This window comes from Rutidosis leptorrhynchoides, chromosome 1 (assembly GCF_046630445.1).
Source record: "Rutidosis leptorrhynchoides isolate AG116_Rl617_1_P2 chromosome 1, CSIRO_AGI_Rlap_v1, whole genome shotgun sequence".
Lineage (NCBI taxonomy): Eukaryota > Viridiplantae > Streptophyta > Magnoliopsida > Asterales > Asteraceae > Rutidosis > Rutidosis leptorrhynchoides.
This window is the reverse complement of record NC_092333.1, coordinates 23,179,221-23,245,000: the sequence shown is the minus strand read 5'-3', so window position 1 is coordinate 23,245,000 and position 65,780 is coordinate 23,179,221. Positions and strand designations below refer to the sequence as shown.

At 33.9% G+C, this 65,780-nt stretch overlaps 1 protein-coding gene across 1 annotated transcript; it reads left to right on the top strand.

The window, feature by feature from the left end:
- The first annotated feature begins 5,993 nt into the window (after positions 1–5,993).
- LOC139886409 (uncharacterized) lies at positions 5,994–42,917 on the top strand. The gene is made up of 25 exons (XM_071870225.1): positions 5,994–6,217; positions 7,655–7,748; positions 20,059–20,257; positions 37,212–37,429; positions 37,569–37,674; positions 37,782–37,883; positions 37,990–38,049; positions 38,155–38,233; positions 38,459–38,606; positions 38,706–38,829; positions 38,955–39,135; positions 39,305–39,482; positions 39,592–39,694; positions 39,811–39,906; positions 40,238–40,290; positions 40,364–40,487; positions 40,591–40,653; positions 40,755–40,814; positions 40,932–41,093; positions 41,680–41,753; positions 41,836–41,929; positions 42,010–42,146; positions 42,237–42,317; positions 42,427–42,532; positions 42,625–42,917. The coding sequence occupies exons 2-25, from the start codon at positions 7,723–7,725 to the stop codon at positions 42,694–42,696; spliced, it is 2,646 nt and encodes an 881-aa protein (XP_071726326.1). The 5' UTR covers positions 5,994–6,217; positions 7,655–7,722; the 3' UTR covers positions 42,697–42,917.
- Positions 42,918–65,780: the final 22,863 nt, after the last annotated feature.

The following is a 65,780-nucleotide window of genomic DNA, read 5'->3' as shown; positions in this document are numbered from 1 at the left end:
AAACACACAAACCCCTAACCATTTCGCTACCATTGATCATCTGAAATAATTTACAACCTAAACTATATAACCCATTAATATGTAGATTCGGCCCACCATTATTCAGCCCAACACAAAGTGGATCTCGGCCCATCAGAAAAGGTAAATTGGCCCTCGGCCCAATAGTGACCCGATTCAAGTTTTGTATTAAAAATAAAGAAGTTGTTTCACATATTTCGTTGAATTTGGAATCCAAGGTACGTCTCCATCCTAAACCCCACGTCTCCACTCACTTTTTGATTAGTATAAACTAGAAAAAATCCGACTGCGCGTTGCTGCGGTTGTATTCGACGCGCGGTCCAATTTGGATATACGATGTCCGTTTCGCGTATAGTTAGTCGTGTTGTATATGTATATATATGTATGTAATATAACCCGAAATATTTATTTTTTTTAACGATGTCCGTTTCGCGTATAGTTAGTCGCGTTGTGTTCGTAAAATTATTTCGAGTTGAACGGTGGTCTCGGAAAAATTTAACTCGCACCGAGCGTGAATATAGGGCCCGTTATTTAGTGTTTTTTTAACGATGTCCGTTTTGCATATAGTTAGTCCCGTTGGGTTCGTGAGATTTTTTCGAGTTGAACGGTGGCCTCGGAAAAATTTAACTCGCACCGAGCGAGAAGATAGGACCCGTTATAAATTCGGGTGGAGTAAGGTTTTTTTATTTTAATTAAATTATAAATTTACGTTTTTTACCCCTGAAAAAGTGTAAAGTTGAGGGGCTGTTGTGTAATTTGTGCGAAAGTTGGAGGACCATTTGTAGTGTGAACGCAAACTCAAAACGACAACTCGTTAAAACTGAAACGACCAAATTTGGGGGGAGGTTTAGTATATAAGTATAATATAATTACTCCTCACGTTCCTGTATCATCAAATTCATCATCATCATCATCGACCTCACCCTCACAGTGTATCATTATAATCCCTATCATATGTGCGTATGTGTGACACCGCTATTTTTTTTTTTTTACGTGGCGGAAGCATAATATTAATTAAATACGATATCAACATTTGTACAAACCGATGTCACGTGTCATTAAAACAAATTACATATTAACAGGAAAAGACGTAAATACATTCTGTTTTCAAAAGTACACGGTTCATATTCTAAAAGACCACATCAGAGTTAACCCTGTCAAACATAACATCATCATGCCCGTCTTCTCCCAAAGCACTATCTACAAGAGCTAACAACCTGCAGGGAGGAGATGGAGGGGAATTAGCACGAAGCTAAGTGAGTACGACTAACTACAGGCCATAGCATACACAAGTGTTATACTAATCATGTCACAATAGTCTAACACACAAACATCACCCAAGTGCCATCTACAGAGACTCTGGCGGCTCGGCCAAACCATTAACCACCAGCTGATCGGACTGGGGCTTACCAGAAGTTCCTCCACCACCATATGTATATACATAATCCACACGCGACGGACGCGTCATTCACATATATATACACCACGGCTGTCTAGGCCACCACATGAGGAACCCAACCCGCAGGTTGATCTCTCCTACCGAGGCCACCACACAATAGGGACGCACTGGGCTCCAGCAGACAAGCATCAACTAACATGCAGTCATCACAATAACTAACTAACCACAACAATAAGTATATCTAACAAGCATGGCAATCATAATATAACATGCTTCTATATACTATATTCTCCAGTTAGTCCCACTCACCGATTACCAGCAAACGAGAAGGTGTTCAGCTATCTAATCACTGAACCTTCTCTTTCTCCTTTTCTCCTGAGAAATACATATACACGAGTTAGTTTATGTCCATAAACACCAAATAACACAATACAGAAAATTTTGTCAGAAAACTGTCCGCTAAAAATTTTCTCCCTAACACTTATGCACTTTCAAAATTTACATCAAAATCATCAAAATACAAACGGGCAGCATAACGGCTAAAACTCAACACTTCGGTAAAATATTCTGCCCTGGACACTCAGTCGGTCGACTGACTCTTACAGTCGGTCGACTGTCGACACAACCGGTCGACTGACATTCCCAGTCGGCCGATTCATTTGGTATATCCACAATCGGCTAAAGTAAATACTCAGTCGGTCGGTTGTCTGTCAATCGGTCGGTTCACTACGTCGGTCGGTCGACTGTCGACTGACAGTCGGCCGACTGTGTTCTTCTTCTTCAGAAACTGAACATAGGCTACGGACTTCAAGCTAAATTCACCAAAACTCGATCTAGAGCTCGTTTTCGACATCAAAACTTACCACAACTCAATTACTACATGTTATAGACTACAAACCTACAACAATTTGACCATAACAACACTTAAATCACTTGTTTTGACACAAATTCAAGCTTTTGAACAAATACACTTAAAAACACCATTTTAACACCAAATTGATCATGAAAGCTCATGATTCATACCTTAAAAGAATCAGTAGAGTGTAAAGAACGTGATTCCAAGACCAATTCGAGCTCAAGATCAACAATGGGGAATTAGGGTTTTGGTAGTTGGAGAAGATGAAGAACGGGGTGGTTTGGGAAAATTCTGGAAAATGCAAGAAAGGGATAGACACAAGTCTATTATTTGGGATTAAATCCCATACTGTGTGACACACGGGTATTTATCAGTTATCTGATAACTTTCGTACATCATTTGGTAACCCAAACGAAGTCCAAATTAAATAAACAAACCTGTTCTGTGACCCTTGTCACAAACTGGTCCTAACCACATTATTATTTAATAATAAATATTAAATAAAAATAAAAGCACATAGTAACACAATACTAACTTAAGGGCACATTAGTAATCTTACATCTAGGCCCGAATGAGGATGTTACAGTATGATTTATAATCCCGTAACCAAACATTAATAACAGTGATGGTTCGAAGGAGAAGAAAAGAACAGAAATTAGAAGGAGAAGTAGCAGGTAGGGTTGTGAGGTTGTTTTCGATAAAATAAATAAATCAAAAATATTTAAATAGGGTACCAGGTGATGGTTTGGTTTTTAATGGGTTTGTGTTGGTTTGGTTTTGGTTTACTCGAACAGAAGGCAGGAGCACGTACACTAATTGTAGGTTTATGATATTGTTCGATCAAAAGAAAACAATTCTAGTCGATGGTTGTGATATTATCAAACCATTACAACAGTAATATAAATAAGTTGTGATGGTGGGTTATGGTGGGTTTCGACAAAAAGATTAAGAAACAGGAAACTTTCGCAGCAGTAGCTGCTTCGAGTGATTTGATGGTGTTTGTGTTGGGTTATTGGTCCCAAACGGCAGCCATGGTTGTTCGATGATAGTGATTTATGGTGGTTTAGGTGTCGATGGAACCATGGTGACGGTTGTTTTGTAGGGTTCGGACAGACAAGGGAAACAACAAAGAACCAAGGGTAGTGGGTTTGGTTTCAAGGTGGTTGCTTATGGGTTGTCGATGATTAATCAAACAAAAAATATAATTATGGTTGCAGCGGTGATGGTTAGTTAGTGAACGGAATAGTAGCATGGCGATGGTCATGATGATCGGGGGTGTTGATGTTTGGCAGTTCATGAGCATAAGGGGTGTTGGGTTTGATTTATAACCCAAGTAATAGAAAAATGCAGAGATGAATGTCAAGTGGCTTCATTATGTAACATGCTTTATATATATATATATATATATATATATATATATATATATATATATATATATATATATATATATATATATATATATATATATATATATATATATATATATATATAATCTTAGCTAGTGGAAAACACAAAGGACAATCGATAATCAATTAAATTCAAAAGTGTAAACACAGTATTTAATAGTACATCAGCCACTCTTTTGTTATCTTGGAAATGGAACAAAAGTGAAACAGAAACATTGACTAAAGTGATGGTGTTTAAAATAGATCATGGTTATATATATATATATATATATATATATATATATATATATATATATATATATATATATAAATCTGTAAAAGTCATCTAATAATTACTAATATTAATATAATAATATTTATAATAATAAAATAAATATAATCGTGTGTGAATGAAAGGAAAATAGAAATCTTATACAGTTAGCAGCCATTAGTTTGGTTGTTTCTACCGACAGTGGGTATATTTCGTACCCCGTTGTTACACAGTGGCGGATAAAAGTTCTCAGAAAAATCCCATATTTTTAAATTAACTATATTTATTTATTTTGATCATTATGATATAAAATTCGAGCATTAACTATTAAATAAAAATTACATTAATTATTCACTCCCAACCCCCAAGTGAAATATAAAAAGTTTTAACATTTACTGAATAGCTTCTAAATACATTTTTACTAAGGCTATAATTTATAAAACCCATTTTCGGATCACCGTTTATTTTAAAATCACATAAGTTCCTTTTTAACTCGTTTACTATCTATCGAATGACAATTAAGCGTTACCATCGTTTATTAAATAGCTTCGAAATCACAAAATATATATTCTATATACTTATATATATATATATATATATATATATATATATATATATATATATATATATATATATATATATATACTCTTTAAATAATAATTGTTATATATTATTATTATTTTTCAACATTGATTATAACAATTACAATATATAACATTTCGTTTTATAATATACATATATATATATATATATATATATATATATATATATATATATATATATATATATATATATATATATATATATATATATATATATTATATATTAAATTAATAATATTAAATATACTGATATTATTTCCAACAATTAAATCATATATTATTTCAAATAATATTTCAAATAAAATTATATATATCTATTTACAAATTAGTTGTTCGTGAATCGTCGGGAATGGTCGAAGGTCAATTGAATTTATGAAATAGTTCAAAATTTTTTAGACTCAACATTACAGACTTTGCTTATCGTGTTGGAAACATATAAAGATTAAGTTTAAATTTGGTCGGAAATTTTCGGGTCGTCACATGTGACGACCCGAAAATTTTCGACCAAATTTAAACTTAATCTTTGTATGATTTCGACACGATAAGCAAAGTCTGTAATGTTGAGTTTCAAAAATTTTGAACTGCTTTCATGAATTCATTTATCCTTTGACTATTCTCGACGATTCAGGAACAACTGTTTTTAAATAGATATGTATATATATATATATGTGTATGTATATAATAATTTGAAACACGTTAAAAAAATATTACACGTACAATTCTCATATTACAAACTTATTAGTTTTCAAAATATATGTAATACATTTAACGATGTAAAATAATTTATTATAAAACCTTAATTGCTAAAAATAAAAAAAAAGGAAATCTTTACATTGAAAATAACCAATATATACTTTGATAAAAACTGAAAACTTGGTCATACGTTATATACTTATATGTCATAACACCTATTTTTGTTTAAAATAGAAATCTATCATATTATTAGTCTTATACTGAACACCACAAACCACCTCAATTTAAGAACCCATATTAATTGAGATATGTTATATTAAACAGAAATATTTTTTAAATTATACTACATGACACTTATTATGGGACGGAGAGAGTATAATATTTACTTATAGTCAAGAGAAAAGAGAAATGAAAATTTGAATTATATAATTATAATGATTCTGAATATTATGAGTTATTACTTAAATGAAGAGAAGTTTTTATTTAGTTTCTCAAATCAATTTAATTGAGATTGAAATAATAATAAAATAAACTAGAGATAGACTTTGTAGTTTACTTGGTCAAATACAGTGAATGTCAGTTACAAATATCAGCCAACTTATATTGAATATTTGAAATTTACATTTATAATATTACAAATATCAGCCAACTTATCTTGACTAGTTGAAATTTACATTTATAATACTACAAATATCAGCCAACTTATATTAAATATTTGAATTGAAACTTACATTTATAATAAGATAAGATTGAGTGAACACGACTACTTACATTCTATATCTTTAGGAAAGAAATCAAACGACTTCAAATCCAACTATAAAGGTAAGCATTCCTCATCGTTCCATATATACAACACAAATTAACCTTACATTATTTATTCAAACAATAAAAATCATGAAGCCACCAAAGGATCACAAATAAGAAACACCATAGAAGGGTCGGTGCCATGTCTTTCAGGTGCGGTTTTGGTGCTAACTCCGTAACATTTTGAAGGTAATCACAAACACCATCGAATATTAATATGTTATACGAATTTTGTAATCGGATCGTGTTTATATATTTGATCGGAAATAACAAAAACTTACCGTTCAATTCATCGTTTTGACGACTATATATATATATATATATATATATATATATATATATATATATATATATATATATATATATATATATATCGGAAGTTTTGGGGTTTTGAAACATCAAACCCATATTGAATGAGGATCTAAGAAATTTTAATGATACTAGTTTTTTTTTTTGACAATATTAGTGTTTTTCCATAAACTTAAATCGAATGCGTTTTTATAAAAGAATCGGAAACTGAAAACAACGGCTTATGTTTTTGATATGTAAATACGGTAGATGGAGTCCCGCAGCTTTGGCTCAGTGGACATGTGGTGGTGCCTAGCACCCCCGTCGGGCTAGAGGTTTCGGGTTCGAGCCTCGTCACCTACAAAGGATATTATTTGAAAGAAATTCCTTGAGGGTAGCCCAAAGGGAAGGTTTTACCGACCCGCTCCGGGACTAAGGTCCGGCCCGCCTGCCCCGTATGGGATGGTTTAAGGGTCGGATCCCTGAGTGTGGTTCGGGTTTCCTGCCCGAGCGCGCGAGTGTGTGCAAATGATGACTATGCTTCGGTCCGGACTGATGCAAGCTTGCCGTTCAAAAATAAAAAATAAAAAAAATACGGTAGATGGAGTAAAAATAATATATATATATATATATATATATATATATATATATATATATATATATATATATATATATATTATCATCATACATGACTTACAGTTGTAAAATGTATTGATTTTATATATAACTAAGTTTGAAATTAAATAATTAAAATACAAGACATATGTACATATACTAATCGTACATATTACAAAGAAGATTTTTAGATATTTTAAATTTACACTTTTAGACCCTATAGTATGATCACTTTTACAATTTCAAGCATAAGAATATAATATGTACTGTTTCTACCCCTGATGCATTTATGTATGGGGGATGATTCTCACACACACTTTTTTGATCCTCACACACCTATTTTAACCTTTTACTAGTTTAATAATACTCAATTGGTGTGTGAGGATTAAAAAAGTATGTGTGAGAATCATCCCCCTTTATGTATATGTATATGTATATAAAAATTAAAAGAAAATATTTTATCTATATATTTACATAGAATGCATAATACGAGTTTACCTTCAAATTATAATTTAATCAAAACAGATCAAGTGTAAGTAAAGATTTAATGATTTCATAAAAGATAAATGTATTTATGCAATTTGAAATAAATTTTGAGATATTAAGAGAATAAATATTAGGAGATCGAAATTCATATCCTAATTTAATATAGAAACTATTTTATGTGAACCATCATTTGTTTCTAGAATTTATCTTGTTATTAATCTATCCAAAATAATTTAGGGCATACTCATTTCGGATCGCCCCTTGCTCTAGGTTGAGTACTTCCCGCCATTTGTTTACACTATTATATGTGTATTGTTGCTGTGCTACTAAGGTGAGTTTTCATAATTGCTTTTGCAATATATATTTTTGGGCTGAGAATACATGCGATACTTTTATAACTGCTTTACGTTTAGACACAAGTACTCAACTGTTATTATGTTGTCTTGCTTTGTCATGCAAATCCTCACCATAATATCATTGATTGCTTGGTATAACGCAAACTTAATTATTATGAGTAGGCCTATTAAGAGTAACGTCTCTAACCATTTGACCTCTTGTCTTTGGTTACATAATAATGATTCAACGACACTGACAGTACAAGGTGTCACGGGGTAACTTTTGTTTAGTCGCGATATTACAAACTACAGCAACATTTTTAGATTGATATTTCAATATCAATCAACTTTAAACTAAATCTTGTGGTCTATTACTATTACCAGTGTTGCAAAAGTCGGCCGACGCTGTAACGACCCGACAAAATCGTCATTGACGGCGCCGTTAACTTAGGTCCCGTTGCGTGGTCATAGTCCCTAAATGAGACGCGTTCGACCAAAATTATGTCGCATTCATTTGAAACGTGCAAGACTTACAAAGTTCAGTTTACCCAACGGTTCGACAACAAGTTTAAGTTTACAAAAGTTATAAAGTATAAATGAAATAACTTGTGACATAATTAGTTTAAAATCACGGTTGCTAAAAATAGCGTAAGTATGTATGTATGCTTGACTCCAAGCAAGTAATCAGAGTGTATGCATGTATGCTTGACCCCAAGCAAGTAATCAAAGTGTGCGAAAGCATGTATCAAGTAGCCAAGTATGAACCTGAGAAACATATAGAAAACTGTCAACGAAAAACTTTGGTGAAATCATAGGTGTAGTTGTAAACGTTGTTTTTGAACCACAAGATTTAGTGTTTCCATAAAGTTGATTATTCAAATCGTTTGCATTCCAAAAGTACGTTCGCGAGCACCCAATTATCAAGACTTTACTGTTTGATACCCTGTTACGTAGTGTTAGAACATACACTAAAATCGAAAATATATTTCATCCGCCGACGGTAGCGAACCGTCCGAATGAGGGCACGTCTAGCCCGCATGGATCCACACAACATAAGTTCACGCTTACACCCGCAAGTGTAAATAATGATAATTGAATTGAGGATTTTCGTTCTAACTCGCTGTGGAATGTTTGTTTTCGTACTTGTGTTCAAAGCATAAAAGTATGATACGTATATGTTTCTCATCCCATAATTTAAAAGTATAAAAGTTGTTAAAAAGATGGGACTATGATCTCACCTCGGGTGCACGAGTATAAATGTACTTCACAAAGTAAACGTGTGCATGAAAGTTGCTTAGTCTTGACCTAAATAAGTAAGTTGTATCAATTAACCGGTTACGACACAAGGTCGGGCGAAATGTGTTCAATTAGTCACATGGCTCGTTACGACTCGATTATGTAGCATGTGAATCACGTTGTCAAGTTTCATGCAAGATATAAGTGTAACGAAAGGTTATAACGATTAAACAAAGTATTGGTTAAGTTCGAATAAAAGTCAACTTTTGGTCAAGTCAAAGTCAACGAAAAAGTCAACACGTTGGGGTCGGGTCTCGAACTATTTTTCTGAGGTTTTTAATCATATATAAGCATGTTGGCCAAGTTTTATGTTAATCGGAGGTGCGTAGCATAGTTAGAATTAAACGAAAAAGTGAAATTTTGGACAGCCGATGTTGGAGCGCCGCTCAGGGCCCCTGGAGCGCCGCTCAGGGTGTCTGTTCAGCAAATCTGGGCAGTTTTGATTATTGCACGAATCCAACTTCAAACAACCATAACTAATGAAACGTAAACATTTAAAACACATATCTTATATCGTTGGAAAGGTAATTTAACGAGGAATACAACCAAACACATATCATCAATCAAATTCATCATTAATAAAAAGAAAACCTCGTCGAATGATCATTATTTAACGTTTCATTTCTAAAAATGCAAATGGTGATTCGGGAATCCAATTTACACATATGATATGCCGTTTCGAAGGTAATTAAACATACATTGCAACTAAACACTTACTAACAACATTTCATGGCATTGAAAGTATCAAAAGTTCATTTTAAGTCTATCAAACCCTAACCAAAATTCACAAAATCAACAATCATGTTAATGAAGTCTTTCCAAGTCAACCTACACATCAAATTGAAGCTAATGATGCTAGTAACACAATTATTACATGAACTTTAACATTTAAATAACATTTAATCAACCAAAATCAAGAATTTAACAAACCCATTTCAAGTTCATGCTAGTTTATGCAAAATAACAAGACCGAGCAAATAATCACATATTCATGTTAGACTCGAGCCATAGACACTAACTAACACCATTTCAAGTCTATAAAACGAATTTGAGAAATCTAGAGTTTTTAGAAATCTTACTCCAAGTAGTGAAATTGGTACCAAAATGTAGAGGATGAAGAGAGGATCACAAAAGTACAATTTGTTTTGATGTTTGCTTGCTTGAATTGAAATAGATGATGAATTTAGGATTTGGAGTTTGAGAGCACAAATAATGGAAGTAGTAGGAAGAAGTGGGAGGTTGAAGAAAATGAATGGATGAGATGGTGGGTTGACTAGTTGACCTAGTAAACTAGTTTGCCCACTTGACAACCTTAGTTCCTCGAGTTTAAAGCGGGTGCGTGAATTAACCAAACGAATTATTTTAAAAAGCTAAAGTAAACGATAGATGTTATAATCCAATAACGGGAATATCAAGAACATTAGTTAACGAAAAGTACGAATATAGATGACGAAAGATATTATTATAAAAAAAAAAGACGGGCGTTAAAATGAATTAACGGAAAAATGCGGAATGTTACATTACCTACACCTTAAAAGAAATTTCGTCCCGAAATTTAGTTGGAAGTAGTAGTCGTTGTTTCTTCCTCGAGACCTTGTGATGCCAATTCTACGAGTAAGTGTACGAAGTGGAGTTTGTAATCGATAGTAAGCTCGTCGAAGGGAATAACAAGTCCTTGTTTGGAAAAACGCTTCTTTAGGTTCGATACATGGAATGTAGTATGAACGGAGACTTAAATGAGTCGGAAAATCTAAACGGCTAGCAACGGGTCCAAAACGCCCCAAGATTTTAAAAGGATCAAAATATCGTGGATTTAGCTTTCTACGTTTCCCGAAACAGATTGCACCTTTTTAAGGTGCGACTTTTAACATTTCGCGGTCACCCACTTGGAATTCGGGAGGTCTATGTCTAACATCGGCATGGTGGCGACTATGGGCCGTCTTGAGCCTTTCTTGGATTTGAACGATCTCTCGGTTGTTTCATGAATGAGTTCGGGTCCGGTGGTTTGATTATCATTTACTTCGGTTCAACAATTAAGAAAACGACAATTGCGGCTATATGAGTTTTCGAAAGGTGTGGCGTTAATACTCGAATGAAAACTATTGTAGTACTAGAATTCGACTAAAGGCAAATACTTTTCTCAAGTAAATTTGAAGTTGATAACACAAACTCGTATTATGGTTTCCAAGGTTTGAATCGTATATTTGTTTGGTTCGTCGGTTTGTGGTTGATGTGCTGTACTCATGTCTAAACATGGTCCCGAGGCTTTTTGTAAGGCACTCCGAAATCTAGAAGTGAAACGAGGATCTCGATCCGAAACGAGGTACAGTTCTTTAAGATATATTTGAACAAGTTTGTTAGGACTTGAAAACGTTTGTTAGAACAAGTTTCTTATCGGTTTCTGAAAAACGTTCGTTAGGATTATTCACCCTCGAGGCGAATACTAGCATAATGTGAAGAGTCTCTCGCTCCATTGAGAGTTTAGATAAAATATTTCCTTGTACGGGAGTACGAGTGTAATACGAGAGAAGTTTCCGCCTCGATGTGAGCATATCAAACATTTTGTAGTTTGTCGATAAAACTGTGTGAAAACGAGATAGTGTACACGTGTAACATATGTTTGAAGTTGAAAGAATTTGTCATTCATTCGGAAGCATAAATATGGTTCGGCAATAATCAAAGGTGTGTCCTTGGTATGGTTGTCATCAATATTCTCGGAGTTTTCGGATGTCCAACAACAACAAACAAATGAGGTCATGTACATGGCACATGGTGGTGATTAGGTTGATCGAGTCCAACCACCATCACGTGTCATTAGAACTTTGGTATGACTTACCATAATATAACCACATTGATCGAGTGTCGTTATATTACGCTAACTCATACCTCCATTCCCACATCACTCCATAGAATCAAGTTCGTGTAATCGTGAAGATTTAAAATGAACAAAGTGTAACGACATCTCTAACATGACTCGTATTGAATTGAAAGAATTTGTGCAATTCTGAAGAAGTGTTCCCCGAGGGAAGTGTATAAATGATTGTCCACGTCAATGCAGTTCAAGTCAAACAATAATGTCTTGAGGTACGAAGAGACTAACGAATTATGATAACGAGTAATACGCAACCGTAGTAATAAGTAGTGATGACGATACCCACCTAGAGTAATGGTGGTAGTAACAAGAAGTGGTAGATAGTGAAGAACACCGGTGTAACATCGGTAGTGGTTAGTGATTGTCATGGTGATGGAAAATTCACAGCGCTCGTGGATAGTAAGCTGAGACGGTGGCGAATAACAACCAAGGAGTCAGAGTTCCCGAACTAGAGTGACTAACGAAGTTGTCGTCATCCTTGCGCGTATGAATCTCGAATTTACGTGTGTTACCAGAAAGTGGCAGAATACGGATTCGTATGATGAAAATTTGGTACCATTAAGGAGTTCACCTAAGAATGATTCAAGTATATATGCACAAGTAGTCAAGTAAGTGCTATCTATAGCAAATGCATGTCGAGATGCAATGATTAACTATCCGGTTGTAGTCTAGACTCACTAATGCGTCCTAATGACTCTGTCAGACACACTAATGCACATCCTAGATCCCTACAACCACCGCTCTGATACCATCTGTAACAACCCGAAAAAATCGTCATTGACGGCGCCGTTAACTTAGGTCCCGTTGCGTGGTCATAGTCCCTAAATGAGACGCGTTTGACCAAAATTATTTCGCATTCATTTGAAACGTGCAAGACTTACAAAGTTTAGTTTACCCAACGGTTCGACAACAAGTTTAAGTTTACAAAAGTTATAAAGTATAAATGAAATAACTTGCGACATAATTAGTTTAAAATCACGGTTGCTAAAAATAGCGTAAGTATGTATGTATGCTTGACTCCAAGCAAGTAATCAGAGTGTATGCATGTATGCTTTACCCCAAGCAAGTAATCAAAGTGTGCGGAAGCATGTATCAAGTAGCCAAGTATGAACCTGAGAAACATATAGAAAACTGTCAACGAAAAACGTTGGTGAAATCATAGGTGTAGTTGTAAACGTTGTTTTTGAACCACAAGATTTAGTGTTTCCATAAAGTTGATTATCCAAATCGTTTGCATTCCAAAAGTACGTTCGCGAGCACCCAATTATCAAGACTTTACTGTTTGGTACCTTGTTACGTAGTGTTAGAACATACACTAAAATCGAAAATATATTTCATCCGCCAACGGTAGCGAACCGTCCGAATGAGGGCACGTCTAGCCCGCATGGATCCACACAACATAAGTTCACGCTTACACCCGCAAATGTAACTAATGATAATTGAATTGAGAATTTTCGTTCTAACTCGCTGTGGAATGTTTGTTTTCGTACTTGTGTTCAAAGCATAAAAGTATGATACATATATATTTCTCATCCCATAATATAAAAGTATAAAAGTTGTTAAAAAGATGGGACTATGATCTCACCTCGAGTGCACGAGTATAAATGTACTTCACAAAGTAAACGTTTGCATGAAAGTTGCTTAGTATTGACCTAAACAAGTAAGTTATATCAATTAACCGGTTACGACACAAGGTCCGGCGAAATGTGTTCAATTAGTCATATGGCTCGTTACGACTCGATTATGTAGCATGTGAATCACGTTGTCAAGTTTCATGCAAGATATAAGTGTAACGAAAGGTTATAACGATTAAACAAAGTATTGGTTAAGTTCGAATAAAAGTCAAATTTTGGTCCAATTCAATGTCAACGAAAAAGTCAACACGTCCGGGTCGGGTCTCGAACTATTTTTCTGAGGTTTTTAATCATATATAAGCATGCTGGCCAAGTTTCATGTTAATCGGAGGTGCGTAGCATAGTTAGAATTAAACGAAAAAGTGAAATTTTGGACAGCCGATATCGGAGCCGCTCAGGGCCCCTGGAGCGCCGCTCAGGGTGTCTGTTCAGCAAATATGGGCAGTTTTGATTAATGCACGAATCCAACTTCAAACAACAATAACTAATGAACCGTAAACATTTAAAACACGTATCTTATATCGTTGGAAAGATAATTTAACGAGGAATACAACCAAACTGAAATGTCCCGTTCTTATTGATTAAAAACATTCCATATTAATTGATTTCGTTGCGAGGTTTTGACCTCTATATGAGACGTTTTTCAAAGACTGCATTCATTTTAAAACAAACCATAACCTTTATTTCATCAATAAAGGTTTAAAAAGCTTTACGTAGATTATCAAATAATGATAATCTAAAATATTCTGTTTACACACGACCATTACATAATGGTTTACAATACAAATATGTTACAACAAAATAAGTTTCTTGAATGCAGTTTTTACACAATATCATACAAGCATGGACTCCAAATCTCGTCCTTATTTAAGTATGCGACAGCGGAAGCTCTTAATAATCACCTGAGAATAAACATGCTTAAAACGTCAACAAAAATGTTGGTGAGCTATAGGTTTAACCTATATATTATCAAATCATAATAATAGACCACAAGATTTCATATTTCAATATACATCCCATACATAGAGATAAAAATTATTCATATGGTGAACACCTGGTAATCGACGTTAACAAGATGCATATATAAGAATATCCCCATCATTCCGGGACACCCTTCGGATATGATATAAATTTCGAAGTACTAAAGCATCCGGTACTTTGGATGGGGTTTATTAGGCCCAATAGATCTATCTTTAGGATTCGCGTCAATTAGGGTGTCTGTTCCCTAATTCTTAGATTACCAGACTTAATAAAAAGGGGCATATTCGATTTCGATAATTCAACCATAGAATGTAGTTTCACGTACTTGTGTCTATTTTGTAAATCATTTATAAAACCTGCATGTATTCTCATTCTAAAAATATTAGATTTTAAAAGTGGGACTATAACTCACTTTCACAGATTTTTACTTCATCGGGAAGTAAGACTTGGCCACTGGTCGATTCACGAACCTATAACAAATATGTACATATATATCAAAGTATGTTCAAAATATATTTACAACACTTTTAATACATTTTGATGTTTTAAGTTTATTAAGTCAGCTGTCCTCGTTAGTAACCTACAACTAGTTGTCCACAGTTAGATGTACAGAAATAAATCGATATATATTATCTTGAATCAATCCACGACCCAGTGTATACATATCTCAGTATTGATCACAACTCAAACTATATATATTTTGGAATCAACCTCAACCCTGTATAACTAACTCCAACATTCACATATAGAGTGTCTATGGTTGTTCCGAAATATATATAGATGTGTCGACATGATAGGTCGAAACATTGTGTACGTGTCTATGGTATCTCAAGATTACATAATATACAATACAAGTTGATTAAGTTATGGTTGGAATAGATTTGTTACCAATTTTCACGTAGCTAAAATGAGAAAAATTATCCAATCTTGTTTTACCCATAACTTCTTCATTTTAAATCCGTTTTGAGTGAATCAAATTGCTATGGTTTCATATTGAACTCTATTTTATGAATCTAAACAGAAAAAGTATAGGTTTATAGTTGAAAATATAAGTTACAAGTCATTTTTTAAAGGTAGTCATTTCAGTCGAAAGAACGACGTCTAGATGACCATTTTAGAAAACATACTTACACTTTGAGTTTAACCATGATTTTTGGATATAGTTTCATGTTCATAAGAAAAATCATTTTCCCAGAAGAACAACTTTTAAATCAAAGTTTATCATAGTTTTTAATTAACTAACCCAAAACAGCCCGTGGTGTTACTACGACGGCGTAAATTCGGTTTTACAGTGTTTTTCGTGTTTTCAGGTTTTAAATCATTAAGTTAGCATATCATATAGATATAGAACATGTGTTTAGTTGATTTTAAAAGTCAAGTTAGAAGGATTAACTTTTGTTTGCGAACAAGTTTAGAATTAACTAAACTATGTTCTAGTGATTACAAGTTTAAACCTTCGAATAAGATAGCTTTATATGTATGAATCGAATGATGTTATGAACATCATTACTACCTTAAGTTCCTTGGATAAACCTACTGGAAAAGAGAAAAATGGATCTAGCTTCAACGGATCCTTGGATGGCTCGAAGTTCTTAAAGCAGAATCATGACACGAAAACAAGTTCAAGTAAGATCATCACTTGAAATAAGATTGTTATAGTTATAGAAATTGAACCAAAGTTTGAATATGATTATTACCTTGTATTAGAATGATAACCTACTGTAAGAAACAAAGATTTCTTGAGGTTGGATGATCACCTTACAAGATTGGAAGTGAGCTAGCAATCTTGAAAGTATTCTTGATTTTATGTAACTAGAACTTGTAGAATTTATGAAGAACACTTAGAACTTGAAGATAGAACTTGAGAGAGATCAATTAGATGAAGAAAATTGAAGAATGAAAGTGTTTGTAGGTGTTTTTGGTCGTTGGTGTATGGATTAGATATAAAGGATATGTAATTTTGTTTTCATGTAAATAAGTCATGAATGATTACTCATATTTTTGTAATTTTATGAGATATTTCATGCTAGTTGCCAAATGATGGTTCCCACATGTGTTAGGTAACTCACATGGGCTGCTAAGAGCTGATCATTGGAGTGTATATACCAATAGTCTATACATCTAAAAGCTGTGTATTGTACGAGTACGAATACGGGTGCATACGAGTAGAATTGTTGATGAAACTGAACGAGGATGTAATTGTAAGCATTTTTGTTAAGTAGAAGTATTTTGATAAGTGTATGGAAGTCTTTCAAAATTGTATAAATACATATTAAAACACTACATGTATATACATTTTAACTGAGTCGTTAAGTCATCGTTAGTCGTTACATGTAAGTGTTGTTTTGAAACCTTTAGGTTAACGATCTTGTTAAATGTTGTTAACCCAATGTTTATAATATCAAATGAGATTTTAAATTATTATATTATCATGATATTATCATGTATGAATATCTCTTAATATGATATATATACATTAAATGTCTTTACAACGATAATCGTTACATATATGTCTCGTTTAAAAATCATTAAGTTAGTAGTCTTGTTTTTACATATGTAGTTCATTGTTAATATACTTAATGATATGTTTACTTATCATAATATCATGTTAACTATATATATATATATATATATATATATATATATATATATATATATATATATATATATATATATATATATATATATATATCCATATATATGTCATCATATAGTTTTTACAAGTTTTAACGTTCGTGAATCACCGGTCAACTTGGGTGGTCAATTGTCTATATGAAACCTATTTCAAATAATCAAGTCTTAACAAGTTTGATTGCTTAACATGTTGGAAACATTTAATCATGTAAATATCAATCTCAATTAATATATATAAACATGGAAAAGTTCGGGTCACTACACAAACACATATCATCAATCAAATTCATCATTAACAAAAAGAAAACCTCGTCGAATGATCATTATTTAACGTTTCATTTCTAAAAATGCAAATGGTGATTCGGGAATCCAATTTACACATATGATATGCCGTTTCAAAGGTAATTAAACATACATTGCAACTAAACACTTACTAACAACATTTCATGGCATTGAAAGCATCAAAAGTTCATTTTAAGTCTATCAAACCCTAACCAAAATTCACAAAATCAACAATCATGTTAATGAAGTCTTTCCAAGTCAACCTACACATCAAATTGAAGCTAATGATGCTAGTAACACAATTATTACATGAACTTTAACATTTAAATAACATTTAATCAACCAAAATCAAGGATTTAATAAACCCATTTCAAGTTCATGCTAGTTTATGCAAAATAACAAGACCGAGCAAAGAAATCACATATTCATGTTAGACTCGAGCTATACACACTAACTAACACCATTTCAAGTCTATAAAACGAATTTGAGAAATCTAGAGTTTTTAGAAATCTTACCCCAAGTAGTGAAATTGGTACCAAAATGTAGAGGATGAAGAGAGGATCACAAAAGTACAATTTGTTTTGATGTTTGCTTGCTTGAATTGAAATAGATGATGAATTTAGGATTTGGAGTTTGAGAGCACAAATAATGGAAGTAGTAGGAAGAAGTGGGAGGTTGAAGAAAATGAATGGATGAGATGGTGGGTTGACTAGTTGACCTAGTAAACTAGTTTTCCCACTTGACAACCTTAGTCCCTCGAGTTTAAAGCGGGTGCGTGAATTAATCAAACGAATTTTTTTAAAAACGCTAAAGTAAACGATAGATGTTATAATCCAATAACGAGAATACCAAGAACATTAGTTAACGAAAAGTACGAATATAGATGACGAAAGATATTATTATAAAAAAAACGGGCGTTAAAATGAATTAACGAAAAAATGCGGGATGTTACAGACGCGTCGTTTTTTAGGCACGACCGACGCATCGTTGCTAAAAAGTCGGTCAAAGGTAAAAAGTCGGTCAAAGTCGGAAAAAGTCGGTCTAATTCGGAAAAAGTCGGTCAAAGTCAGTCAAAGTCGGTCAATTTTTTTTTTTTTGTAATGTTATTAATAATTGTTAATTGTTCATGTTTATTGTAAATATAGTTTATATTTAAATATTTGATCTATATAATATTATATATAAATATATATTTAATAAAACTATTTAAAAAGTCAACGTCCGTTGCGTCGCCGTTGCGTCCGAGCGTCGTTTTTTAGGCATGGCCAATGCGTCCCCGACTCGCGTCTTTTACAACCTTGACTATTACTGAAATCATTGTTTATGATAAACCTATGAACTCACCAACCTTTTGGTTGACACTTTTTAGCATGTTTATTCTCAGGTACTTATATATTATGCTTCCGCTGTAGAACTTTTATGTACTTAGAAGTCAAGCCATGCACTGGGACCAGAGTTAATATCTGCGTCAATGTCGATTTTGACGGGGTGTTACAGTTAGAAAAGACAAAGTGTATGTTGTTTGCTTATCAAGTTTATTATGGGCATTTTTTGTAAGAAAAATGTAGATCATGTTAGAAGGATCGTTTAACAACAAACGGGCAAGATTAAAAGACGGAAGAGCGTCATGAATCAAAGATAAATCAATATCATATAATAAACGTCGGAATTACAATTTATTTAAACATATAAACATTGGTTGGCCATGGGAGATTGAGCATGATCTCCCCCACCACTGGATCACCGAAAAACAGCTCACGAGGTTAGGGTTTACACACACCACTCATTAACCCTAATGGAACACATGAACTGTATTTATAGACATGCACTAGTCATTCGCTCTAATGAGCGACATTCGTACGAATGAGCCTATGGTTGTTCGCACGAATGGGTAGTTTTACGCATCTATAACTTTCTAGGTGTACAACATTAACTTTCTTGCTCCAAAATAATAAATAAGAACGGTTTTGTAAAAAATCAAAGACATGGCTAGTCCGTAGTCTCTAGTGTATAACTAAAAGTTCGATTCCTAAAATTGAAATTTAGCTAAAAAAAATAATTGTCCAACATTTGCAGGGATATGGATCTTAAAACTTAGTCCTTTGCTTTATAATTTATTTAATTTAATTGTTTGTTCAAATGTTTTAATAAATTATGAGTTTGATTCATTTGAATTAGTTTATTAATTCGTTTAACTTATGAATTTCACAAATTTTTTTATTTAATAATTTATTTATAGTTTTATACGGGGTAGTTTATTATTGACTTTTGATTCGTATGAACTGGTTTCGTTGTGGGCACTATGTTAGTGTCGTAATTCCTGACATTAAAATATAATTTTTGAATTCTAAACAATGATTAGTTCAGGATTATTTTTATTAGATTATAAAAATGCATGAGAATATTTTCGTACGAATACACCTATATATAAGATTACTTTAGTTACTAAAACTCATCTCCGGAATTCCAACATGAAGTTTTAAGATAAAATTAATTCCATTTCACTTTAAATTCTATTTTTTCATACAATTAAGTATACAACCAAAAATAGGTCATGTTCTAAAAGTTGGGAAAAATATACTCCGTATTAATTACTTCATTAACCAGGGTTAAGTTTCAGTTAAGCAACATGGCGAGAGTTGGCATCGTTGGGGCTGGTATTAGTGGGTTGGTTTCGGCTTATCTCTTGACGAAAGCAGGGGTGAAGGTCGTGCTATACGAGAAGGACTACGATCTCGACAATAATGCCAAAATCGTAACTGTTGATGGCGTAGATTTGGACCTGGAGATGTTGGCCTTCAACCAGGTAAAACGAATCATGATTTCAATAAAAACAATAATATTTGATCGTTTACTTATTTGATTTGTTGCTCAAATCAGTACAGTGGTAGTCACTTTGTTACCTATGAGGCACGTGCCACCATTGACTCTATACATGTATATATAAACATGGTAGGTTTCATGAACGTGGATCTCACACACCACTTTTTAATACATGTACACCTAATAACTTATTTTACCTTTAATTATTATAATTAGAATAATAATAATAATAATAATAATAATAATAATAATAATAATAATAATAATAATAATAATAATAATAATAATAATAATAATAATATAAGTTCAACTTTATAGGGGCATAACTGTTATTTTTATAGGATAAAAGTGTACATGAATAAAAAAATTGTGTGTGAGAATCACCTCTTTTCATAAATTGAAATTTTCACTATTTAATTTAGACGTTAAAAATAATTTTATAAAAAATAGTGGGCCAATCTTCTTGAGCAAAGAGAACTTTCGTACATGTTTTCATTTTTTTTATATTTCTGAGTTTAAACCGTTATATCATAGTTTTAAAGTGATTGTATGTTAAACATTATATCGTGTCGACTGTAGATAAAATTTAAACGTTGACATGTAGTGTGACTTGTATTCTGCTTTATGTAATATATACTGTAACTTTTAAATTACAATTTGGTAACTAACTAATAATTTTGGCTTGCGGATGAACCCTCTTAACATGTGTCGGTTGTATCTAACTTCTAAGAGTGTCATTTCACATATTATTGTCACCATTCACAAAACATTTAGTCATTGCAAAACTCATGTGCGCATTGTCATTCGCAAAAAAGTTGGGATTTTGTAAAAGTCGTTTGCAAATGACTATGCGTACACAAATCGTAAAAATTTGTTCTCAAAATTATTTTGCAATTTGCGAGGATGTTTTTGAGAGTTTTGTTGTTTGTTTACTTTTTTATAAGATGTTTACAAAATAATTTTTTGGTTGATATCCTTCTACATAATAGTTTAAGAGCCTTGGAGGGTGGAAGATGTGCTAGATAGGTTGGTTTTTGAAATATATATATTAGACAAAATTACACTTTTGGTCCGTAATATTCGGTGCAAATTACACGAATTTATCGCATAAAAAAGTTTATATAAAGATTTAGTCAAAAATTATAAGTCAACTAATTCGGAGTCATATCCCATTTAGTCAAAAAATTTGAGCCAATTGATTCGGCATAAAATGTGTCCCTAAAATATTACTCACATCCCATTCTATTGTCAATTATCATGATCGTCATTATGTATTTTATCGGTGATTGAAAAAAGTCAACTGATTCGGCATAAAATGTGTCTCTAAAATATTACTCACATCCCATTCTATTGTCAATTATCATGATCGTCATTATGTATTTTATCGGTGATTGAAAAAGAATTATTGTCCACATCCCATTCTATTGTCAATTATCATGATCGTCATTATGTATTTTATCGGTGATTGAAAAAAATTAAACAATAATTCTTGAATATTAAGAGGATATCTATGATGAAATAGTAGAAGAAAAAAAATCATTTTATTAAATTTAAAGAAGAAATGAGACATATTCTATGCAATTTAACCTCAAATAAATTCTAGTCGTTTGAGCTCAATTCGTTAAAAAAATTATGTTTCTACCTCTAGTAAGTCATACTCAACTTTTATTTTTAGTGTTTTTAATTACTATATGTCAATTATGGTATTCATATTTATTTTTTGAGATGTTTTAAAGTAATTGTTCAATATAAATTTCAACCAATTAAAAAGTATTAAACATTAAATAGAAAATACTGTTTTTCTTTTTATAAAACATTATAAGTATATACTAGTGCAGAGACCCGTGAAATCACGAGATTTTAAAGGAAATTTTTTTGAATGATATGCTATACAATCAACACGTAAATAAAATAACATAATTCTTCAAGTTATACGAAATAGAAAACAACAATGTTTAACTGAATAACAAAATGTTTAACCGAATACTTGAATAATATGATCAATAACTTGTCCATATTAAAGACCTCCACACTTCGGCTAGACAAAAAAAAAAGCTACATAATACACATAAGAATGGTTGGTTTGAATGGGCATTTTAAGTCATTATGAATTTGCAGTAAAACAACCACAGTATACATAGAAATCAAGAACTAACACAAATTATCACAATTAAATTTTAAGCGAAAAATATAAAAACTTGCAAATAATAGCTAATAACTTGTGCAATGATTTATAATCTATGAACATAATTGCAAGTGCATTGCACGACAGCTATATAAATTAGCATTCGAAACGTTAGTATAGTAGAAGTGATGCTGTAATGTAGGTCAAAGTTTTATTACCTAGTGAAACTTAGGCTACTCTTTTATGCTTTGAAAGTATATCAATAACAATTTTTATATTTATATAGTTGTTTAGCATAGGAGGGACTTACAATAGTTGCAAAGTATATATGATAACTATAACGGCTAGAGAAATCATGAATGTGAAAATTACCCACCTCAAATATCATAATATACCAAAATGATGAGCCCGTGCGTTAGAAGAGGCTATCAAAAAAGTTCAAAGATAGATCAGTTGTAAGTAACTCAAATAATACACAAAACTACAAATTAAAAGTGGCAAATGAGAATCTTCTACTAACCATGACACACTTCTGTGTTGTCACTGCATCCTCTCTTTTGAGTACTCTTTGAATTTATTCTTATAACTTGAAGGCAATTATCTTCAGATCGTATCATTGACTAACTAAAGTGGGATTTTAGTAACCTTCAATCTCGATCCAGTTATCGGCTATCGACAAAATCACGTGATTTTGAACCATGTAGTTCCAATCTGTATCGAATTAGTCAACGTTCGTATTACAAGTAGTGAAGCAAGTTAGTAACTTTCCATCAATTACTCTTAAAACAATAGTCTTCAAAGCAAGAAGTTGAAATAGAAGTTAAAAAGCACATATTGTGCTGAACTGTCACACCCCCAAAATGGACCAGGAGTAATTGTGACCAATCATATCATAACACAGTTGTATAAGCGAGAACGACTCTAAATGAGACGTTTTATTTATTAAATAAACAGCGGAAGCATTATTCAAAGTTTTACATCATAAGAGTACAGTAAATGGAAAATGTCTTAAACAAAATGATAAATATGAATGATGGACTCCATGCAAGCAGCAAAGCATACATCAATCATCTAGTAGCAAGTAGCAGCTAGCTCAATCATCACCTGAGACAAAACACGCTTAAAGTGTCAACCAAAAAGGTTGAGTGAAATTCATAGGTTTATAAATAATATCCAAAGTTTTAGACCACAAGATTTAGTTTAAAGTTGATTGATATAGAAATATCAATCTAAAAGTGTTGCTGCATTTTGTAATATCGCTACTAAACAAGTTTACCCTATGACACCTTGTACTGTCAGTGTCGTGGAATCATTATTATGTAACCAAAGACCAACGGTCGAATGGTTAGAGACGTTACTCTCAATAGGCCTACTCACAATAATTAAGTTTGCATTTAAACGTAGCAATTAACGATATTACGGTAGGGATTTAGCATGAATCAAAGCATGACAGCATAGTTAACAATTTAGTACTTGTGTCTAAGCGTAAAACAGTTATAAAGCAAGCATGTGTCTCACCCCAAAAGTTATAAAACAGTTATGAAACAGTAAAAAGTGGGGCTATGAAGTTTACCTTAATAGCACACGAAAGAATTGAACGGAAGGACGTGACCGAGATCTCAACCTAGAGATAGAACGTATGATCAGACATTGCCTAACAGACAATAGTATATAGTACTATATTGATAGTAATGGTTCACTAAAGAATTTTCATTTTCGGAAGGTTACTATTTATGGAAAGTTTTCACTTATAGTAATTTTCCAATTTTAGAAAGTTCGGGTTAATCTTTAGCAAGACGTTGTATAACTTTACTCAAACTTCGTTGCTATCAAATAAGTCAGGAATGACCAGATGTAACCGGGGGTCCAGGATTCTTGACCAGAATCTAAGTCATGGCATTCGAGATCCACAAGCTTACCCATAATTGGCAACCTAGACATCATTCACTTACGACCGTGAGTAACGATGAAGTTCACATGAATTATACATTATCTTTGATTAACCTTCACTTTAGGTGTATACACACAACGAATTATTAATGTACTTAATAATTATATATGTGATAATATAACCTAAGTTTTATTTAATATTTAGTTATTATACCTTAGTATGTCTTATATATATTAAATATAACTACCTTTAAATAAATACCTAAATTACTTCAAAAATAATAGTGTTTTATTAATCGAACATTATTCAAAAATGTCTAAATAATAAATTAAATATCTAAAAATTACATACATAATTTTTATAGTCTTAGTTAATCATATAGATTAGTAGAAAAATTTAAGAAAACGTTTTTATTATATTTTTGTATTTATTTTTGTTTTTACCCTTAATGTATTCACAAAACAATTTTAATTCTACATAATTACTAAATAAACCCAAATAATTATTTTTATAATTTTTATAAGTTTCTATCAGTCTAATAACCTGTAGAAAAATATTTAAAAAAAATATTTTTTTTATTATTTTATATTTATTCTTAATTTACCTTCGAATTACATAATAATAGAATTTAATTATATAATAAATACCAATTCGACCCAAGTAATTATTTTTATAATTTTTTCAGATCTATATAAGTTTTAAAAACTCAGAAAAAAATTATATATATTTTATTTTTGGTTAAAAGTATTTATTACGAATTTTACATTGTTTTTACTTTTAAACACTACATAATTCGTATTTAATTATAAATAATATTCCATAAATTATCAAAATTATTTTTATGCATCATAACACTTATAATACTAATTATAACATATAAACATAATTAATTTTGAATTTTACAAAGAATATACAATAAATATAAATATAAATGACAATATTAAAAAAAATTAATAAAAATAGAAAGTACCTCAAATTTTCTTCAAGGTTTTGAGAGAATAACTTAAGTTTTCGTGTTTGGCAAGAAAAAATGAATGAGGAGCCATGTATTTATAGGTAAAAAATGGTTGGTGAAAAGAAAAAAAAATAATAAAATAAAGGTGCCAATTTTGACAAAATAATAAAAACATGTTAAAAATGTTTTTAATAAGTTTTTGTTTTTGAAAATATTTAGTCAAAATTCATGGGCTCATTATTTAATTTATAAAAAAAATCTTATTTCTTTTTATTTTTATTTTTTTTATAAGCTAAAAAAATATATAATGATTAAAATAATTTATCATTTAATTAATAATTATGTTACATATAGTTTTAAATATAATACGCATTAATATTAACTAAAGTTATTTTATATAATTAGTGTAAACTTTAGTTAACAGAACGTGTCGACTAAAAATAAATATTTGATCAACGTCGAATTTAATTATATATTACGTATGGATAACAACCCTATAGTCAAATTAGTCAATTCAGGCATGGAAATATGAGGGTTGTTATAGTACCTACCCGTTAAAAGAAATTTCGTCCCGAAATTTAGTTGGTGCCATTAATCGGTTTTGTTCGTACATAGACGAGGATATTTACGTTTTATTTGGTTTTCACGTTCCCAGGTATGCTCGGGGCCTTGCGTGAATTCCAACGGATAGAATATTGTTCTGTTTCAAGAATTAAAATCATACAAACCATAATTTCTACAAGTTCTTCTACGAAGTGCATTTTATTATTAATGCGGAGATCATTCAAAATGATGATGTTATACAAGTCATTTCAGTAAATTGGATATATAAAATGTGTTATGAATAATATCGAGCTCATTTAAACCTTGAGCGTTTATGCCACCACGCTAGGGTAGACAAAATAGAAAGGAGTTCATGAAAATCATAGTCGTGAAATTTGATAGAGATTGTCATTCTTTACAACAAGAATGATGAATATGAGTTGAAAATATTGTTTTATCAACATTGGGTAATATGGATAAAACGATTCGATTATAGGAAGAGTATAAATGAAGTTATCTTAAAAGTTTGAAATAAGGAAATATCAGTTTGCCTTAACTTTTGACATAATTAAAGGTGATTTCCGGAATTCAAGGGATTTAAAGGAAATCTTTATAATCTGTATAAGATTTGATTCTCCGGTAATTAAGGAAATTAAAATTGCCTTGATTGTTGTGTCTAGAATTTTGCTATAAATTAACTTCTTTTGTTTCATTATCTTCACCACTTATATACTTTCTTTCTCGATTCATACTTCCAAAGATTGTGAAAATGCTCCATCCAGTTCTTATCCTGGATATTTTTCTGACTATCGTTTCTGTCATTCTTCTTTTTCATTTACCCCCAGAGGAATCTGTTTACTTCTACAATTACCTTGGGGTTATAGTGTTTTTAATTCTCCCGTGTCTTTATGTTGCTATACGCATTGATATACACGGTTTGTAATTTCCGTGTTGTTATCGGGCTTTATATTTTCCCTTATATGTCGGAGCTTTATGCTCTTGTTTTTCCTTCCCGACTTCAAGTCAAGCGAATAATGGTCTAGAATTCGTAGGTATGGAATTTCAAATGATCATAATATACAAAGCAGAAGGAAAGGTAATAGCACGATTTGATTTGTCAAATTACTAGAATTACTAAGGATAGAACTATCAAGAATATATGTTCTTGATATGTTCAGAGGTTAAGTAGAATGTAAAAGTCATGTAACATGGCAAATGATGATTATAAAGTCTATGAATCATCATCTTCCATTAAAAATTTAGCATGACTTACTGTAATATAATCACGTTGGCCTGACATCATTATATTATACTAACTCATGCTTCAATTCCCAACACTACCTCAAATCATTCAAAATTTAAACTTGTATGTTATAGAAATATAGAAACTAAAACAGTTTCCTTTATTATGTAACACATAAAGTGCGAAGTGATAAATAATTTCGGACAAGAGTAGTTATGAATGTATCTTTAGAAATATGGAGGATATTTATAACGAAAGATACGATGATATCTTAGAATTTTCTAAGATCAAATGATAACGTGAAAAATTCTTCTGTAAGGATTTAGAATGCGTAAGGAGATCTTTTGTGATTTTCATCAGAAATCGAATCATCTAGATTCTTTGATTACAGGTTTAATCCTTGTGATTTGTCCACGGTCTCCTTCATGGTTTGCTCAATCCGTTTTTCAGCACCAAATTTTCTATCGAGCATTCCCAATACCCCATTCTTTATCATCAAACTCCAGGCCATTTAGGCCATCTACAATTTTGCTGTTTCCTCTGCATTTAATGCAGCCATATTTGAATCGTCGGTTATCAATCTGAGATGGTTTCAAGAAATTTCGTTTTTAGATGATTGAACGCTGATTGTGATCGTCAAGATTCAAAGGATGTTTTCAAAAATTTTGAATTTGAAGTGTTTAAGCGTAAGATGCATCCATCAATGGATCTAACAGTTGACGAAGAAATGTTTGTGATTTTCAAAAGTAAGGAATGGTAAGTTCGGTGGTTTGATGTGATAATTCATCATAGAATACGAATGAATATAATTCATGAATGTAGTGATCTTTAAGAATATAACACTTGCTAAAGTTTTACTTAAATTCCGATATGTCAAAATCAGAATATGTATTTGAATTTGTATGAAAATGGTTGTTCTTTAGTGAACGGATACATATGTGGATGTAAGTAGTATAGTTAATGACTGTTGAATCAGAATTGAAGAATGTACGGTGTAACATATTAATGTGAGATATAAATATTTCTCGGGTATTACCTACCCTTTAAAATATTTTCACCGTCAACAGTTTGTACAACAGAATATTTAATTACAATCTTTATGAAAATATACGTACATATATATTTTCTTTCAGATGTAATCATGGATTTAATGAGTTAATATAATATTAAACTCATTTGATTTACGGTTGAAATGAGAATTAATAATCTCCAAAACCTTAGAGATTTAATAATTGTCGCGAAATATTTCGCTAATGAAGTTATGAATCAATACTTCATCGTTCATTGTTATTGATATATCTCGGTATATGATGTTGGTGCTCGTGGATTTCTTGTGAAATTCACAAGGCACGAATAATGTTTTCTAGAAAGTTTTGAGTACATCGAAAATGGAAGTGTAAAATCAAACATGTATTTGAATAATACACTTGATTTATTATGAAAATGGAGTTTAGTGTGCTGAAGCAGTGATTAACGATTGTTAAGTCATTAACGAAGGATGTACATCATAGCATATTAGTGATATGAATTAACCGAGTAGTATTTACTAGTTAAGATTCACACGTAATAGCTTAGTACGAAAATATTTATTATTGTTCCAAACCATATATATATATATATATATATATATATATATATATATATATATATATATATATATATATATATATATATATATATATATATATATATATATATATATATATATATATAAAGTATACATATATAATTCTTCAGGAAGAATGAGTCAATACATCTTAACTCATTATTACTAATATTCCTTGGTATCTATAGGGCGTATGATGTTAATGTTTGAGGTACTGAGTGTGATGTTGAGGCCTGGAATGCAGATGTTGTTGTTGGTGAAGCTGATGTTGTTGGCGGTGATGCTGATGGTACTGGTGGTGCTGGTTATGCTGCTGGTGCTGCTGCTGGTGCTCGTAGGTTTTGCACCATATTTTCCAAAGCCACTACTCGAGCGCGAAGCTCGTTGACTTCTTCTATTATTCCGGGATGATTGGTGGTTCGGACAAGGGGATGAATAAGATATGAAATTCTAGATATTATATATTCGTGACGGGATATCCTGAAAATGAGGGTGAAAATAGTGTTTCGAATGGGTTCGCCGGTAAGTGCTTCAGGTTCTTCGCCAATAGGGCAATGTGGTGGGTGAAAAGGATCACCTTCTTCACTTCTCCATTGATTAAGTAGACTACGAACCCACCCCAAATTCATCCAGAAAAGGTGATGACTAATTGGTTGGTTCATTCCGGTTACGCTGCCATTAGAGCTTGAGGAGTTCAAGGAATCAAGTGAGAAATCCATATTATCTGATCGGAATAAGGGTTTTTGTTATAAGATGAGTGTTGAATATTGAATGATATATTTGTCTTCTTGATATACGTATATATAGCAAAAAGATTTCCGTAATTTACGGAGGAAATTTAGAAAAAGTGTTAGACAAAGTCTATTAAGATAGATATGATAAGATATAATAAGATATGATGTGTCTATACTCCAATAATAGCAGTATGACGTGTCGAGATCATAAAATGATAAGTATGTAATCTGATAATCTTTCGATTAAAGACTTTCAATTCGTAATGGCCTATTCAGGTCTACGGCTTGAGCTATAGGATCCTTTAAATCGATAATCCAAACCCTTCTATTCTAGAGTTTCCTAGACGCCATCCGTCAAGAAAATTCAATGATAAAAAAATAACGAGAAATCAAAGATTTAAAAGTAATGAATATGAGTAGTGATGACATTATAATGTCTTTGAGATAACTCAATGACATTTTCTGGTTCACAAACCGATGCATAAAGGCATAAAGCATATAGGTACGTGATATAACAAGGAGGTTATATACGTTTGAGTATGAATAGTAACAAATATAGGAGTTTCAAAAATCATGGATAACATTTCATGTAATACATATGTAATACACAAAACTATGATAGATGACATAGGAATGTCGAGAACGGTGTCGCATTTAAATGTGGTGGCGGAATTGAATAGTGCTTAGGAAAGTGAGCATATTTCTTAACTTGGCTCGGCATTCTAAGATAAGTAAAGTTTCTAAAGTATAGTGTAACATTTAACAGTTTAAGGCAACAATTAAAGGCACTATAGTCAAGGAAAGTTGTAGTCCTACATTGCTAAGGTACCTAATTGAATAAGACACACATAAAATGCAATCCTGGTTCTCTACATCAGCCTGCTCTGATACCAATCTATCACACCCCCAAAATGGACCAGGGGTAATTGTGACCAATCATATCATAACACAGTTGTATAAGCGAGAACGACTCTAAATGAGACGTTTTATTTATTAAATAAACAGCGGAAGCATTATTCAAAGTTTTACATCATAAGAGTACAGTAAATGGAAAATGTCTTAAACAAAATGATAAATATGAATGATGGACTCCATGCAAGCAGAAAAGCATACATCAATCATCTAGTAGCAAGTAGCAGCTAGCTCAATCATCACCTGAGACAAAACACGCTTAAAGTGTCAACCAAAAAGGTTGAGTGAAATTCATAGGTTTATAAATAATATCCAAAGTTTTAGACCACAAGATTTAGTTTAAAGTTGATTGATATAGAAATATCAATCTAAAAGTGTTGCTGCATTTTGTAATATCGCTACTAAACAAGTTTACCCTATGACACCTTGTACTGTCAGTGTCGTGGAATCATTATTATGTAACCAAAGACCAACGGTCGAATGGTTAGAGACGTTACTCTCAATAGGCCTACTCAAAATAATTAAGTTTGCATTTAAACGTAGTAATTAACGATATTACGGTAGGGATTTAGCATGAATCAAAGCATGACAGCATAGTTAACAATTTAGTACTTGTGTCTAAGCGTAAAACAGTTATAAAGCAAGCATGTGTCTCACCCCAAAAGTTATAAAACAGTAAAAAGTGGGGCTATGAAGTTCACCTTAATAGCACACGAAAGAATTGAACGGAAGGACGTGACCGAGATCTCAACCTAGAGATAGAACGTATGATCAGACATTGCCTAACAGACAATAGTATATAGTACTATATTGATAGTAATGGTTCACTAAAGAATTTCCATTTTCGGAAGGTTACTATTTATGGAAAGTTTCCACTTATAGTAATTTTCCAATTTTAGAAAGTTCGGGTTAATCTTTAGCAAGACGTTGTATAACTTTACTCAAACTTCGTTGCTATCAAATAAGTCAGGAATGACCAGATGTAACCGGGGGTCCAGGATTCTTGACCAGAATCTAAGTCATGGCATTCGAGATCCACAAGCTTACCCATAAATGGCAACCTAGACATCATTCACTTACGACCGTGAGTAGCGATGAAGTTCACTTGAATTATTCATTATCTTTGATTAACCTTCACTTTAGGTGTATACACACAACGAATTATTAATGTACTTAATAATTATATATGTGATAATATAACCTAAGTTTTATTTAATATTTAGTTATTATACCTTAGTATGTCTTATATATATTAAATATAATTACCTTTAAATAAATACCTAAATTACTTCAAAAATAATAGTGTTTTATTAATCGAACATTATTCAAAAATGTCTAAATAATAAATCAAATATCTAAAAATTACATACATAATTTTTATAGTCTTAATCATATAGATTAGTAGAAAAATTTAAGAAAACGTTTTTATTATATTTTTGTATTTATTTTTGTTTTTACCCTTAATGTATTCACAAAACAATTTTAATTCTACATAATTACTAAATAAACCCAAATAATTATTTTTATAATTTTTATAAGTTTCTATCAGTCTAATAACCTGTAGAAAAATATTTTAAAAAATATTTTTTTATTATTTTATATTTATTCTTAATTTACCTTCGAATTACATAATAATAGAGTTTAATTATATAATAAATACCAATTCGACCCAAGTAATTATTTTTATAATTTTTTCAGATCTATATAAGTTTTAAAAACTCAGAAAAAATTATATATATTTTATTTTTGGTTAAAAGTATTTATTACGAATTTTACATTGTTTTTACTTTTAAACACTACATAATTCGTATTTAATTATAAATAATATTCCATAAATTATCAAAATTATTTTTATGAATCATAACACTTATAATACTAATTATAACATAAATTATAACATATAAACATAATTAATTTCGAATTTTACAAAGAATATACAATAAATATAAATATAAATGACAATATTGAAAAAAATTAATAAAAATATAAAGTACCTCAAATTTTCTTCAAGATTTTGAGAGAATAACTTAAGTTTTTGTGTTTGGCAAGAAAAAATGAATGAGGAGCTATGTATTTATAGGTAAAAAATGGTTGGTGAAAAGAAAAAAAAATAATAAAATAAAGGTGCCAATTTTGACAAAATTATAAAAACATGTTAAAAATGTTTTTAATAAGTTTTTATTTTTGAAAATATTTAGTCAAAATTCATGGGCTCATTATTTAATTTATAAAAAAAATCTTATTTCTTTTTATTTTTATTGTTTTTATAAGCTAAAAATATATATAATGATTAAAATAATTTATCATTTAATTAATAATTATGTTACATATAGTTTTAAATATAATACACATTAATATTAACTAAAGTTATTTTATATAATTAGTGTAAACTTTAGTTAACAGAACGTGTCGACTAAAAATAAATATTTGATCAACGTCGAATTTAATTATATATTACGTATGGATAACAACCCTATAGTCAAATTAGTCAATTCAGGCATGGAAATATGAGGGTTGTTATATGAACAAACCTGTTGTGCATTTATATTTAGTACCAAATATTAAATATATAAATATATAAAAGACAGGGAAAAAATACTTATCGGGGTGTTATATTGACAGTGTGGCACTACTAATTCAGGCTTTCTACATGTAATGATTGAGATTTTGATCACCCCTTTGTTGGATCCTTCAATCATCAATGGCACAAATAATGCTTCTCAAATAGTCTTCAAGCCTAGTAACAATTTAAATCAATAACGGAAATGAGAAAAAAGAAATAAGACCATATTTAAATTATTGAAACTATAGTAATCATCTTAGTCGTATCATTTACTTGCATAACAAAAGAAGTGACAATGGTTAAGTGCCCGTGGGTTGGGTGGTTCCGCCCCATTTTCATCTTTTATCTGCTCCACCCAATTTACCACCTAAACATTCGCTACTCCAACAGCATATATTTAGACAAAATAGAAGGTGTACCTAATAACAACTACGCCGTATGTAGCAATGAAGTTATACAATCCCAAATCAATGTAGCGACTGGCATATATTTTGTTCTGTTCATATCAAAAAGGTTCATTGTGCACAGTTTGACTTCAAAATTGCTTGATAGCTACCATCTTCATTTTGTTTTTGCTTGAAAATTTTAGTTTAACCTGAGGAAGTCAAACTTATATGTAGAGTCAGTCCAATTTATGCTTGCGGGTTTTCTTATCTATTAATAACTCAATCTTCTCATTTTCCATAATATTCAAATCAAATACCCAACTCAGGCTATTCCCTCTTTCACTTAAATTATCAAATATCATAACCATTTCCAACCATTATGACATGTAAAGTTTGATGTAAAAAGTAATGCTCGATAGATCTACAAATAAACTAAAGTACCTCAATTTCCATCAACATGGCTTCTGAAATTTCAGATTTGTTTACCACATCACTATATCCAAAAGAACTTTTTTTAACCATACCTTAAAGACGTCTTGTCCCTAGAACCAATGTGTTCCACATGGAAAATGCTTAAGTTGAATTATATGTTAAGATAATATCAGGTTATGCCCCTTATTCACTTCCATGTACCCCTAATCACTTTTAATCTTTTTGAAGTCAACCTTTTGATCAGCAACAGATTAACCAAATCCACACAATTTTTATCATTTTGTTGACTTATAGAGTCAGTTGTCATCAAAATCACACAATCATAGTTGACCAAGTACTCTCAATATCGCAATTAGACTGCAACAAAACTGCAAAAATTCATTAATACAGCTCAAGTGGTAATTTCAACCCATTTTCGACATTCTAAATTGACCCAGCAACCTATCAATAACTGGGTTGAACAGGTCCAAAGTCACCCAAAGTTTACTTACTGTATATATAACCCATTTTATTAATAGAATCATAGAACTTATCGAAATTTTATACCTTCAGTAGTAATAAAATATACACTAATCGGATTCAAAAGATAATACGGAGTACATTTAAGTTCAAACAACATGTCCTGATCAGATTATAGTACAAACCTATTATTATATATTAACCAAATCGAGACAAAATTAAAGTAGAGCTTGTTCGGGAGATCAAAAAGTACAACATGATATGACACATAACAGTAGGTATACAATAGTAATTAAAATACTTTAAGATCATTAAGGTACATTTATAAAACACAACCAAATGTGTTAAACTGGATGTTAAGAAACAATAAACAGATATACCATTGTCAAACCATGTCTATGGATTATTATATCAAGCAATTTTGAAGTCATAATGTGCACAATGAACCCAACTTCTGCATACTTTAAGTTAGATCCCCTTATCAATTATTTCAAGCAATTTTAAAGTCAAACTGTACACAACTTCTGCTATACTTTAAGATATCAATCGATTAAATCCATTAAAACCCTTAAATTTTTCCATCGCCCTGAAGCAATTAAAACCCTAATTTCTACTGTAATAGGTAAATGATTATATCAATCGATAAAAATCAGTCGACCGTAACCCTTTAAAATCCCGTGGTTTAGGCGATGGTGATCTGATTGTTTTTTTAGGGTTTATTTTGATTAGGCGATGGTGATAGAATTGCAGATGATGAATATTTCGTGAATTTTGAATTTTAGAGGAGAAAGCGTGCGTAAGAAAGCTCAATCTTGAAAAGAGAAAAGAGTGTGTATACAGAGAAAGCTCAATTTTTTTTAAGGTGTAAGGCTTTTGGCTTGTTTTTAATACCCCGTATTTTTTTTAACCCTTATTTTTTTTTTTGAAACGGCAGAAAAATTATATAAAAACTAGCAAAGCGCTAGGAAAGATCAAAAATTACAAAGAGTCCAAAGTATTTTGTAACCAAATGGACCAATTAATTCTAGATTTTTTATATCTAGAAAAAAGCCTAAAAAATGAAGTAACAATGATATTGTCCAACACGTTCGTGATCCGGAAGCTTTTGTCATTGAAGGTGTAGCTGTTTCTAAGACGTCAAATGTTCCAAATAGTAGAGTACATAATGCTTTTTAGAACAAGGAGCTTCTTACCTTGGAACGATAAAGCGTCTAGCCAAATCCAGAAGTCATCCAGAGAGCTCCAAGAAGGAATAGTAATGTCGACCCATGAAGCAATGCAAGTCCAAATTTTGAATACTTATATTGCACCTAAAGAAGACGTGTATCGCCGATTCCTCATGATCATCACACCATATACATTTAACATTGGGAAGAGCTATACCTTTCCTTTGAAGATTATCTTTTGTAGCAAGACGGTTCATCCGAAAGCGCCAGATAAAAATGTTTGTTTTCAGGGGGAACACCGAGACCCAACTCGTGGGCCAATTTTAGTGAGCAATGGAGTGCGAGTCAATAATCTTTCTTGATTCGGCTACGGAGTAAACATGATGACTAGAACCATCCCAAATCCAATTATCATCCTTGTTAGAAAGGTTGATCGAGTTCATGAAGCTCATAAGGGAAATAAAACTCGATTGTTCAATACCTCCTCTAAGGGAAATAAAACTCGATTGTTCAATACCTCCTCGAATATCACGTCTCCAAAACCACTCCCAAGAACCATTGTTGCAACGGTCAGCCACTGTACAATGATGTTTTGTATCCAACGCAAGGAGGCGAGGAAATTTAGAGGCAAGAGTGGTTCCATCAATCCATGGGTCGAACCAAAAACTAGTATGAGAACCATTTTGCAACTTAATATGCATCAATGAAGGTGAAATAATACTAGAGGAATGAGCAGCATTAACACACTTACAAATAGCAGCCTATACCCCATTAGATTGTCTGTTCGAGCTAATATTACCGCCAACACACGGACCATGAATAGCCGATAAAACCTTGGCCCATAAAGCACCTTTGTTGTTTACAAATCTCCACCTCCACTTATAAATTAAAGCAAGATTAAGCGATGCTAAACTCGCTATATTCAGCCCTCCATTCTCATAAGAATTTAAAATAAGCTTCCATTAACCCTTATTAGTTTTTTTTCCTATTTTTTTAATCTTTTTTATTAATAAAACATCTTAAAAAATAATTCAATACAAAATGTTTATGACATCATCACATGGCCTCTTCTTTTTTCTAATTTTTTTTTTAATTTTTTTTTTTTACAAGGAAATGATAGTTTTATGACATATTGACAATTTATAAGCATTATATAGATTTTTTCTTCATTTTCGGGAAAAATTCCACTTCTCCATTTTGTGTGTCCTCGTAGTTTCTAATTTGCTATATCGGATCCTTCCATCCACTACTAGTTAAATACAGTATCTTTGTTAAGTGCTAGAAAATGACTTAAATACCCTTCGTCTTCATCCAGCTAGTCAGCTACTAAAATCATAGTATTGGGTTTCTTGCTTGATGAAAACCCAGAAAACAAACTCCGCTAAACACACACACACAAAGTTACAACTCACAACTACCTTCATCTTTAATTATAATCAACTGATAAAAAACTAAGATCTGGAATAGATCTTCCAGCGATGGTGGCAGCGGTTACACTTGTTGATTCACCAGATCCGGAAATGCACCGGCCGTCACCAATTCCGGCGAGTCGTTGTAGCAGAAAAAAATCGAACAATAATACAATATTTGCCCTGTGTAACCCGTTGTAAGTATTTATCTACTTTGTTTACATATGCAATAACTGTAAATGCACGGGAGAGCAATTAGTCAATATTCATGTCTCTGAAAGGGTCAATTTTATATCAGACTCATTCACGTTGTATGAACAGTAGTAAAATTACTCGCTTACCTGCTCACAAAATGCATATTTCTCCAGTTTCTATTTTAAACTTCATTTACAATTTACTTATCATCATTACATGCAAATAAAAATTTAATGTATATATCAACTTCATGTTTTAGATAGTTTGTCCCTTGAGCTTTCTATCATATGTACGTATGATCAATCAATTAATATGCAGGTCACATGTCCCAACACGATGGAATTCATTGAGATGCTCGGAGTTGATGTCGAAATCTCTGACATGTCATTCTCATTTAGCTTAGACAAGGGCAATGGATTCGAATGGGGTACTCGAAATGGTTTATCTAGTGTGTTCGCTCAAAATCTGAATGCACTAAATCCTTTCTTCTTGAGGATGCTCCGCGAATTTACGAAATTCAAAAATGATGTCATTAGGTACTACTGTACTAGTACTAGACATGCCGTATACAAGACCAAATATTAACTTTATTACATGTATGATTGTAAGGAATAGCTTACAATGATTATTTGTGACGTTGTAATGTTGTAAACCATTATATATATAAATATATAGGTACCTTGAAGAGGCTGAGAACAACAAGGACATTGGTTTCAATGAAACACTGTGGGATATCACTCGGTCACATGGTTATTCGGAATTATTTATAAACTCTTATCTTGTAAGAAAACAAAAAATTTCTGTCAGTTCTCGCACTTTTTGCTTATACGTATGTAACCAAACGAGTTTATGTTGAAAGTATGTGATGCACATAAATCTATATTGCAGGTTCCGATATGCTCTGCACTCTTCTCATGCCCTGCAGAAGCAGTGTTAAGACTATCTGCGTTTACTTGTCTCTCATATATCCGAGATCACCATCTATTTCAAGTACTCATCTCTTTATATATGCATACATGTTTTATTCCTTTTTTTCCACTGCTGTTATATACGAACAGTTACAATTATCATCGTCTTACTTGTGTGATTGTGTTAGCTTTTCAACGGGCTTCAATGGCTTACTGTTAGGGGTGGTTCACAAAGTTACATTGAAAAGGTGAATATTATTTAACTTTTAACTTTTTATGTTATTTAATAAACTCTCTTCTAGTTCAAAGTTAAATTATATACTCCAGTATATAATAGAATGTTTATATACCAGATCAAAAATGAACTGCAATCTAGAGGCTGCCAAGTAATAACGGGTTGTGCTGTTCAATCAGTCTCGAAACTTGATGATGGTATATAATATTTCTCATATATTTTTCATATTCATATATAAAGCAACATATGGTTTTAATTGATATGAAGACGATTAGTCAGTCCCCAGCGTTTGGATTTTTTATTATTATGATTTTTCACATTTTTTAAAATATATGGGAATGTGTCCCAGAAAATGTGCAAGAATTAGTTAATTTCTGTAGTTTATATCAAAACACGATCACGTGCATTGTTTTGAGTGTCAGGTTGCCTAATAGTGTGCGAAGATGGATCTCAAGAAAAGTATTCTGGATGCATAATAGATGCAGATGTCCCTGATACTCTTAGAATGTTGGGGGAACAAGCTACATATGAAGAAAAAAGAATTCTTGGGGCTTTTAATTATGTATACAGGTATATATATGTGTGTATTCTTCTACTATACTACGCATACATGTAAGGTTTTTCCTTATTTTTTATAAAACTGAATGCATAATAACTCTTTTTTGACAGTGATGTATATCTACATCGTGACGTTAGTCTAATGCCGCGAAACCAGACCACATGGAGTGCATTAAATTTTGTTGGAACTGGAGATAATAAAGTATGCTTAACATACTGGTTAAATGTGCTCCAGGTGCGTCATGAACTCTGTTTTTATATTTTTATTCTGTCAACTATTCATTTATTTGAATTTGAATGCAGAATATTAAAGTTGGAGTTTTAAGTATCTGACTTATGAATACCGTTATTCAAATGCAGAATATTGATGATAAGGGGCTACCTTTTCTGGTTACTCATAACCCATCCCGAAAACCAGAAAGTATCTTGCGGAAGTGGAAAACAGAACGACCAGTTCCGTCGGTTGCATCATCAAAGGCTTCTAATGAACTTCATCTCATTCAAGGGAATAGAGGAATTTGGTTCTGTGGACCATACCAAAGTACTTTTCTTCTTATTTACTCACTTAAGAACCTAACTAATTTATGGTCTCCACATACCATATACAAAATCACACACATATAAACCTAATATGTAGCTGGACTAACACTGGTTGGCGATATTGCTCTCTTTTTACTTGTTAACTTTGTGACTCTTATTTATTTATATAGGTTATGGATTCTGCGAGGGCCGAGTGAAGGCGGGGATGGTTGCAGCAAATGGAATGTATGATAAGAGTTGCGAAATTCTTAACAATCCTAGACATATGGTACTTTCCCTGATGGAAAATGGTGCACGAGCCTTCCTTGTTGGATTCCTTCAAAATTATATTGCTATGGGCACTATTATGTAAGTTGCTTTCGTGTAACAACTCTTAAGAGGTCCATTTAACAATTCTAACATAATGCTACTATATGATATATTTGTTACTAATGACTAATCATTCTATATGTTATAGTTTACTGGAACAAGGTGGCACAATGTTCACCTTTGAAGGAATTAAGAAGAAGTGCCCCTTAAAAGTTTGTCTAAGAATTCACAGTCCCCAATTCTACTGGAAGGTCAATGCTCTGCATTACTATAGTATTTCTACATTTCATTTTCACTTACAAAATTTATGAACATGAATCTCCTTGTTATATATAGTAGTCATTTCACATTTTGTTTTGTTTTGCAGATTGTTACACAAGCTGATTTAGGCCTTGCTGATGCGTACATAAATGGAGAGTTCTCCTTTACTGATACAACATGTGGTCTTCTGGACATGATTACGGTAATTACGTTCAAGGTTTCAAGTGACTATTATCTACCGAAGGGTAAATACATCCTTGAGTGCAATTATGTCGGGTTTAAGGATATCATGATTTAACTCTCCGGTCTGTTAGCCTGATAACCCAGATTGATATGATGATATCGATGGGTTGGTTAATGTTGAATCCACCATTGAAAGAGAGTCGTCGTTTAATTTGTAGGTTACCTGGATTAAAACTACCTGAAAACCTTGAGAAGAAAACCTATCATAAGATATTAATCCGACAGAGTAAATGCTAGATCGATTGTTTTGCATGATTATTAATTAACTTTCTCATCTTATCAATTTCCAGATTTTGATTCTTAATGGTGATTTGAAAGATAATGCCTCACAGACTAACAAAAGGTAACATTATCTTTCATATACGCATCATATGTTGTTCACAAGACTAATTAAAAATTGATTGTATATACGTCAGAGGTTGGTGGACACCACTGTTCACAACAGCTCTAATAGCATCTGCAAAGTACTCATATAATCATGTTTTGAGGCAAAACACTCTTACGCAAGCACGTAGGAACATATCTCGCCACTATGACCTGGCATGTGTACATCTTTTTTTCGTATTAACTTCTATACATATAAAAGTATTTCCTCCGATACGATACATTTAACTAACTAAATGCATTTCGTTTTGCATTTTAGAGTAATGAACTATTTTCTCTCTTCTTGGATGAGACGATGACATATTCTTGTGCCATATTCAAGGTAGATGTTTCAAATTTCACTTTCATTTATGTCATTTCTTGCTTGTTTCATATTTAAGGAAGCCTATGTAACTCGCTCATTGTTCGTGGAACTTCAAATAGAGTGAGGATGAAGACTTAAAAACAGCACAGATGAGAAAAACCGACATCTTGATTGAGAAAGTGAGTGATTACATACATCATATGATGTCTTCATTATTTAATCAATGTTACATCATGATGTCATTAGTTAATCAAAGGAGGGTTTAAGTTGTTCGCTGAAAATTAAATTATGTGTAGGCAAGAGTTGATAAGAACCATGAGGTTCTGGAGATAGGATTTGGTTGGGGAAACTTAGCAATTGAAATAGTCAAACAAACTGGATGTAAATACACAGGCATTACCCTCTCAAAAGAGCAACTCGTATATGCAGAAGCAAAAGTGAAGGAAGCTGGCCTGCAGGTATTTTTTTTTCTTTCTTTCTAATGCTTGATTTACCATAATAGAGTTAATAAATTAATAAACTAAAAGATGAAGTATAATATAATCATCAGTGGCGGAACTAGGAATGTTTTTCACCAGGGCGTTTTTTTTTTTTTTTAAAGTGTTCACATTCAGTAATTTTTTTTCTTTCATTATTCCATGAAAAAATACTACATTTTGGGTTGGGGGCAAAATATGGAGGCTTTTGGGCAAAATACAACCTTTTGGGTCATGGGCTTTTGGGTTAGGGGGCAAAATATGAAGGCTTTTTGGCAAAATACTACCTTTTTATTCAAAGTAAATAGTCCAACAATGAAAAAGATGGAAGCTTTTGATGGACTGTTGGGTTGGGGGCAAAATAAAAAAAATCCAAAAATTTAACCTTAAAAATTTCAAAATCCAGTGGGGCAGGTGCTGCCCCATGCCCCACTCTAGTTTCGTCCCTGATCATAATATATTATATATTATGCTTTTATAGCAAATGTTATTTTGGAATCACCTTGAAAAAGCCATAAGCTTATTTCTCACCCTTGTTCAAAATTGTTTATCGTACTTGATTTTTCAGGAACAAATAACGTTTCTACTATGTGACTATAGGAAATTGCCGAAAACTAATAAATATGACAGAATTATATCTTGGTGAGTTACATCGTTTACTTTTTCTATGACTGCTTCAGATCATTACAGTTTTATTACACATGCAATGCTTGATTATTTTCAGCGAAGCGATAGAACATGTTGGTCATGTATACTATGAAGAATTTTTTGGCTGCTGTGAATCGTTATTGGCACAAGATGGTATTCTTGTCTTGCAGGTATGTTACATATATATTAAAGTCCATCCTTAAAGGTTCTACTAATTTAAAATTTCAATTTTTCTTTGAAATATATTTAGTTCACCTCTGTCCAAGATGCAAAGTATGATGAGTTTAGGCGTAGCCCGGGATTTATTAAAGAGTACATATTTCCAGGAATGTGCCTACCTTCACTTAACAGATTAACAACCGCCATGGCTGCATCATCACGCCTCTGGTAACTTCCAAAATTATTTCACGATCGATCACTGTATCACACGAATTTTTTCATGTCATGTAATATCACGTCAAATGCTTATAATTGCAGTGTGGATCATGCGGAAACGATAGGATCACATTATTACCAAACACTCAGGGTTTGGAGGGAAAACTTTATAAAAAACCAAAGGTAAGAACATATCATATCTCTTGTGCTATTAATGTGGCGTGTATATATCATGCATCTCGTGCGACGAATGCTTATTTATCTATTTATTTATATATTTATGTCATCCTAGCAAAATCCTTGCCTTGGGCTTTAACCAACAATTCATCCGTACTTGGGAGTACTATTTTGATTATGCTGCTGCAGGGTTTAAGACCGAGTCAATTGGGAACTACCAGGTACTTAATATATATGAATTTTGGGCCTTCATAAAAGCATATATAGGAGGGTAAATAAATCACTGATGCATTGCCTTTTTGACTATTTGAAGATTGTGTTCTCAAGGCCTGGGATTAATGTTGCGCTGGGAGATCGTTCCAAGAGTATCGTATCAGCTAATTAATTAAACATTAAATATGTACTTAATGACCAATTGGGATTTTATGATTTTTCTTCGTTTTCAAAATGTTAACCGATGTAAACTAAATAAGACATAATTCTGTAATGTGTCATTGGGTCTGCTAGTCATGTTGACTAGCGAGAAACAGAAGGCCATATCAGTTTAAGGCATACTTTTTTATGAACACTTACTTTTCAGTACTAACCAGCATATGCTATTTTCCATCAACATTTCTTCAGCCATTCGGTATCACAACATCATTAAAATTAAAATATTAGTAATGTTAGATTTATTAAGTTATAAAGTACTCTCTCTGTATTACTTACAGATTAATGTTGGTAAGTAATCGAAGCAATGGTATTATTTTTTTAAACTTAGTTTAATCAGTTATATAATGCATTAACATAATGATAAATTTATGTAGCAATAATCTTGATTGCATTGAAATGATTACGTCATGATTTTCTACATATGCGCACACAATTACACTATTTGTTGTATAGTTGTGGCACGTTCCCTTTGCTGACTTGACGAGCACCAAAATGATTGTTGTCTTAGCGGGCGTATCGAACAACTACTATATTCCACGCCCCCATCATTGTATTTTCATTCGCGAGGACGGTAAGAAAACGAGTACTCTACTATTTCACTTTTAGCCTAGCATTTCATTGTTAAGGCCTCATATATATTTCGAAGGTTTGTATATACGAGGTTGAATTTTTACTTTTTTGATCCAAAATTAACATATGGGGATTGGCATGTTGTCCTTTTGATAGTCCATGTTTAGAGCACTAGGTGTCCAGGGTTCTCCCTCACCGTCGATTGCAAATCGACGCCGAAGACCGGCGTCGCCCGACACCGGTCCACCGTCGCGGCCGCCGTCGAATCTCAATGTCGAGCCACCCACGCTGATCTCACTGTCCGTCCCTTTTCTTTTTCCTTTTCTTTTTTTTTGTTTTTCTAATGCTTAATTTCCTTTTTTTTTCTTTTGCTGTTTTATTATTTGTAAGAATTTTTGCTGAGAAATAAAGAAGGAAGAAGATAATGAGGGTAGGTAGAGTGGGAGTGGTGAGTGGTGAGTGGGTAATATAATTGTAGGGCCTTTTTTTCTTTTAATTTAATTTAACTTAATTATTGTGTATTTTATGTTTTTTTTTAATTAAATTAATATAGTTAATTTAATTATTAAACAATAATTAATATTAAAAAAAAATTTAAAAATAAAAATGGATACTGAAATGGACACTGTGGACACTCTCACTCATAACACAGTCAGTCAATCTCAAGGTCCATTTTGGACACTGAAAATTGACACCGAAATGAACTACAGACACCTCGTGCTCTAAGGATAATATTGATTTTGATACATAATTATTCAAATTATTAGGCTACCCGTGCCATAGTATATTCAAATTTCTGTTTTCGTGAGTTAATCATACGAGCTTTGAGATATACCATATGCAAGTTACCCCCGACAACCACGACTGTACACGTTTCACGTTTGGATCCGATATCTATTATTATGTTATAAAGAAGGTTCGTGTTATTCTTTACTTGCATATACTTTGATATATACCAGAAGATGTTCTTATGTTCTTTGCCAGACTCACCAGGTTTCACATGTGTTTACCCTCATTTGTTGTCACCACGATGTTACCTTTACCTGGAAAACGGGTCAAGTTAGATCGGTTAGGCTAACGGGTCAAAACAGTTTTGGGTTAAAATGGGTCATGGGTCAAACGTTACAGATTTTTAAAGGGTCCAAATGGGTCGGGTTGGGTAACGGGTCATATGTCAAATGGGTCCAAATGGGTCATATTTTGTTACATTTATGATTACCTTTTACGGGTCATACCTTTTACCATTTTCATGGCGTCTCAATTTTATTTTAAATTTAATTTAATATTTTTAAAACTTTTTTCCTACTTATTGGCCGGAGGTCCACTCGGAAGCAATCTCTCTATCCGTCGAATAGAGAGAGGGATGACTTTCTCTACTTTTGAGAGTGTTTTCACTCTGGGTGGAGAAATGACTTGTCTTTATTCTCCGATAGGGGAAGGATTGTCTACATCTCACCTCCCCATACACCACTTATGTGGTATTGGGTTTTGTTGTTGTTATTGTTGTTGTTGTCGTCGTCGTCGTTGTTGTTGTTGTTGTTGTTGTTGTTGTTGTTGTTGTTGTTGTGTTTATCTTTACATTTTACGTATAGACTTTTACATTTGATTTTACATTTATGATTACGTTTGATGGATGAAACTTGTTATGTTCTTTATGATCGACTCATTTGACCCATTCATAAGACCCATTATGTAACATCCTGCGTTTTTCCGTTAAATTTAATTTTAACACCGTCTTTTTTTTTTAAAACATAATCTTTCGTATTTAAATTAATAGTTTCCGTGAGTAACGTTCATTATATTCCCGCTATTTAATTTTGACATCACCCGTTTACTCGAGCGTTTTAAAAATATTCGTTTGGTTAATTCCCGCACCCGACTACAAACATGAGGGACTTAAGTTGACAAGTGGGCAAAGTGGTGACTAGGTCAACTAGTCAACCACTTCACCTCCTCCATCCATTTCCATCCATCTCCCTCATCTCTCTTTCTCTCTAGCAAGAACACACACACACAACACCAAATTCAATCATTCATCATCTAAATTCGATTTAGGAGGCTTACAACAAAACAAATTACATATTTGGAATCCTCTCTTCATCCTCTACAATTTGATACCAACTTCATCTCGTTTGGGTAACATTTCTAAAACTCTAGATTTCTCTAAATTCGTGTTTTTGATTTGAAATGGTGTTAGTTAGTGTCTATGGCTCAAGTCTAACATGAATATATGTTTGGTTTGCTCGATTTGTTGTTTTTGGAGTAACTAGCATGAACTTGAAATGGGTTTGCTTAATCCTTGATTTTGGATGAGTTAATGTTGTTAGATTGTTAAAGTGCATGTTTTAATTGTGTTACTAGTATCACTAGCTTCGTTTTGATGCGTAGGTTGATTAAGAAAACTTCAAAAACATGAATATTGATTTTGTGATGTTTGACTAGGGTTTGATAGTTCTTGACATGAACTTTTGATGCTTGAATGCCATGGAATGTTAATTGTTAGTGATTAGTTGTAATGTATGCTTAATTACCTTCGAAACGGCATATCGTATGTGTAAATTGGATTCCCGAAACTTAAAATGCAATTGATGAACTTGAAACTTTGAAAATGGACTTTTAAACGATCACTTGACGAGAAATCGGTTATGGAAAATGTTGTTTTTGTTTGATGAAACATGTTTAGTTGTGTTCCTTGTCAAAAGAGCTTTCCAACGGTATAAGATACGCTTCCTAATTGTTTACGGTTTGAGTTTTGCGTTTGTTTGAAATTTTACCAAGCCTTGAACAAGTGAAACAGGCCAGGGACCAGGCCACGGCCATTGTCGCGCCGCGGAGAAATTTGTCGCGCCGTGGCCCAAAGGGTGATTTTAGAACATGTTTTTCAAGCTTTCTGACCTTCAACATAGGCATTTGTCGCGCCGCGGAGCAATTTGTCGCGCCGTGACAATTGCCTGTTTCATCCGAACTTCAGCAAACTTGTTTTGGCCATAACTTTTTGACCGTAACTCCGTTTTCGATGAATCAAATATCGTTGGAAACGTAATAAGATTTCCTTTCTAATGGTAAGGTTTTGAAATGTCAACTCAAACTTTATTACAATCGTTCTAACATGCTTTTATACTTGATTCTTGCATGAAACTTGACAACGTGATTCACATGCTATACTATTCGAGTCGTAACGAGCCATAGGACTAATTGAACACATTTCACCCGACCTTGTGTCGTAACCGGTTAATTGATATAACTTACTTGTTTAGGTCAAGGCTAAGCAACTTTCATGCACACGTTTACTTGTTGAAGTACTTTTATACTCGTGCACTCGAGGTGAGATCATAGTCCCACTTTTACTCTTTTTGAACTTATATTTGGGATGAGAAAACATAAACGATTCTTTTGAACTAAGTGAACACAAGAACGGGAAAACAAACATTCTACATACGAGTTTAGAACAAAATCCTCAATTCGATTATCATTAGTTACACTTGCCGGGTGTAAGCGAGAACTTATGTTATATGGCCATATGGGTTGACAACCCTCATCCTTGACGGTTCGCTACCGTCTACGGATGGAATATATTTTCGAGAATCAGTGTTTGTTCTAGCACTAAGTGATGGGGTATACAATGGAAGGAATGTTAAGCTTTGATAATTGGGTGCTCGTGAAACAAACTTTTGGAATGTAGTACTATTATTTCATTGATGCAAATCTTGTGGTTCACTTGTACTTACTTACTTAAACCTATGATTTCACCAACGTTTTCGTTGACAGATTTCTATGTTTTTCTCAGGTCATGCACGATATGTGAAACATGCTTCCGCTAACTATTTGATACTTGCATCCGATGTCGAGTATACATGCATTTCATGGAGCGTCTTTTGACTTTACTTTAAACCGTGTCGCCTAGATTTCAATCGTACTTATAACGTTGTAACTTAACTTTTGGTTGAACAATTCTTGTAAACTTTGAAACAATCTTTATTTTGAAATGAAGGCGACATATTTTGGTCAAACGTTATCTTAAAGACTTATAATCAGGTAATGGGACCCACGTAGCCGACGCCGTCACTTGACGATTTGTCGGGGTCGCTACAGTTGGTATCAGAGCCTTGGTTGTAGGGATTTAGAGTTCATTTGTGTCCACCCCGAGTCATAGGGTACATAGGTGAATCTAGACTACAACCAGCATATAGACTGAAGTAGGAATTATTTGACTAATTGTGCATTTATACTCGAACTCTTCTATCATATCTAACTCGTATTCGATCTTGATCTTACGTTGATAAATTTTGTTGATGCGCCACCTTGACTTTATGAAGTAATGTTAAATGCACATGAGAATCAGGGTAATATAATTTCCGGGATTATATTACGGTGATTCACATGGACGTTCCGACATTATGACGTAAAGAATTTAAGGCGAGTCAAGGAAAAATTTCCTCTCTATCCTATTTCCATACTCCGGTTGGTATTGTTGAAAATACTAACCAACGATATTCTTGTCTCATGAAGGAACAATGGCTCACCAAGGTCAACACAATACTCCTCTCGAAACTCTAGAACAAGCTCTTCAACGAATGATAACCACCGTCGTGGGTACGGCCGTGGCCGATCACTTTTCTAACAACAACAATCATGGAGCCGGTAATTCAATCGAAGGTTGCTCCTACAAGAACTTCATGAAGTACAATCCTCCCACTTTCGATGGAACCGGAGGACCGGTTACTCTCACCCGATGGTTTGAACAAATGGAGACCGTTTTTAACACAAGCGGTTGTCGAGACCAAGATAAGGTCAAGTTTTCCACCCTCACCTTCACCGGGATTGCTCTCTCGTGGTGGAACACGTATGTACAATTGGTGGGAAGCGATGAAGCCCACACACTCTCTTGGACCGAATTAAGAGAAAGAATGATCACCGAATACTTCCCGCGCAACGAGACTCGAAGGCTCGAACAGGGTCTAAGGAATTTAAAAACGGTCGGAAATGACCTCGAAGCTTATAATCAACGGTTTACCGAACTAGTCTCGATGTGTCCAAATCTCATGACTCCCAAATCCCTAAGAGTCGAACTTTACATGGATGGCCTCCCTAAGAACATTCAACACAAGGTAATGACATCTCAACCCACTAACCTACAAGAGGCTTTAACAATGGCCCGCCATACTTTAGACACGGCAAATGAAACGGAAACGCCGGCACCAATGGTCGAGAACCAATCGAGCGGCAATAAAAGAACATGGGAAGCCTCTCAATCAAGCAACCACAACCACAACAACCTCGCCAAGAAGCCTTTTACCTCCAACGACAAGAAAGGCTATGCCGGAAAACTGCCTTTTTGTGACGAATGCCACAAGCATCACTTTGAAGGAGGTGGCAGGTTTCGCCACCGGCGCCAAGGACCCGTCGCTCGAAAGATGCCCAACGCACACAGAACGGGTGCTTGCTTCGAATGTGGCCAACTGGGTCATTTTAGGAATGTGTGCCCAAATAAGAAAATCAACCCCAACGCACGCCGTTGAACCTTCGACATCGACACCAAGGATGCCCGGAACGACGATGGACTAGTAACGGGTACGTTTCTTCACAACAAACCGTATATTTCATACTTGTTCGATTCGATTACCGCTAGACGTTTTATAACCAAGGATTTGACTCGTGCTCTTTATATTCCACCTCTTTCCCCCAGATACTACTTAGACGATTTAAGTGACCTACGGAAAAATATTGTGTGCCTATAAATTTTATTGGAGGAAATACGTTAAGACTTTTGACTTGACACCTATAGAACTAGGGAGCTCGGAACCTATTCGTTAAAAAAAAAAAAAAAAAAAAAAAAAAAAGTTTCCCCATCATCTTGTATAGATTATTGTGAACTGAGTAATTTTCGGTTGGAAACCGATACCCTCTCCCTCGCATCCATGACCTCATGATTATTTGCACGAATCCCGTATGTCCCAAATCGAACTCCGTTCCGGTTATCATCAATTGGGGGTTAAGTGAGACGATGTCTCCTAAGCCACTTTCCGAACTCGCAACGTTAGTTGTAAAACTCTCTTAGTACCGTTTGATTTATTTAGGACTCTGTCCGTATTCATGAACCTCCTAAACCACGTATGCAAACTTATCTAGACAAATCTGTTATCGTATTTATAGATGACATCTTAACTCATTCAAGTAAAGAAGGAAAACGAACAACATCACCATCTTAGTCTCGAACTTTTGAGAAAAGAGCAACTCTATACCAAATTCTCCGAGTGAGAATTTCTGTTAAACGAAGTCAAATTTTCTAGACCATGATGTTAATGGTCAAGGCATTACAATCAATCTCGAAATCAAGCCACACGTAATCATGAAACTCTCTCAACTCAGACTTGTATTCGTAAAATCCTAGATCTCGTCTATTTTTACCGAAGATTCATTCCTGACTTTTCTCGTGTTACACGACTTTTAAACTCGTTAACTCACTAAGGAAAACTTTAAACCTCTTCATGTCTGAGCCTTGAATGTGATTCTTCACACCAACCTTCCTAGCTAAATGCGTATAGCACTAGATGGAACTCAAACATGGAAATATTTCTACTTGAACGCCGAAAGGCATACTCTCTCGTCTCAAAAATCAACATAACTAAAATTCGTTATTTTGCACGAAGAATTCGAATACTAAATTGTGGATCCGATCAATTTTCTCGTCATCCCGTACCACACTACCTACCTCTGTTATTTCACCGTCACCGTCTGATATTACTGGGATTTAAGATAACACACAATCCAACGATACTTCACTCTTCTTTGACGTAACGCCCTTGTGTTTCTGATAATCGGTCAACTATTATTCAACCCCGAACTATACAACTACGTGTACTACCTCGTTTCTCTTTCAGACTTCAACTTTTGACAACTAGAGGCACGTTATGGCAACCTCGAGATGTAAACTCATCCTATTCTAAGTCCTCATTTCACTACTATCTTTACCGTTCGCATTTCCGTTTAAAGAAACTCCTTGTAACATTTCTCCATGGATAGAGAAACTCCTCATATTACATAAGTATTCGCCACGAGGGTGAATAGTCCTAACGAACATTTTTTTTTCGAACCCTAACTGACTCGTTCAAACATATCTTAAGAGATTCTATTCCAACACGGTGTATCTTTGTTAATTATCCCGTATCGAAATACTCGTTTCACTTCTAGTTTTACAAGAAGCCTCGGGACCGCGTTTAGACATGAGTACCGCGTACCATCCACAACCCGACGGACCGAACAAACATGTGATTTAAACCTTGGAAACCATAATACAAGTTTGTATTACCAACTTCAAATTTACTTGAGAAAAGTATTTTCCTTTAACCGAATCCTCGTACTACAATGATTTTCATTCAAGTTTTAACGTCACTCCTTTTGAAACCACATGTGACCGGAAACGTCATTCTCCCTTGTCGAACCAAGTAAACGATGATCAATTCACCGGGGCCGAGGTTGTTCATGAGCAACCGAGAAAATTTATTCATATTCAGGTAAAACCCTACGCGACTCGTAATCACCAAGAGCTACGCCGATGTTAGACGTAAACATTTCAAATTCCACGTGGGAAACCGCGTCACGTTAAGAGTCGCACCTTGGAAAGGTGCAATCCGTTTCGGGAAACGTAGGAAGCTAAATCCGCGATATTTTGATCCTTTAAATTCTTGGGGTGTTTTGGACCCGTCGCTAGCCGTTTAGACTTTTCCGACTCATTTTGGGTCTCCGTTTATCCTACATTCGATGTATCAACTCAAAGACGTGTTTTGCGAAACGAGAACTTGTTATCTCCTTTGATGAACTCACTATCGACGATAACCCTCACTTCCTAGGAGGACCGGTTGAAACCATAAATCGTGAAGCCAAACCTTAAAACATCGTATGATCCCGACCGTCAAAATTCGTTGAAATACCCTAGAACGTACTTCTCCCTCACTCGTAGAATTGGCAACGCAAGATCTCGAGGAAGATTCAACAACTACTACTTCCAACTAAATTTCGGGACGAAATTTCTTTTGAGGTGTGGATAATGTAACATCCTGCGTTTTTTCGTTAAATTTAATTTTAACACCGTCTTTTTTTTAAAACATAATCTTTCGTATTTAAATTAATAGTTTCCGTGAGTAACGTTCATTATATTCCCGCTATTTAATTTTGACATCACCCGTTTACTCGAGCGTTTTAAAAATATTCGTTTGGTTAATTCCCGCACCCGACTACAAACATGAGGGACTTAAGTTGACAAGTGGGCAAAGTGGTGACTAGGTCAACTAGTCAACCACTTCACCTCCTCCATCCATTTCCATCCATCTCCCTCATCTCTCTTTCTCTCTAGCAAGAACACACACACACAACACCAAATTCAATCATTCATCATCTAAATTCGATTTAGGAGGCTTACAACAAAACAAATTACATATTTGGAATCCTCTCTTCATCCTCTACAATTTGATACCAACTTCATCTCGTTTGGGTAACATTTCTAAAACTCTAGATTTCTCTAAATTCGTGTTTTTGATTTGAAATGGTGTTAGTTAGTGTCTATGGCTCAAGTCTAACATGAATATATGTTTGGTTTGCTCGATTTGTTGTTTTTGGAGTAACTAGCATGAACTTGAAATGGGTTTGCTTAATCCTTGATTTTGGATGAGTTAATGTTGTTAGATTGTTAAAGTGCATGTTTTAATTGTGTTACTAGTATCACTAGCTTCGTTTTGATGCGTAGGTTGATTAAGAAAACTTCAAAAACATGAATATTGATTTTGTGATGTTTGACTAGGGTTTGATAGTTCTTGACATGAACTTTTGATGCTTGAATGCCATGGAATGTTAATTGTTAGTGATTAGTTGTAATGTATGCTTAATTACCTTCGAAACGGCATATCGTATGTGTAAATTGGATTCCCGAAACTTAAAATGCAATTGATGAACTTGAAACTTTGAAAATGGACTTTTAAACGATCACTTGACGAGAAATTGGTTATGGAAAATGTTGTTTTTGTTTGATGAAACATGTTTAGTTGTGTTCCTTGTCAAAAGAGCTTTCCAACGGTATAAGATACGCTTCCTAATTGTTTACGGTTTGAGTTTTGCGTTTGTTTGAAATTTTACCAAGCCTTGAACAAGTGAAACAGGCCAGGGACCAGGCCACGGCCATTGTCGCGCCGCGGAGAAATTTGTCGCGCCGTGGCCCAAAGGGTGATTTTAGAACATGTTTTTCAAGCTTTCTGACCTTCAACATAGGCATTTGTCGCGCCGCGGAGCAATTTGTCGCGCCGTGACAATTGCCTGTTTCATCCGAACTTCAGCAAACTTGTTTTGGCCATAACTTTTTGACCGTAACTCCGTTTTCGATGAATCAAATATCGTTGGAAACGTAATAAGATTTCCTTTCTAATGGTAAGGTTTTGAAATGTCAACTCAAACTTTATTACAATCGTTCTAACATGCTTTTATACTTGATTCTTGCATGAAACTTGACAACGTGATTCACATGCTATACTATTCGAGTCGTAACGAGCCATAGGACTAATTGAACACATTTCACCCGACCTTGTGTCGTAACCGGTTAATTGATATAACTTACTTGTTTAGGTCAAGGCTAAGCAACTTTCATGCACACGTTTACTTGTTGAAGTACTTTTATACTCGTGCACTCGAGGTGAGATCATAGTCCCACTTTTACTCTTTTTGAACTTATATTTGGGATGAGAAAACATAAACGATTCTTTTGAACTAAGTGAACACAAGAACGGGAAAACAAACATTCTACATACGAGTTTAGAACAAAATCCTCAATTCGATTATCATTAGTTACACTTGCCGGGTGTAAGCGAGAACTTATGTTATATGGCCATATGGGTTGACAACCCTCATCCTTGACGGTTCGCTACCGTCTACGGATGGAATATATTTTCGAGAATCAGTGTTTGTTCTAGCACTAAGTGATGGGGTATACAATGGAAGGAATGTTAAGCTTTGATAATTGGGTGCTCGTGAAACAAACTTTTGGAATGTATTACTATTATTTCATTGATGCAAATCTTGTGGTTCACTTGTACTTACTTACTTAAACCTATGATTTCACCAACGTTTTCGTTGACAGATTTCTATGTTTTTCTCAGGTCATGCACGATATGTGAAACATGCTTCCGCTAACTATTTGATACTTGCATCCGATGTCGAGTATACATGCATTTCATGGAGCGTCTTTTGACTTTACTTTAAACCGTGTCGCCTAGATTTCAATCGTACTTATAACGTTGTAACTTAACTTTTGGTTGAACAATTCTTGTAAACTTTGAAACAATCTTTATTTTGAAATGAAGGCGACATATTTTGGTCAAACGTTATCTTAAAGACTTATAATCAGGTAATGGGACCCACGTAGCCGACGCCGTCACTTGACGATTTGTCGGGGTCGCTACACATTAAATCTATATTTATTGAACTTTAAGAATTGATACCCACTTGACATGTTTATACTTTGTATAACATCCAATAGGTTGGAGGGAAACTCATTGGACATTTTTTTAAGTTTTAATTTAGATTGTCGGGCTTAATTTCTCAAGACCAAATTGATCCGGAAGCTTGACCTAGTTGACCCAAATTGAAACAACCCAACCCGTATTCAACCGGATAAATATATATATATATTTTTTTTGGTAACAATCATTAATGTGCCATTGGATTGATATAAACCATTCCATACAACCCATTAAAACGTACAACAAGTTTAATGTTTATAAAAGGCACTAAGGCCATTAATCAAATGTACTACAAGTTCGACCCATTTAAAATGATAGTTTTAATCCAAACTACACCCGAGCATGGTTTGGGGCTAAACTACCCAAAACATTAGGTCGTCTTCCAAAAGCTTCAACTAGCAAACATCATAGGAATCTAATGCCCAATAACCCCTTTTCCTTTCTCCGTGTTCGCACCTAAAAATGTAAACAACGAGAGGGTAAGCTAAAGCTTAGTGAGTGCAATAGTTATACGTATACATATATAACCTACTTACATGCAACCACTTACACAATACCGTATATAAACTTGTAACTCAAAAAACATGTCATCATACTCGTAATACTAACAAGTTGTACAATATCACAAAACCGCATTAGCATATACTCAACACAATATATATATATATATATATATATATATATATATATATATATATATATATATATATATATATATATATATATATATATATATATATATATATATATATATATATATATATATATATATAATATGCTAAACAATCAACAAACCCCCATATGGTTAACCATAAACGCTATGGTGCTACCGGCTCGATGGTTCACACCATACGCATTTGAGTCATACTCTTTTATAGTGCTACCGGCTCGATGGTTCACACTTTGTTTTATAGTGCTACCGGCTCGTGGTTCACACTTTGATGCTACCGGCTCGTGGTTCACATCATAATTTTATAGTGCTACCGGCTCGATGGTTCACACTTGATGCTACCGGCTCGATGGTTCACATCATAATTTTATAGTGCTACCGGCTCGATGGTTCACACTTTGACACTCGACACATACATGTTATGGCACTACCGGCTCGATGGTTCATACCATAACATTTACAAATAAATACGCCATATACACCTACGTATAATTACTCCACTCACCTTATCGTCTTTGGTGAACTAGGAAATCAAGCTCGCAACCTTCAATGTAATGCACCTATCACATTATGCATTTAATTAACATACAAACTAGTGGAATTAACCACTAACACTTACTCTTGAGCATTTAATGACTTAATACATTAAATGACTCAAATCCACCAAAACCGCCCATTAATGGCCATGACTCGTCATAAATCACTAAAAGCTAGTGATTAAAGTCTACTAATTCTAACACACACAAACTTAGAGTATTTCATACCCATCTCACCCAACTAGGTCAACATTTCCCTTTTGACCCATTTTAGCATGTTGACTTACAAGTTTTAGTCAAACTTAACCCATTAACAAATCTTTCATCATTTACAAGTGTATTAGTGACTAACAACACAATTTAACACTTACAAATCTTAATTCATAAGACCAAAACCTTAGATTATAACTATTAGGGTTTTCTTACATCAATATTACCCAAATTCACCCATTTAACCCCCAAATGGGTCTTTCAAGCCTCAAATGACCCAAACCCTAGCCATAAATTAACTAAAACTCAAAACACAGAGTTAAGACTTACCAACACTATCAAGTCGTAGCTATGAACGAGGAGAACAAATTTCCTATTTGCTCCAAAGATCGAATCACAAGTCTTCACCTTCGAATCTCACTTTTAATCTAAAAGGGTTTTGTGTTTTGGAAGAGAAATTGGAAAGAAAAGGGAAATGAAAATGAATTAAATGAGATAAGTGGTTGATATTTGAGCCACAAATCTGATCCAAACGCGAAAAGATGAAAATACCCTTGAACCACTCCTTTTTAAATCAGAAATTCGGATCAGATCTGCAGGTTTGTCGCGGCGCGACCTCAATTGCCGCGGCGCGGCAATACACTAGATTTTCGAGCTGTCTTAACCCACTCCTGATCTTGGTTTGCTTTATGTGTCGCGGCGCGCCCAGGAACCTCGCGGCGCGAAAATGGCCTACAACTGACCATTTTGACAACTTAACGCAACTATCGATTTATTCGACTTGTACACCTCGTTCACGCTTCCTATATATATATTTAAACTTCGTATTTAAGTCTCTCAATGACTTAACACTATTAAAACCCATGCATATACTTATATATGCATACATTCTCAACCATATATATATATATATATATATATATATATATATATATATATATATATATATATATATATATATATATTCACAACAACTAACACTTTATTTCATTTCATCACATAAACGAGCGAACTATAAACGTTCTAACGATTAAATAAGTACCTCAAGACACGTATGAAGAAAACGGGGTGTTACAACTCTCCCCCACTTGAATCGGAGCGCGTCCTCGCGATCCAAGCCGCATGACAAGCCGGAAGATACACCAATACAAACTCTTCGGGTTCCCATGTAAACTCGGAACCTTTACTATGAATCCATTGAACTTTAAAAGTTCTCACCTCTTTATGTCTCAACCTCTTTACCTTTTCATCGAGTATAGCAATCGGCTTCTCAACATACTCTAACTTGTTGTTTAGCTCCATCTCGTCTAATGGTACCCATGCAGAATCATCCGCAAGACACTTACGGAGATGGAAAACATGAAATGTATTATGGATCCCCGCAAGCTCTTCGGGTAATCCCAAACGATACGCAACTTCACCAACACGAGCTAAAATCTTAAAAGGACCAATAAACCGAGGAGCTAACTTTCCTCGTTTTCGAAACCGAATAACACCTTTCCATGGCGAAACTTTAAGCATCACCATGTCGCCTTCTTGGAATTCAATCGGTCGCCTTCGTTTGTCGGCATATGACTTTTGTCTATCTTGAGCCTTTTTCAAATGAGCCCGAATCATATCAATCTTGCTATTCGTCTCTAAAACCAAATCGGTGCTCCCGATTTCTCTTTGTCCCACTTCACCCCAACATATAGGAGTTCAACATCGACGCCCATAAAGCATCTCATACAGTGGCATTCCAATACTAGCATGGTAGCTATTGTTGTATTAGAATTCCACCAAAGGTAAGTGCTCATCCCAACTACCACCGAAATCGATAATACACGCCCGCAACATATCCTCCAATGTTTTATTCGTACGTTCGGTTTGACTGTCCGTTTGAGGATGGTACGCCGTGCTCAATTTCAATTGTGTATCCCATATCTTCATGAAACTTTTCCCAAAACTGAGATGTGAAACGGGTATCTCGATCCGAAATAATAGATATAGGAACCCCATGCCTCGATATCACTTCCTTGATAAACAATTTAGCCAAAGTCTCCGATGATATCGCTTCCCGAATGGGAAGAAACAAAGCACTTTTTGTCAGTCGATCTACTATCACCCAAATCGAATCAAATTGTGTTCTCGCCGCCTTTGGTAACTTTGTAATGAAATCCATGGTAACCATTTCCATTTCGGGATTTCTAACGGTTGTAACTTACCATACGGATTTTGGTGTTCGGCCTTAACTTGCAAACGCGTGACGCATTGTTCAACATACTTAACAACATCACGTTTCATGCCCGGCCACCAATACTCCTTTCTTAAATCAAGATACATTTTCGTTGCGCCCGGATGAATGGAATACTTTGACTTATGCGCTTCATCAAGTAGCATTCGTCGATTATCACCCATTTTAGGCACCCACACCCGTCCTTGAAAGGATAACAAACCATGCGGGCCTAAGGTAATAGACTCCGTTTGCCCACGATTCGTTCTTCATTCTTATTATTAACATAAGCTTCAATTTGAATCTCACCAAGCTTTACAAGGAAATCGTTCGTAATAATCATGTGTAACGATCCTACTCGTATCGCCGGATGTTGACTTTTTCGACTTAACGCATCCGCGACCACATTCGCCTTGCCCGGATGATAAAGTATTTCACAATCATAATCTTTTACCACATCCATCCATCTACGTTGATGATAATTCAAATCTCGTTGATCAAAAAGATGTTTTAGGCTCTTGTGATCCGAATAAATCGTACACTTGACACCATACAAATAATGGCGCCAAATTTTCAACGCATGAACAACCGCCGCCAACTCAAGATCATGAGTCGGATATCTCGTTTCGTGTTCCTTTAATTGTCGAGAGGCATAAGCGATGACTTTACCTCGTTGCATTAGAACACAACCGATCCCATTTAAAGAAGCATCACAATAAACCGTCATGTCTTCTACCCCTTCCGGCAATACTAACACCGGAGCTTGACATAACTTCTCTTTTAACAATTGAAAAGAAATTTCTTGCTCGTTTTCCCAATTAAATCTCGTGTTCTTTCTCGTCGATTTCGTCAATGGAGAAGCGATCTTAGAAAAGTCTTGGATAAACCGACGGTAATAACCGGCCAATCCGAGAAAACTTCGAATTTCCGTAGGCGTAGTCGGTCGTTCCCAACTTTTCACCGTCTCAATATTCCCCGGATCTACTTGAATACCATCTTTGTTCACAATATGGCCAAGGAATTGAACTTCCCTTAGCTAAAATTCACATTTGGAGAATTTTGCATACAACTTCTCCTTCCGCAACGTCTTCAACACACCACACAAATGATGTTCATGTTCCTTCATACTCTTCGAATAGACAAGTATGTCGTCAATGAACACAATTACCGACTTGTCCAACATAGGTTGGCACACTCGGTTCATAAGATCCATGAATGCCGCCGGTGCATTCGTAAGACCAAAAGGCATAACTACAAACTCAAAATGCTCGTAACGTGTTCGAAAGGCCGTTTTTTCAATATCTTCCTCACGGACCCGCATTTGGTGATAGCCGGACCGTAGGTCGATCTTAGAGAAATAAGTTGCACCTTGGAGTTGGTTAAACAAATCTCCAATCTGAGGCAATGGATAACGATTCTTTATCGTCACTTTATTCAACTCCCGCTAATCGATGCACATCCGCATACTACCGTCCTTCTTTTTCACGAATAAAACCGGAGCGCCTCATGGGGAAGCACTCGGTCGAATAAAACCCTTCTCAAGTAACTCTTGGGTTTGATTTAACAATTCTTGCATTTCGGTCGGCGCTAAACGATAAGGAGTTTTAGCAATGGGAGTAGCACCCGGAACCAACTCAATGCGAAATTCAACTTGTCTTTCCGCCGGAACACCCGGTAATTCGTCCAGAAAAACGTCTTCGAATTCACTAACCACCGGAATTTCATGAATGGATGGTGGCTCTTCACGAGTATCAACTACATGTGCAAAAAAAGCCATACTACCACTATTAAGAAAACGACGTGCCCGTGCAAGAGTGCATATCGGCACAAGTCTTCTCCGTCTCTCTCCATGAATAATTAGTTCTCCCCCACTTGGGGTCTTTACCCTAATAGACTTTTCGTGGCATGCAATATCGGCTCTATAACGATCGAGCCAATCCATACCAACGACAACATCAAACTTACCCAAAGTCATCGGAATGAGATCAATTTTAAACGTTTCGGGACCGAACACAATATCACAATCATTACAAACATCAACCCATAGCACCGTCTTACCATCCGCTATTTCAACTTCTACCGGATGACTTAACTTAGCTAGTGGCTTATTTAGTTTAGGCACAAATTTTGGAGAAACAAACGATAAATTAGCACCGCTATCAAATAGGATCCTTGCCGGATTAGAGTTAACCATGAAAGTACCTGAGACAACTTCGTTGGATTGCTTGGCCTCATCATGGGTCATTAAATAATTACGTCCTCGAGCCGTACCCGCCGCCTTCTCCAACTTCTTAACATGATCGGTGTTCAAATCGGGATACTCCGGCCTTCGGTGCCCTTCTTTACCACAATTATAACAAGTAAGTTTGCTCGGCGCCTTGGTACAATCACGGGCCAAGTTCCCCCTTTGATTACAATTGAAACACGTGGGTCCATAACTCAAAGAACCACCCTTCTTCACACTATTAGCACTTTCGGAACCCTTCTTGCTCTTTTTGTTCGAAAAGTTCGAATGACTCGAACCTTCAAATTTTCTCTTAGAGAAAGAGAAATCGCTTTGCTTTGGGACTTCCGGTTCGAAGCCCCGGGCTAACTCAAACAATTCCTCAAAAGACTTAGCCATTCCCCGACTAATCTTACGCTTTAACTCATCGCTTAGTGTACGATAAAAATCTAGCATCAACTTGTGATCATCACCAACATACTCCGGGCAAAAATGATTCTTTGCCAAAAAGGTCGACTTGAGGGTAACCAAGTCCATTGAACCTTGTCGCAAATTGTGCAACTCGTCCCAGATTTTATCAAGGTCGGAAGGAGTTCGGTATTCTTTGAAAAATTCCCTTTTGAACTCTTCCCACGTCAAGCTCATGCATTGCTCTTCACCATAAAACTTAATTTTATCGTCCCACCACAACTTAGCCTCTTCACGAAACATACTAGAACCGTATCTCGTCTTCTTCTCGGGAGGACATTCGGTGGTACGGAAAGCCCCCTCGATGTCGGAGATCCAACATGTGCTTTTCAATGGATCTCTCACTCCATTAAACATAGGAGGTTGAGCATCCTTGAAATTTTTGTAATGGAAGTCTCGCCTCCCATATCGACCATTACCATCACCCCCTTCGCCTCGATGATGAATTATTCTAGCTTCTAATGCCTCTTCGATTGCGGTATTCATTCGCTCGTTTATTAACTCGGTTACTTGCCCATCAACTGATTCTTGAAAAACCTTTCGGACATCATCAAGAAATTCCGCTCTTTACTTTTTAATGATGGCCTCAACTTTGGCCGTGAACTCGGCATCTTCACTGGTACCTCCGTCATTAGTTTCGTGTCCGTTTCTCATCTTCATTCTATAAAACGGAATAGGTTAAACAACGGAACAAACGAGAATGACATGCATAAATACCACACCGCCCCATCTTGCTTGATATTCGTCGTATGTTGCTTGTTTGACACGATTTGCGCTCGTAACAATGGTAGCTAATCATTGTTACGCGAGCACGTCGCATTAACTTGCTAGTACAACGCCCATCTCGCTTGATGTTTGCAACACAACACAAAAATAATTAGTGCAAGGTTAGTTCACATAAACCTAAGCACTAACCCATCCCGGTCCGACCCGTCTCCTACAAGTCCTGCATTAAGCGCATACACAATAAAGTCTAAGTCTAGGCACCTATCTCAAGTAGCCTAAATCCCTTAGACCATGCTCTGATACCACTTGAAACAACCCAACCCGTATTCAACCGGATAATTTTTTTTTTTTTGTAACAATCATTAATGTGCCATTGGAATGATATAAACCATTCCATACAACCCATTAAAACGTACAACAAGTTTAACGTTTACAAAAGGCACTAAGGCCATTAATCAAATGTACTACAAGTTCGACCCATTTAAAATGATAGTTTTAATTCAAACTACACCCGATCATGGTTTGGGGCTAAACTACCCAAAACATTAGGTCGTCTTCCAAAAGCTTCAACTAGCAAACATCATGGGAATCTAATACCCAATAATCCCTTTTCCCTTTCTCCGTGTTCGCACCTAAAAATGTAAACAACGAGAGGGTAAGCTAAAGCTTAGTGAGTGCAATAGTTATACGTATACATATATAACCTACTTACATGCAACCACTTACACAATACCGTATACAAACTTGTAACTCAAAAAGCATGTCATCATACTCGTAATACTAACAAGTTGTACAATATCACAAAACCGCATTAGCATATACTCAACACAATATATATATATAATATGCTAAACAATCAACAAACCCCCATATGGTTAACCATAAACGTTATGGTGCTACCGGCTCGATGGTTCACACCATACGCATTTGAGTCATACTCTTTTATAGTGCTACCGGCTCGATGGTTCACACTTTGTTTTATAGTGCTACCGGCTCGTGGTTCACACTTTGATGCTACCGGCTCGTGGTTCACATCATAATTTTATAGTGCTACCGGCTCGATGGTTCACACTTGATGCTACCGGCTCGATGGTTCACATCATAATTTTATAGTGCTACCGGCTCAATGGTTCACACTTTGACACTCGACACATACATGTTATGGCACTACCGGCTCGATGGTTCATACCATAACATTCACAAATAAATACGCCATATACACCTACGTATAATTACTCCACTCACCTTATCGTCTTTGGTGAACTAGGAAATCAAGCTCGCAACCTTCAATGTAATGCACCTATCACATTGGGCATTTAATTAACATACAAACTAGTGGAATTAACCACCAACACTTACTCTTGAGCATTTAATGACCTAATGCATTAAATGACTCACATCCACCAAAACCGCCCATTAATGGCCATGACTCGTCATAAATCACTAAAAGCTAGTGATTAAAGTCTACTAATTCCAACTAACACAAACTTAGAGTATTTCATACCCATCTCACCCAACTAGGTCAACATTTCCCTTTTGACCCATTTTAGCATGTTGACTTACAAGTTTTGGTCAAACTTAACCCATTAACAAATCTTTCATCATTTACAAGTGTATTAGTGACTAACAACACAATTTAACACTTACAAATCTCAATTCATAAGACCAAAACCTTAGATTATAGCTATTAGGGTTTTCTTACATCAATATTATCCAAATTCACCCATTTAACCCCCAAATGGGTCTTACAAGCCTCAAATGACCCAAACCCTAGCCATAAATTAACTAAAACTCAAAACACGGAGTTAAGACTTACCAACACTATCAAGTCGTAGCTATGAACGAGGAGAACAAATTTCCTATTTGCTTCAAAGATCGAATCACAACTCTTCACCTTCGAATCTCACTTTTAATCTAAAAGGGTTTTGTGTTTTGGAAGAGAAATTGGAAAGAAAAGGGAAATGAAAATGAATTAAATGAGATAAGTGGTTGATATTTGAGCCACAAATCTGATCCAAACGCGAAAAGATGAAAATACCCTTGAACCACTCTTTTTAAATCAGAAATTTGGATCAGATCTGCAGGTTTGTCGCGGAGCGACCTCAATTGCCGCGGCGCAGCAATACACTAGATTTTCGAGCTGTCTTAACCCACTCCTGATCTTGGTTTTCTTTATGTGTCGCGGCGCGCCCAGGAACCTCGCGGCGCGGCAATGGCCTACAACTGACCATTTTGTCAACTTAACGCAACTATCGATTTATTCGACTTGTACACCTCGTTCACGCTTCTTATATATATATATATATATATATATATATATATATATATATATATATATATATATATATATATATATATATATATATATATATATTAAACTTCGTAATTAAGTCTCTTAATGACTTAACACTATTAAAACCCATGCATATACTTATACATGCATACATTCTCAACCATATATATATATATATATATATATATATATATATATATATATTCACAACAACTAACACTTTATTTCATTTCATCACATAAACGAGCGAACTATAAACGTTCTAACAATTAAATAAGTACCTCAAGACACGTATGAAGAAAACGGGGTGTTACACAAATTTTAGAGTATGAGTTTCAATGCCATGTATAGGTTACCTACACTATCATCATTCTCATTGATGAGGTAAAGAAATTGATTGAATTTGTTGTTATAAGAGGCTTTCTACAATTCTCAACAAATTTTGATTGATATTGACAGTTTGACACCCCGAAGATTGGTGTAACAACGAGTTCAATCTTTACCGTGAAGATAATTTTTGTGTTTTCTTTTCCAAATATAAATGGGGAATCAGAGGTATTCCTAACCCCGGCGGTGACATCAGAGGTAAATTGTTCACTTTTTGATGAAAAAGTGAGTTTTTGACTGTGACTGTATTTGACCCCCGTTAACCAAAAATGTCAAGTTTTTGTGTCAAATATTTGGAGGGTGACGTGGTAAAATCTGATTGGAAATTGGGTATGAAAAAAATAAATTAATAACATAAATATATTAATATTAAAGTATGAAAAACATTCATTGGCTATTTTTTGGACAAAGCCATCGTCAAGCCATCGTCAGATTCTAACTGACGCATTGTGGCATTAGATTTTGACGCCGGGTTAATCCCGTCACTTGTCGTCAAGTTATTCCAGCTCATCTCACGCTTGCATTTTGACGCTGCACTAGATTTAGTCTTAAGGATATAGTGACATGTCAAAGTAGATTTTCGACTCACATGGCTAGTAATGTATGCATCTTTCCTTTTTTATTGTGGTTTACTTAAGCTTATGCCTTATAGTATTTTTTTTATTGAGGTAATGAAGAATACTAGAGGCATAAAGGTGGACGCTATTCTTATAAATTCCAAAAATTCCTAAGATTCCGAACAACCAAAGAAACATTACATGAAGAGGCCGGTGCAAGGCGCAGAACTAGAAACTATTCACCAAATTCTAGAAAGATATTTGAGCTTGCTTCTTTGAACTTGCGGTTCGTTTGTCTTGTGCTTATGATTGCTATTTAGAGATTCTTATTTGTATGTTCTTAGTTGTAGGGTTGTGAGTTCTCGATAGGTTAATTTGTTTAGTTGATATGACGTTTTGTATCAATTCTTTTAGAGTTGTACTTTGGAAGTTTTTTTATTTGATGAATTCCCTGGTCATTATAAATTTTTTGATGTTTTTTTGGAAAAAATAAAAAATATAATACAGCTGTATTGTATTTAAAAATGCCTTTTGTTACTGATTAGTCTATTACTTTTTTGTCAACGAACGGGTTGGTATATCTTCTTTGAATATATTATTTTATTTAAATATATTAAAAGTTGCCTGCTTATGATATTAAATTAAATTAATCAATTAGATTCGATATATAATTCAATTTTTTTAATGAAAACCATATTGCATCTCAACATTTTCATTTTTATTATATATTTTAATAACATTAAAATAAATATTGGGATTTGGATCGTATTGGCTTTAAACAGCTTGAATTTAATAAACTAAAATATTCATTTGAGACATTAGTACTGGTTATAACTAGTATAGATATTCCGCGCGTTGTTTTCCGAAATTGTTCACAACAGTAGATTTCAGTACATATATTAAACATTATTATAATAATCTACAATACAATTATAATATGCATATTAATGATTATTACAAATGTGACAACCCGGAAATTTCCAACCAAATTTAAACTTTATCTTTATATTATTCTGACACGATAAGCAAAGTTTGTTAAGTTAAATCTCAAGAATTTTAAACTGTGTTCATACATTCATTATAACCTCGACCAAATTCCGACGATTCACGAACCGTTATATATAAATAGATATGTATATATATGTATATATATATATATATATATATATATATATATATATATATATATATATATATATATATATTATAACTTGAGAATATTAATAAAGTATTAAACGTATAATACTTTAAACGAACGTATTTGTTTCAATATGTTTATCGATGGAATTAGAAGATAATATCAAATGATTGAATTATCAGATACATTGTAATATGATTACGGGTCTATGTTATGAGGTCCACTGTGATTTAAGAAATCTATTCTTTTTGACAACATTCGAAAAATGGTATAGTGATTTATAAGTAAGAACAAATGTGTCAATTAACGAGAACTAGACAAGGGTTAGTGGAGTTTCCTGTTCAATTTCCTATATAGGTGTTAACTAGTTAACTTTCATATTATTTAGGGTGAAAGTAAAATTTGGGAATATAGATAACTTAGGAAATAGATATCGAAAAATTAAGTAACTCGACATTTTTCATTAAGATGATTTCATACATTTATTTAACCTTTGGACTTTATCCCATGCTTCACCAACAGACTGTAATTTAAAGACTTG

Coding starts and splice junctions, on each gene's coding strand:
- LOC139886409 (XM_071870225.1), top strand. CDS start 7,723: ATGTGTATTGTTGCTGTGCTACTAAG. Junction 38,234..38,458: donor AGTCTCGAAACTTGATGATG/GTATATAATATT, acceptor TTTGAGTGTCAG/GTTGCCTAATAGTGTGCGAA. Junction 39,695..39,810: donor GTCCCCAATTCTACTGGAAG/GTCAATGCTCTG, acceptor TTTGTTTTGCAG/ATTGTTACACAAGCTGATTT.